The sequence below is a fragment of the Heterodontus francisci genome, chromosome 15 (genome assembly GCF_036365525.1).
Source record: "Heterodontus francisci isolate sHetFra1 chromosome 15, sHetFra1.hap1, whole genome shotgun sequence".
NCBI lineage: Eukaryota > Metazoa > Chordata > Chondrichthyes > Heterodontiformes > Heterodontidae > Heterodontus > Heterodontus francisci.
The window spans coordinates 44,593,237-44,665,325 of NC_090385.1; positions in this window are offsets into that span (position 1 = coordinate 44,593,237).

Below are 72,089 nucleotides of genomic sequence, written 5' to 3' on the forward strand. Positions count from 1 at the left end.
GAAGGTATGCGGGAAACCCACATGGGAATGATGGGTCTGATTATTTAAATATATTAAAGGGCAATTGAACTGAAACTTAAGCTAGCTGTCAGAGAAGTCCACGATGGCTTTAACTGCCAGCACACAGGTTTCCCGAGCTGTGAAACTCGCCAGGGTCAACAAGACGAGAGCCCAGCGTGGATTGATGGTTCTGTGAAATTGACAGTCTGGAAAGTCTTTAAATACTGAAACAGCACAGTTGCTTCCTTGTCCAGGTGAAAGGCTTTTGTTCACAAGTCTTATTCTGAGTGTGTGTTATCACGGCTTTGGAGGTAATTTCCAACATTTTGGAAGTCATTTCTGGTACCTTGGACTTTACTCCCCTTGATCTATACTTCCCTGTTGTCAGCACAGGAGCAGCTTATGCAGCTCTAACTTGAACCTCTGATGAGGAACAAGAGGAGCGGCACCAGCAACACCAGTAGCAGCAGGAACAGCACTAAACAGCAGCACCAGCTGCCTTCTCAGTCACATGCCCCTCCACAGGACAGAGGGGTCGGACACAGTGATCTGGCTCAAAGGAGACTATACCTCCAACATAGGGTCCACAGGCAGAGGATCAGCTTTCTCAACATGACTGAGCAACAGTGCCTGAGGGGACTCAGACCTTCAGGGCAGGTCATTGCTAACATCTGCAGCTTCCTGGAACAAGACCTCCCTCCAAGTGGGCCAGGTGGATATGCATTGCCAATGGTGGTCATGGTCATCACAACTCTGAACTTCTTCACTTCCAGCTCCTTCCAGGGATCTGCAGAATCTCATAATCTGCTGTGCACAAGTGCACCTCCCAGGTAACCAATGCCATGCTTGCCATTGCTGCCACTTATGACCAATTTGTTACTGATGAGGCCGGTCAGAATGAGAAGGTTTTTACATTTGCTCCAGTGGCTACATTCCCACAGGACCAGGGATTCATAGAATGCACACATGTGGCAATCAACGTGTCCTAGAATCAACCAGGAGTATTTATTACTCAAAAGGGATGCCATTTCATCAATGTTCAGTTGGTATATGACCATCAGAAGGTTATAATTGCACGTCTGTGCAAGATTTCCCAGAAGCTGCCATGATGCCTTCATTCTGAGCCAGTCACATCTCCCACAGGTTTTCGCACCTCCAATCAGAATGAACAGGTAGCTCCTTGGAGACAAGGGCTACCTCTAAGAATATAGCTGATGGCGCCTGTGAGGAGCCCTACTATTGATGCAGAGGAAAGGTAAAACTGGAGCCACATGAGCAGATGAGCAGTCTTTGAGCAAGTCATTGGGTTGCTGGAGATGCAGTTCAGGGGCCACCCTTCGGTATGCACCAGCAAGGTTGTCCAAAATGGTAGAGATCTGCTGTACTTTACACAACATAGCACTGTGGAGAGGACTGAAGCTGCAGGAGGAGGAAGGTGATGACTGCTCTGCATCCTCAGTGGGGAAGAAAAGGAGGAGGAGGAGCAGAAGGTGGAGGAGTCTGATGTGGCTAGGGTGCCTGAAGCTGCTCACCTAGCTGCCAGAGAAGTCCACGATGGTCTCAATCAGGCACAGTTCAAATAACCTGAGTGTGCAAAACCATATGGAATGACAATGCTGAACTCATGGCGAAATCCACCCCAAATGCAAATCATTCCCACAGTCAATAATCCCTCCATCCCATTCATATCCTTTACTCATCTTCTACTCTCGTCATACCATTCTCCTCATGGAGAATGGTCATTTGGAAGGTTGGAGGCAACAATGGAAATGTGTGGGCAATAGAGACTTGAAATAAATTTTATGATTCATTAACATTTTCAAATACATTAAGATAGTGATCTCGTTATAAACACCCAAATGAATCTCCTTCTACAAGTATATAAAAAGGAAGAGTGGCTAAAGTAAGTGCTGGACCCCTAGAGGATTAGACTGGAGAATTAATAATGAGAAACAAGGAAATGGCAGAGACTTTGAACAAGTATTTTCTATCTATCTTCACAGTAGAAGACACAAAAAGCATCCCATGAACAGTAGAAAATCAAGACGCAAAAGGGAGGGAGGAACTTAAAACAATCACAATCATGAGAGAATAAGTACTAGGAAAACTAATGGGACTAAAGGCTGGCAGGTCCCCAAGGGTCTTAAAAGAAGTGGCTGCAGAGGCAGTGCATGCATTGGTTGTCATCTTCCAAAATTCCCTAGATTCTGGGAAGGGCCCAGCAGATTGGAAAACCAGAAAGGAGGGAGACAGAAAACAGGAAACTATAGGCCTGTTAGCCTAACATCTATCATTGGGAAAATGCTACAATCCATTATTAAGGAAGTAGTAGCAGGATATTTAGAAAATCATAATGCGATCAGGCAGAGTCAACATGGTTTTATAAAAGAGAAATCGTGTTTGATAATTTTTTTTTTAAGAGTTCTTTGAGAATGTAACAAGCAAGATGGATAAAGGGGAACCAGTAGTTGTGGTGTATTTGGATTTCCAAAAGTTATTCAATAAGGTACTGCATAAAAGGTTACTACACAAGATAAGAGCTCATGGTGTTGGGAATAATATATTAACATGGATAAAGGATTGACTAACAGGAAACAGAAAGTCGTGATAAATGGGGCATTTTCAGGTTAGCAAACTGTAGATAATGGAGTGCCACAGGGATCAGAGCTGGGGCCTCAACTATTTACGATCTATACGAACATACGAATTAGGAGCAGAAGTAGGCCATTCGGCCCCTCGAGCCTGCTCTGCCATTCAATAAGATCATGGCTGATCTGTTTGTGTTTCGAATTTCACACTCCCATCTACCCCCGATAACCCTTGATTCCCTTGCTCAACAAGAATCTATCTACTTCCACCTTAAAAATATTCAATGACCCCGCCTCCACCACCTTCTGAGGCAGAGAGTTCCAAAGTCACACAACTCAGAGAAAAAATTTCTCCTCATCTCTGTCCTAAAAGGGCGATCCCTAATTTTAAAACAGTGCCCCCTAGTTCTGGACTCACCCACAAGAGGAAACATCCTCTCCACATCCACTCCATCAAGACCGTTCAGGATCTTATAAACTTCAATCAAGTATCCCCTCACTCTTGTAAACTCCAGTGAAAACAAGCCCAGTCTGTCCATCCTTTCCTCATAAGGCAACCTACCCATTCCAGGTAAACCTCCTCTGAACTGCCTCCAATGCATTTACTTTCTTCCTTAAATAAGGAGACCAAAACTGCACACAGTATATTAGTATATATTAATGACTTTGATGAAGGGACCGAGTCTATTGTATCCGAATTTGAGGACGTTACAAAGATAGGTGGGAAAACAAGTTTTGAGAAGGACACAAAGTGTCTCCAAAGAAATATCAATAGGTTAAGTGAGCGGGTAAAAATTTGGCAGATGGAGTATAATGTTTTGAAAATGTGAGATTGTCCACTTTGATGGGAAGATTAGAAAAACAGAATATTATTTAAATGGAAAGAGACTGCAGAATGTTGCAGTACAGAGGGATCTGGATTAAAGCCTGGCTCGGGTATAAAATTAAAACCAGACCTGGGCCTGACCCGACAACAGTCAACCCGAACCAGACCTGGGCCCGCGTCCTTTATTTTTTTTCTCATCCCCAACCCGACCCAAAAATATCAAATATTATTGAAACAGAAAAAAAATCATAGATTAAAAAGAAAACAATACAAAACAAAACAGTACAGTTCAGTCCAGCCAGACCCGAGCCCGAATGCTGGACACAGAATATAGACCCGACCCGAACCCAACATACGTAGTCAGGTTTGGTTGGGCTTGGGTCAGGTAGCCAGGCTTTAATCTGGATGTCCTCATACATGAATTACAATAAGTTAGCATGTAGGTACAGCACATATTTAGGAAGGCAAATTGAATGTTGGCATTTACTGCAAGGGCAATGGAGTATAAAAATATGGAAGTCTTGATACAACTGTACAGGTGTTACAACCGACCACTCAAGTCAAAGCCGCCAATCAAAATATATGATTCTGATTGTGGTGAGAGAAACGCACTGTTGACTCAGTCCCGTCCCTCTTCTTTGGCCTCCTTGTCTCAAGAGACAATGGGTAAGCGCCTAGAGGTGGTCAGTGGTTTGTGGAGCAGTGCCTGGAGTGGCTATAAAGGCCAATTCTAGAGTGACAGACAGTTCCACAGGTGCTGCAGATAAAATTGGTTGTCGAGGCTGTTACACAGTTGGCTCTCTCCTTGCACTTCTGTCTTTTTTCCTGCCAACTGCTCTGCTAAGTCTCTTCGACGCGCCACTGTTTAGCCCCACCTTTATGGCTGTCCGCCAGCTCTGGCGATCGCTGGCAACTGACTCCCGTGACTTTTGGTCAAGGTCACAGGACTTCATGTCGCATTTGCAGACGCCTTTAAAGCGGAGACATGGACGGCTGGTGGGTCTGATACCAGTGACGAGCTCACTGTACAATGCGTCCTTGGGGATCCTGCCATCTTCCATGTGGCTCACATGGCCATGCCATCTCAAGTGCCGCTGGCTCAGTAGAGTGTATATGCTGGGGATGTTGACTGCTTCAAGGATTTCTACGTTGGAGATACGGTCCTGCCACCTGATGCCAAGGATTCTCCGGAGGCAGCGAAGATGGAATGAGTTAAAATGTCGCTCTTGGCTGACATACATTGTCCAGGCCTCGCTGCCATAGAGCAAGGTACTGAGGACACAGGCTTGAAACACTCGGACCTTTATGTTCCGTGTCAGTGTGCCATTTTCCCACACCCTCTTGGCCAGTCTGGACATAGCAACGGACGCCTTTCCCATGTGCTGGTTGATTTCTGCATCGAGAGACAGGTTACTGGTGATAGTTGAGCCTAGGTAGGTGAACTCTTGAACCACTTCCAGAGCGTGGTCGCCAATATTGATGGATGGAGCATTTCTGACGTCCTGTCCCATGATGATCATTTTCTTGAGGCTGATGGTTAGGCCAAATTCGTTACAGGCAGCCACAATCCTGTTGATGAGTCTCTGCAGACACTCTTTTGTGTAGGATGTTAATGCAGCATCGTCAGCAAAGAGGTGTTCCCTGATGAGGACTTTCCCCACTTTGGTCTTCACTCTAAGACGGGCAAGGTTGAACAACCTGCCATCTGATCTTGTGTGGAGGACAATTCCTTCTTCTGAAGACTTGAAAGCATGTGAGAGCAGCAGTGAGAAGAAGATCCCAAACAGTGCAGGGGCGAGAACACAGCCCTGTTTCACGCCACTCAGGATTGGAAAGGGGTCTGATGAGGCACCGCTATGCTGAATTGTGCCTTTCATATTGTCATGGAACGAGGTGATGATACTTAGTAGTTTGATGGACATCTGATCTTTTCTAGTAGTCTGAAGAGACCACGTCTGCTGACGGGGTCAAAGGCTTTGGTGAGATCTATGAAAGCAACGTAGAGGGGCATCTGTTGTTCACGGCATTTCTCCTATTCACAGCCGTTCTCGTATTCAGCTGGGCTCTGACACCGGAAACATCAGAGGAACGTATGATGGCATTAGGAGAGCTTTTGGGCCAATCATCAAGAAGATCGCACCCCACCCCCCCCAAATCTAAATCAGGGGAAACGATCACTGATCAACGCAAGCAAATGGACCGCTGGATGGAGCATTACCTAGAACTGTACTCCAGGGAAACTGTTGTTACTGATACTGCCCTCAATGCAGTCCAGTCTCTGCCAGTCATGGATGAGCTGGATGAACAGCCAACAAAATCGGAACTCAGTGATGCCATTGATTCTCTGGTCAGTGGAAAAGCCTCTGGAAAGGATGCCATTACCCCTGAAATAATCAAGAGTGCCAAGCCTGCTATACTCTCAGCACTCCACGAACTGCTTTGCCTGTGCTGGGATGAGGGAGCAATACTACAGGACATGCACGATGCCAATGCCATTACCCTCTATAAGAACAAGGGCAACCGCAGTGACTGCAACAACTACCACGGAATCTCCCTGCTCAGCATAGTGGGAAAAGTCTTTGCTCGAGTCGTTTTAAACAGACTCCAGAAGCTGGCTGAGCGTGTCTACCCTGAGGCACAGTGCAGCTTTCGAGCAGAGAGATCCACCATTGACATGCTGTTCTCCCTTCGCCAGCTATAGGAGAAATGCCGTGAGTCCTGTTCCTCCACAGTTGGCCTAACATATCATTTTAAACTTTCCAAATTAAGAAAGACCCAACCAAATTGTACTAATCTATTAACCCCTGAATGAGGCTAACCAAACCAGGTGTCTTTAGATCAAAAAATTAACAGTTTAATTAGAAAAACTAAATTCTTAAACAGTACTAAGATATAAACAACATTTAAAATAGAAAAATTAGTGTCCTTGTATATTTATACTCCTGCCGAAGTGAAATCTTCCAATGTGGAACAGTCCAAGGTTGCTTGAAGTCCTCACAGCCATCCAATGGGGGGGAAAAAAAGGTTCTTCAACAATAGAACAGTCCATTAAAGGACTGCTTGGGTCTGGAAAAATAAACCCCACCCGAACCCAACAGAACCACATCGGACCTGAGCCCGACCCCGCCTGAGTCCTTCTGTTTTTTCCCTTGCCCAACCCGACCCGAGTCCGACCCAAGCACCGGAATGTTCACTTTACCTAACTTTTGATTCTGAATCCGTTGTTCACTTTTTAAGTTTGTGCAGATAAGCAACAAAAACTGTAGTTGGACTTGAAAGGTTGTTTAAAAAGATGAAGATTGGAGCCACAAATTCAATGATTGTTTGGTCACGAGTTAAACAGAAACGCATGATGTTGTGCCACAATGTATCTGTTTTGCATAAAATAAACACAGCAATTGCCCAAAGGCTCAGAAAATATTACACATTACCTAGACTCCTGCTTTATAGGTTGAAATACTTGCTGCAAGTTTATCCAGTAAGTAGCTGAGATGCAGAGACCAGGAAAGTCCTGAGTGATTATTATAAAATATACAGTATTTATATAAAGTATAAAATGATCACGGTCAGGACTCTAGTCTACACACATACTTCCCGGAAAAGAAAAAAACTACAGGATCATAACAACATGGCATTGGTGAGACCGCACCTAGACTACTGTGTACACGTTTGGTCTCCTTATTTAAGGAGAGATATACTTGTATTGGAAGTAGGTCATAGAAGATTCACTAGGCTGATTCCTGGGATGAAGGAATTGTCTTATGAGGAAAGATTGAGTATGTTGGGCCTATACTCATTGGACTTATTGAAACATAAGATTCTGAGGGGACTTGACAAGCTGAGAGGGGGAATCTAGAACTGGGGGCACAGCTTCAAAATAAGGGTCTCCCATTTAAGATGGAGATGAAGAGGAATTTCTTCTCTCAGAGGGTTGTTAATCTTTGGAATTCTTGTCCTCAGAAAGCAGTGGTGATTGTGTCATTGAACATATTCAAGGCCGAGTTAGACAGATTTTTGATCTATAAGGAAGTGAAGAGTTAAGGGCGGCCAGCAGGAAAGTGGGGTTAAGGCCACAATCAGATCAGCCATGATCTTATTGAAAGGTAGAGCAGGCTCAAGGGGCTGAATGGCCTACTCCTACTTCTTATGATCTAACTAAAAAGCTTTCCTCTTCCTTTTCCTATTACTTCTATGTGGTGCTACCCCTGAATTCGAACTGACGCGGAGAAAGAGTTCAAAGTCATCATTGTGCGGATGCTAATATTTCAGTATGTGGTGACAGCAAATCGACAAGAGTGATTGTTATGTAACATGTGGCAGCGTGATATCTAATTCTATCACCAGTTATCTGGAAGACCCCCATATCTCCATCACCAATGACCATGATTTCCGTCACCCTGCTGATCTCCAATGCCTCCTCACCCACAATGGTCAGGGTGGCTATTATTAAAGGGCCATCACCAGAGCACTGACTCTTCCTGGCATTCTATGCTCTCTTCTGCAAGGAGAGAAAACAGAGTAATGAAAGTGAAAAACAGAATGTTAGGAGAAGATAGAATGACAACACTTGTGGAGGGTGACTGTGAGGGATGGGTGTGAGATGGCAATAAGTTGAGGGTGACGGTCAGTGTTGGATGTTCTGATGAGGATCTGAGGAGATGCCTCGAGGGAGAGAAATGAGTGGAGCTGCAAGATATGTTGATCTGAGGTGCAGTGCAGGAGAAGGCTGGGGATGTCAGAGTGAGGGGGTTTGTACTTCAAGGTGAAATGTCACTCACCTTTCTTTCCCTCAAGGTCTTTGAACCTCTTGGGACACTGTATCCAGCTGTGAGGTGCCACAATCCTGCTGCTCACTTCTTCAACTACTTCCAGACATCTGTTTGGTTTGTGAGGCTGGCATCTTCCTTCCATCCATGGGGAACAATGCTTCTCTTTGAGCCCTCACAGCCTTCAGTATGACCTCCATGGAAGCATCAAAGAACTGAGGTGGGGGCAGCCTTCTCACATTACGCATCCATCCTTCTGCTTGCTCTATCCTCAGTGGGAGACCTGCAATGGAGCCATTCTGACACCTACTGGGGTCCCTTTAAATAGAGATACTTTGATTGACAGGTGCAAGTCATCATCAAGCCCACACTCTGTGATTGGTCGGGAAACCCAGAAGCAGGATGTTAATGTCATGGCTGAATTAAACAGCCACAGTAAAGCCTGCTCCACTAACTCCTGAAGCCCCGCACAGCTGTCACCCCACCCCCCTCCACCACAGCTGCAAGCCAGTCAATTAAGTGGAAATTCTGCCCCATTTTTCAAATTATATCAAAGACAAAGAGTTGATCTTTCTTTCTCAGTGCTGATTGGGTGCACTGAGAGAAGAGCATACCAGAAGTTTTTCTTTGTAAAAATGGGACAGCTGGATTAGCTGGACACTGTTTGATGAAAAATAGTAATTTTCTTAATTAATGTATGCGTGCCACAAGCTGTAAACAGTATGTTGGTGATCTTTGCATTTCTGCTCATATGCAAATTAACTGACCCAGGAAACGTGTGTAAGTCCTTTAGGCCAATTTGGAAAGCAGAGAAATAAGTTTGGTTGGAATGTAAGAACTTCTCTGCAGTACAGGCTGAGAAGCTAGGAGCAGCAAAACTAAGGTGCTCCATGAACCAAAGGATTCTTATCCATCCTGTAGAGGGAGAATTAAAGCTACTTTTGCACATCTTCTAGCTTTCTTCTTTGTGCAATAGCATGAACTGGATACTTGGGAATAGGTCACATAAACTAACCAAATGTCTTCTCATAAGAACACAGAGGAACGGAAGAGCAAAAGAGAAAAGCTTAGTGCAAAAAGGCAGAAAAGATGAACTCAGAATCATTTTGTTTCTTTTTTGTCTTTGTGAGACATAGATAAGTTGAGGTACTATCTGACTTTGTACTTTGTGGCATAAATAGTAAACAGATGCAATTGGAGAGAAGCATTCCTCTAAACCTAAACTTGGGTCCCCGCTGTTGAAAGGATTGAAGCTAAATCAAACTGACCATAGAGGCAATGGTGCATGAGGCTCTTCAAGTTGATTAAATTCTCATATTTTACTCTCTTGTACCTTTTACTCTTTTTTTATGCCATGTTAAATTACATTTTTTTTAATGAGATGTCTGTTCTGTTTGATATCTCCAAGCAAAGCCATAAGCTCTGTTGGCTACAACTTTTGCTGGCTGAAGCCTTTCTGCCTTGTTAGGTTTGTTTATCACACAGTCATTAGCTCATGGTCGACTGGCAGATTCAAGTAAGTCAAATGAAAGATACAAAAAAAATGTAGACAGTGAGATTATATTGTTATACCCGTCGGCTGATTTTTTAAAAATTCAAATTGAGGTCTTAACATGCCACATGCAAGCTCATCTCTTCCAGAACAACAATGCTCCCTTGACCTGACAACCATAGCTCGAGAAAATGGATGGGGATGGTAGGGGTAACTGAGTCAATGTGAGACGTGATGCATCAATAAAGAGCAAGCTAGCCCGAAGCTAAAGCACTTGTCTGTGAAATGGGACATCATGAGATGGTCGAAAAGGGAGGGTTCAGCTAGAGTCCAAGGATAAAAGTTTGAAGCAGATAGATGAACAAAAGCTGCATTTGCCTTCAGATGAAACTAAGGTCATCCAATCATTAATAGAATTTCACTACCAAGACATAAGTCACAGTATCATCAACAAACATACCATACAGGACCATATTTACCATGTTGTTGAAAATTGAGATAAATGCCTCTTTTTCATCATTATTTCCAATTCACAATCAAAATGGTGGAAGTGGTCAGTTTTGAAACATGAAAGTTCATCATTAGTGGGATCGGGGAGAAAAACAAAGTACACCTATAATAATAATAATTTCACAGTTCTGAAGCAACTTTCTTTTTCTTTTGGGCCTCCTTATCTCGAGAGACAATGGATATGCGCCTGGAGGTGGTCAGTGGTTTGTGAAGCAGCGCCTGGAGTGGCTATAAAGGCCAATTCTGGAGTGACAGGCTCTTCCACAGGTGCTGCAGAGAAATTTGTTTGTCGGGGCTGTTGCACAGTTGGCTCTCCCCTTGCGCCTCTGTCTTTTTTCCTGCCAACTACTAAGTCTCTTCGACTCGCCACAATTTAGCCCTGTCTTTATGGCTGCCCGCCAGCTCTGGCGAATGCTGGCAACTGACTCCCACGACTTGTGATCAATGTCACACGATTTCATGTCGCGTTTGCAGACGTCTTTATAGCGGAGACATGGACGGCCGGTGGGTCTGATACCAGTGGCGAGCTCGCTGTACAATGTGTCTTTGGGGATCCTGCCATCTTCCATGCGGCTCACATGGCCAAGCCATCTCAAGCGCCGCTGACTCAGTAGTGTGTATAAGCTGGGGGTGTTGGCCGCTTCAAGGCCTTCTGTGTTGGAGATATAGTCCTGCCACCTGATGCCAAGTATTCTCCAAAGGCAGCGAAGATGGAATGAATTGAGACGTCGCTCTTGGCTGGCATACGTTGTCCAGGCCTCGCTGCCGTAGAGCAAGGTACTGAGGACACAGGCCTGATACACTCGGACTTTTGTGTTCCGTGTCAGTGCGCCATTTTCCCACACCCTCTTGGCCAGTCTGGACATAGCAGTGGAAGCCTTACCCATGCGCTTGTTGATTTCTGCATCTAGAGACAGGTTACTGGTGATAGTTGAGCCTAGGTAGGTGAACTCTTGAACCACTTCCAGAGCGTGGTCGCCAATATTGATGGATGGAGCATTTCTGACGTCCTGCCCCATGATGTTCGTTTTCTTGAGGCTGATGGTTAGGCCAAATTCATTGCAGGCAGACGCAAACCTGTCGATGAGACTCTGCAGGCACTCTTCAGTGTGAGATGTTAAAGCAGCATCGTCAGCAAAGAGGAGTTCTCTGATGAGGACTTTACGTACTTTGGACTTCGCTCTTAGACGGGCAAGGTTGAACAACCTACCCCCTGATCTTGTGTGGAGGAAAATTCCTTCTTCAGAGGATTTGAACGCATGTGAAAGCAGCAGGGAGAAGAAAATCCCAAAAAGTGTGGGTGCGAGAACACAGCCCTGTTTCACACCACTCAGGATAGGAAAGGGCTCTGATGAGGAGCCACCATGTTGAATTGTGCCTTTCATATTGTCATGGAATGAGGTGATGATACTTAGTAGCTTTGGTGGACATCCGATCTTTTCTAGTAGTCTGACGAGACCACGTCTGCTGACGAGGTCAAAGGCTTTGGTGAGATCAATAATAATAATAATTTCACAGTTCTGAAGCAACTAAGAAACTGGTATGAATATGTAAGGTTTATTACTCCCAGTACGGAACAAGCCTTTTTTAAAAAAAATTAGTTGACCAGCGAGCTTCAAACCCCGTTAATCCATTTTGCTTTGATGTGCTTGTGAGCTGCTTTACGGAGAAACATGGAACCATTTTGCTCTGGCAGGTGACACCTAAATATGATTCAGAGGCTATCAGTGTACGATATGTCACAGAAAATGTGACCTGAGCATCTAGTGCTATGAGGACTTAGCAGGGAGTACAGGAGGAGGTGCAAAACTTAAAAGTGTAAGGCAAAATATTTCTCAGGACAGGAGCACATGCTGGTTATCTGAACAATCCCTTCAGACTGTCATGCAAGTAACATGTGGAAAGCAAAACCAGACTGTTCAGGCAGAAGGCAGAAGCTGAAGCAATGAGCCCGGCAGTGAGTTTGTCCCAGCACCAAACAGTTACCTCTCACAATACTGACCACAAATTCATGATTGGAGAAGCACTAGAATAGGAGGAATAAAAGTATGTTTAGATAACCAGTGGTGAAGGAGTAGGATGGCTAGTGTACATGAAATTGTTGCAATAAATGAAAAGATGCACTTAATTCGTGCTCAGTTATTTCTGCAACTTATAAAGACTTGCCTGGTGAGGTAGGGACAACAAGGTCTGAAGTGCTGAGTTTCTGAAATATGGCGGCAATGAAAAAATTATTTCTCAGAAACAGAACCTCAGCCTTACTTTCTTCTACATGCCTTAAATAAAAGTCAATCCCTTTGGCCCAGCTAGAACTTGCCAGGAATCCTCACGTATGAAGAAGTATGAACCGACTGAGTGGCCTATTCCCTGACTCGCTATAATGTTCATATACAATAAATCGCAAGACAAGTGCCCAGTGTATTTCAAAACAAAAATTTATTTCATTGCAAGCTGAATGAGTGGAAGCTTGTGTGTATAGGTTAAGGCTGTCAGTTAAGGAGTGTGTGGTAATTGTGATGGGAGAGATGAAATGAGAGATTTGGGGACACACGGATGCTAGAGTGGAGGAAAGTGTTTTGTATTTATGCGAGACACTTGGTGTGTGTAGAAGAATTGTAGATGTCTTTACCCAGAGTATCGTGTGAAGGGTTAGTAGTGTGAGTGTTGCTTTAAGAGGGTGGGCATTTAGAGTACTGTTGAAGAATTATACCATTGTTGCATAGAAGTTTCCTGGCAGGAAATCAGCAACTTACACAGTCCCTACGCTCTAGTTACACCAGAGCTATACGAAAAATGTTTAAGAACTTACTTGAGGAAATGTGCGTGTAACTCCCTCTGCTGGTAAATGCCTGTCTAGCATTAAAAACAGCATAATAACAGCAAAACTGACATCAAGAAAATTCAGGATCTCAGCCTAAGTTACCTAGAGTGCATTGGAAGTATAAAACTAGAAACTTGGAGTTGCTGCAGAACTGACCATTACTTTGACGTATGAAAATAAGACCAATGGAAAATCGCAGGAGGGCTCAAAAAGTGCTAGAGAACTCAGGAGAAGCATTTTAATGGTGCAAATTAGGCAGAAAATGCATCTATCCGATTTAACTGCCTAAAATAAATTCTGCACTGTTTATATGCCAGAAATGCACTGAAAACAGTGAATATATTCACCCCAATATCATTATGATTCATCATATATCTTATGTTGTAGATGAAAAGCTTCTTTGCTTACCGCATCCTACCCCATCAATGTCAGGTTCAAGTACACAGACTCTTTGTACAACTGCTTTGCTGCCCATTCATGTGGGAATGATATAATCAGACAATAGAGAACTACCAACAAAGCAACATGAAATTGATCTCATCAGCATCAATCAGATCAGATTGTGTAAATCAGTAGGACTGGTTAGCCTGCCAATGACCTAATTCATAGATTAAAAAGGGCCCACAATCCTTCCCAATTGAATGAAAATCTCCTCTCAACTATGAATGTGGAGAAATTATGGTTAAGGATGATTTATGTTTTTTCTTTGTTTTTCCTTTTTTGAAAAAAACTTGTTTCCAGGGATGGGACCCAGGTTTAAATTGAGTCCTACCAGCCCTGGACTGACTCCATGTTTTGTAAATAGGCAATGAGATGTAGATGTATTTTGTGAAACCATGTTTAACAGTGAGCATGAGGCCATGACACAAAACTGCTCATAATGTGGTACCAGTCAGACAATCTGAATGAAATGTTGGTTGCTGTGGGGGAACTGAAATACCACACATTCCAGCTTGGGATGTGGGAATTTATAGCACATTGTTAAGAAAAGGCCAGTGAAAGTCTGCACTACACCCATAGTTCATCCGATGTTGCACTAGCCAGTCCTCATCAGTGTATTATCTCACGTTGATAAATGCATTAGGATTTTTAATGTATTTGACCTCAGATCCATCTCTCTTATTAAAGGAAAATACTGGAGCTCTAACTTGCTTTATCCCTTCCTACTTCTGTAATTTCCTCAGCTCATGGTCACCGCTCTATGCTGATATTGAATTGGTTGATTATTTCTCAAACAGGACACATACAGCAACATTGGTGCAGTTAGTTGTACCTTGTCAAGCTAATAACCATTCCTATTGATCTACACATCAGCGCAAGAAGGCTGTCAAATGTTATAGAAAGGCTGCATTGCCCCAACTGCCACATGCAATTAACTGCACCTACATCACCATACATGATCCTTTTTAGAACACAATTAACTTTGTCAATAAGAAAATGGTGTGCTTATAACCACCTCATAATGCTTGTGTATTTCCTACTATCGAGGGAGCTGCCATTATTCTTCTGTTTTAAAGTGCCCCAAAGCACCTGGTGAAAAGCAATTGTCTGGATAGATGATCAGAGATCAAGGCAATCCTCTGCACCAGTGGCTGATCACCAATTCACTTCCCTGCTACCTCTACTGAGCACCAATGAAGCTCATAGAATTGTAATTGAACAGCCTACTAATATTCTAAAGGCAACCTTAGGGGCTTTGATAGAAAGAAAAGGGGAAGCTCTTCAGTATAATTCAATCAAGGTGTCTTGAAATTGCATTTTGCTGCATGCTACATGATTTTGCTATTAATAAATAACTCCTGATTAATGCCTCAGATGAGAATGAGGAAGGTGAAGAATTTTCACTAGCCTAGATGTTTTCACCTTGTGGTCTATATGTTTAATACTCATCCCTCTGTCATGACAGAAAATGAAGAACATGCTTTATCCTTAGGTGTGACAAAGTCTTTGTGCAGAGGGCATGGTGTAGTCTTTATCAATCTTACAGTGTGAAATGACTCCTAGGGAGTAGATACTGACAATCAGTGCAGAAAATTATTTTTTAATGAGTTTTAATGCAATGGTAACTCCTCAGGGGGATAATTAATCGCAGAATTGGCTAAAGGTTCCTGAATCAGCCTGTGCAGAGATGGTGAAAAACCAGCAAATCTTGCAACAAGGTGGGAGTGGACCATTATTCAATGTGCTTCTCAGTGACTTTCTCTGTGCAACCTTGGTGTGGCTAATTGTCCCATAAGTTACTGGTACACCTGACATTCATTAATTTTTTTCCCTCTGATCAAATATTATTGTTGTTTAAAGGAGGAGGGGAAATTATTGTTCACAGCTCAGTCTGTTTCATTGTTCTTAACCCTTTTTTCATGTTATAAAAAAGAAATGAATAATAATGTAGTTATTACAGTGAACGTCAAGGTGACCTAACTGAAATGTTCAATATTATGAAGAATATTGGTGCTCAGCAGGGGTAGCAGGGATCTAAATTGGTCATCAGCCACTGATGCAGAATTCACAAAATTGATTCAAGCAAATTAATCACTATATGACAAAAGGTTCAAATATATGTATAAGTGGAGGAGACTGGGAGGAAGAAGGGAAGTTAGTCAGAAAGAAAAAGAGAGTTAATAACGAGATTTGGGATTTATCTATCAAAAAAGGGCATTTTTTTGTCTTATGGTCTTGTTTATGATCCAGAACAAAGCAGCCGCTTTATTGGCACCCAATCCATCAACTTAACCATTCACTTCCTCCACCACCGCCGCACCATGGCTACAGTGTGCACCATCCACAGATGCATTGCAGAAACTCGTCAAGGCTTCCAAGCCTGGGACCTCTACCATCTAAAAGAACAAAGGCAGTAAGTGCATTTTAGCACCATCACCTGCAAGTTCTCCTCCAAGTTACACACTATCCTGACTTGGAAATTTATTGCAATTTCTTCACTGTCACTTGGTTGTAAGATAGTTCACTGCTTGATGTAATGTCTTTAACAATATTTTAAAGCATTATTACCTATCATAATCACTTCTAATTAAGCTTATACATTTTAAGTAACTAGAATATGAGTAAGCTCGGTTAAACATGGTATGAGGCTGAGAAGCAAGCCTGATGCTGAGCCAAGGTTTAAAAAAACCTGGCAGTGAGAAATAAACCTTGAGTTAAATATGAAAAGAATTTAGTGGTATGTTTGAAACTAACAGATAATGAAAAACAGAACATTAATTCAGTTACAATTAAAACAGAAGGTATAAAGATTCTAAGATCTGTTATCACTAGAGTAAAAGACATTGCTGTAACTCAGGTAACAACTGTTTGTATGAAGTTTCTAGATAAGGAATAACTAAGTTGCAAGAAAATGGAACAAAGTGATACCAGAAAATTAAGCATAAACTTTAACATTAAGTTTTTAAAAATGATGATTAAGCAGAATGAGTGAGAGGGCCCAGGCAATTGGTAGTTGCCACGTAGGCTCAAAGGAGAAAAAGGGTACAAAAGAACAGCTATTGAACATGAGAAGCAACATGAAAAATACAGAGGAAGATAGAAGAGAATCTTCAGTCAACAGAACACAGCAAGAGAAAGAAAGACTGCACCACAGTCATTCAGAGGACCATCGCTGAGGTTCTGAAGAACAGACTGTGAGTATTGTCTTTGTTAAGTATTACTTCTTTGCACTGAATGTAAACTATTAATAAATCTGTTACACTTATAACCAACCTGTACCCATAGTGCTTTGTGGTAGTCACAGACAAGTCACCCTTGTTGGATTAAATTAAATTCTGAAAGTAGCAAGAAAGCTACATAATCCTGGAACTCCTTCCCTAACAGTGCTGTGGGTGTACCTACACCACACAGATTGCAGCGGTTGAAGAAGGCAGCTCACCAGCACATTCTCAAGGACAATAAGGGTTCAGCAATAAATGCTGGCGTTGCCATTGATACCCACATCCCAAAAACAAATAAAACAAACGTTCTGCAATAAGTTAGCTGGGAAGGCCTTTGGAGTGGGCACTATAAATGGGTTGAAGAGGCAACTAAATGAATTTTGGCAGAGCAAATGGATTTATGGATATGGTGAAAAGGATGTAGGTGGGGTTTATCTATCCGCAAAGAAATGGCTTTGTTGGGGAAAATAGGCATTCCCTGTTAATAAAAATTTTTATAGTCTTGGGTTTGATTACAGATCAGAAATTATGCTTGAAGTCAAGCATGGAAGGTATTTTACAGTGCCTTAAAGCTGGTGTCATATCAATTACCTGCTATTTGTAACCTGACCATGTTACAGATGGCTAATGTCACATTGGTAATCATTGGCAGTTTTATTGATTCTGATATAATGCAAGAAATTTCAGTGTGTAACAAATAGTCCTGCAGAAATTCAATTTATCCAGGTATAGTATGATTGAAATTCAGATGGGCTCCACCAGTCTTCCACCATAACTTGGGCAGAAGACCAGTGAAACCCCAGGAAATTGATGAACTTGGCCATTTCCATAATTTCCCTCGGGGTATCACCAGTTTCCTACCAAAGTTGCGGCAGCAGATCTGTGGAACGCCTGCAACATTTCAACCCCAATGTGAGAAATGTCAGTTTGTCACACTTGTTCATGTCAGCAAATCTAATTATACAGTGTGAAAAGCATCAGTTTATCACACAGCTACCTGTCAGTGAATCCATTTAAACAGTGTGAGAAATGTCACCTCTCATCCAACTGGAGATTTTTGATCTATATCAATTAAAAAAAAATTAATTTCAGTTGAAGTATCAGCTTCCATGGAGTTGCAGCTCTTATCTGCCAGAAAGTAGAAAGTGCATCTCAGAAGTGATGGCAGCCATCAGCGGTAGACTGATTAAAATTGGGGATGTTCAAGAGGCCAGAATTGAAGGAGCACGGATATCTTGGTGGGTTGTAGGGCTGGAGGAGATTACAGAAATAGGAAGGGGGCAAGGCCATGAAGGAATTTGAAAACAAGGATGAGAATTTTAAAATTTAGCTGTTGCTTAACCTGGACCCAATATAGGTCATCAAGCACGGGGTGATGGACAAATGGGACTTGGTGTGAGATCGAATGTGAGCAGTAGAATTTTGGATAAGCTTAAATTTATGCAGCATGGAAAATGGGGAGCTAGCCAGGAGCATGTAGGAAAAGTCAAGTCTAGAGCTAACAAAGGCATGGATGAGATTTTCAACAGCAGATGAGCTGAGGCAGGGTGGACTCAGGTGATGTTATGGAGGTGAAAATAGGCAGTGCCAGTAATGGCATGGATATCAGCTGAGAAGCTGATCTCAGGGTCAAATATGTCACCAAGATTATGAAGAGTGGTTTACCCTCATACAGTAGCCAGGGAGAGAGATGGTGTATGTGGCTAGGGAATGGAGCTCGTGGCAGGGACCGAAGACAAGGACTTCGGCCTTCCCAATACTTGAAGGAAATTTCTGCTTATCCAGTACTGGATGTTGGACAAGCAGTCTGACAATTCAGAGACAGTGGAGGGGTCGAGAGAGGTGGTGGGGAGGTAGAGCTGGGTGTCATCAGCATACATGTGGAACTTGACGTGTTTTTGTATGATGTCACCGAGGGGCATGAGAAATAGTGCGGGAGTGGGAAGAGAAGCCATTGCAGCTGATTTTCAGGCTATGAATGGATAGATAAGAAAGGAACCAGGCAAGTGCAGTTCGACCCAGCTGGACAACGGAGGAGAGGCAGATGGTGTGGTCAACCATGTCAAAGACTGCAGACAGGACAGTCAAGGAGGAGGAGAAGGGATAGTTGTTATCCTTTGTTACAGTCACATTGGATATCACTTGTCATTTTGATAAGAGCCATTTCGGTAGTGTGGCAGGGGCAGAAACCTGACTGGAGGGAATGGCACATGGAACTCCAAGAAAGGTAGGCACAGATTTGAGAAGTGACAACACATTTAAGGATTTTGGAGAGGAAAGGGAGGTTTGGATGGGCAGTAGTTTGTAAGGACATACACTGTGTGTGATTTGTTTGACAGCCAAGTATTTTTGAATCAAGCTATCAGTTATTGAAATGTAAAGCTGTCAGGGGTACATACGTAAAATATAATATAAAATACCAAATATATGTACCCCAAGCAATTGAGTTAAGTGGAATTGAGTTGAAAAATTTTCTTGGAACTTTCAAGAAGCAAGTCAAGCTAAACGGCTTCCACAGTAGTGATAAATATAAGAAAGTAATCACTGTGTAGGTAAAACATTACTTTGAAAGAATGATAATTTATTTATTTTATTTAGAGATACAGCACTGAAACAGGCCCTTCGGCCCACCAAGTCTCTGCCGACCAACAACCACTTATTTATACTAACCCTACACTACCCCCATATTTTCTACCACATCCCCACCATTCTCCTACCACCTACCTACACTAGGGGCAATTTAGAATGGCCAATTTACCTATCAACCTGCAAGTCTTTTGGAGGTGGGAGGAAACCGGAGCACCCGGCAGAAACCCACGCAGACACAGGGAGAACTTGCAAACTCCACACAGGCAGTGTGTGCTAACCATTGCGCCACTGTGCCACCCAATCGTTTAGTATAACGATTGCATCCTTCTTTGGGTTATATTTGATAAGTAGTAAATCATCTAATATAAATATATAAATTATGTAATTTGTCTTGCTTCTTCTTCTTTTGTAAACTACTGTCACGTCTGCAACCTCCCTTTCTGCTCCAAAGTCCTTGGATATGTTGTTGCCTCTCAAATCCTGCAATTCTTTGTTTGAATTTCTCCAATCAGGTTTCTGCCCCTACCATAGCATGAAAGTTATAATCAAAGTCACAATCAATCTTTTGTGAATGTGACTGTGACCGTGGTGTATTTTCCTTCCTTGACCTCTCTGCAGCCTTTAACAGAGTCGACTAAACTATCCTCCTCCGACAACTACCATCCTCTGACAACTTACCTAGCTCTGTAGGACAACTCTTGAGAACGATTGAGTATGAAAATGTTAATACCATTGTGAGAAAAACAGCAAGTAGCAGAACATTCAGAAGAACTGATTGTGGGAGTTTTTACCAGCTGAATTTCAGCCTGAAGTATTACTTTATTGTCATGAAAGGGAAAATGGGCATTATCCATTCTCTGATCTCTCATCCTTCACTCTAAGTACAAATCAGTGTGTTTAGGAGGAATTGATTTACTTAGCGTGGTATCTCTGCCTTTTAACCATGATGTAAAATGCCTTCCAGTGCCTCTTTTTTTAAGTTAGCTTTGGGTCCCAGTGTTCCCATGTGAAATTTATATCAGTTACAAAGCAATTCTTCAATGTGCTGGCTTCAATTCACTTTTAGTTTTCTTTCCTGAAGCACTGACTGCTCCGATCCTATCAAAGTGCATCAGCATCATTATTGTCTCACATTCCTAGGATGCTGGCAGCCTCCCAACAGCTTGGTTCCATGGGGCTCTTAGTCTTCCAGCAAAAGCTCAACACTGCCAGGTCTGCAAGGTCACTGTCAAGAGATGGAACATTAATGTACCCTTGATGTGTCGTTGCCAATCTATCACTGGGAAGAAGGGAGTTAAGATGCCATGGTCTTTAACAATCATAAAGTATTTTAAACTGAAGCTGTGTTAACACGAGGGCAATTTCACAATACAAACACACTGGGCAGAATCTTCTGCTCTTAGAATACTTACAGGCATCGTGACCATTTCAGAGTCTTGACTCCACACAGGTCAGTGGTGCGTCAACAGGGAATCTTCCAGGCGGCAGATAATTAATGATGGCGGATGGGGTCCCGAGGTGGTAGTGTGAAAAATTGCAGCCCACTCCAATGGAGATCGGCAACCCCAACTGTGAGACTGTGGGGGTGATGCTGAGGACCAGGCAGATGGAGTGGCAGGGAGGCACTGCAGCCACAATTAGCATTAGTGGAGCAGATGCAAGGTTAACTGCATATGGCCACCGGAGACATCCGTCGCCATGATTTCTTCACTCAATGGCAAGACTGCGATATGGGCAGACAGCAGCCTTGCTATTTGCTGCTGGTGAGTTCTCCAAAAGCCTCAAAAGTAACGAGGCCTCAACCTCCTGCTGTGAGGCCACCTCTTCTCGCTTGCCAGGGAGTGGACAAATCAGGGGCCCATGTGCCACTCACAAAATCTCATGGCAATCTCTGTATGCTGCTTAATTGATATTTAATTGATCCCAACTGCACAGCGTTGGGTAGCCGTTGCTGCGTTGACCTCGTCTCCAGCAAAATTGCTCGGAAGTGGAAATGCGTCGGAGAGCCAACCCAACACGCAACTTTCAAATTTTGCTCCCGGTCCCACCTCCAAACACGCCTCTGCAGGGCTGGGAAGATTCCGCGCATTGAGTGAAAGGGTTGACAGTGCCGACCAAATTTCACTTTTAACAACTTGGGCCTAGAAATTAGACCCTTCAGGCAGCAAATGGACACTGAAGGGTCCAATTTGGCATGAGGCAAATGTGTGTTTATTTCATGCCATGTATGCGCCACGTGCCATATTAGTTACAGCACCCAGGCGCATACCCAAAAAAGGCTTTAGGTCCACTGCCTAAGCAGATTGGAAGCCTAATGCCTATTGTCGGACCATTCCCTTCTTTAAAAGGACCACTGGAAGCTGCTACCAAAAAGGTAAGTGAATGTGGAGCAAGAGTACTCCTTCTGGCTCTGCATTAAACTGTGGGCTGCTTCCAGCCACTGGCTGTCCCCTCCTGATCTCCCCCCACCTCCCTTCCCCGTCTCACTGTTGCTCAGGTGCCAATAATCTACCGGCTGAACTTCATCCTCTTTATTCCTGGTACATTGCCTCTTGTGCAGCAAATGGTATCCCAGGAGCACCACTGACATCCTGGTGATGCAAGACCATCAATCTCCTTTTGCTCATCAGTTCTGGCACAACAATTCAGTTTTTAAATTCAGTCACAGGATGCAGGGGTTGCTCACAAGGCTAGCGTTTTTATTGCCTATCCCTAATTACACTTGAGAAAGCGGTGGTAAGCAGCCTTATTGAACCGCTACAGTTGAAGGTACACCCACAGTGTTGTTAGGTGGGGTGTTCCAGGTTTTTCACCCAGTGAACATGAAGGAATATGTTTACAAGTCAGGACGGTGAGTGACTTGGAGGGGAACTTGGAGGTGGTGGTGTTCCTATGTGCCTGCTGTCCTTGTTCTTCTAGGTAACAGTAGTCATGGGTTAGGAAGGTTTTGTCGATAAAGCCTTGGTCATTTGCTGCAGTGCATCTTGCAGGTAGTAAACACTGTAACCACGGTAAGCTGGTGATACAGGCAGTGAAGGTTTAAGGTAGTGGATGGGGTGCCAATCAAGCAGGCTGCTATGCCTTAGATGGTTAAGCTTCTTGAGTGCTGCTGGAGTGGCACTCATGCAAACTTGTAGACAGTACTCCTTGTAGATGATGGAAAGGTTTTGGGGAGTCAAGAGATGAGTAACTCATCACAGAATACCCAGCCTCTGACATGCTCTTGTAGGCACAGTATTTATATGGCTGGTCCAGTTAAGTTTCTGGTCAATGGTGTTGGTGTTGGGGGATTTGGCAATGATAATGCTGTTGAATGTCAAGGAGAGGAGGTTAGATGCTCTCTTGTTGGAGATGGTCATTGCTTGGCACTTGTATGGCACGAATGTTACTTGCCACTTTTCAGCCCAAGCCTGAATATTGTCCAGGTCTTCCTGCATGCAGGCACTGACTGCTTCATTATCTGTAGAGTTGTGAATGTACAGTGTTCAGTACCAATCATCTCACTTCTGACCTTATGTTGGAGTGAAGTTCACTGATGCAGCATCTGAAGATGGTTGGGCCTAGGACACTAGCTTGAGGAACTCCTGCAGCAATGTCCTGGTACTGAAATGATTGGCCTCCAACAACACAACCATCTTCCTTTGTACTAGACACGACTTCGCCAGTGGAGAGATTCACCCCGATTCCCGTTGACTTTAATTTTACTTTCATTCAACCTGAAACATTAACTCTGTTTCTCATTCCATAGACCTGCTGAGAATTTTCAGCATTTTCTGTCTTTATTTCAGATTTTCAGCATCCACAGTGTTTTGCTTTTGTATCATTTTTAGGTTTGCCTGGTGCTGCTCCTGGCATGCTCTTCTACATTCCTCATGGAATCAGGGTTTATGGTAATGGTAGAGAGAGGGATATGCCAGGCCATGAGGTTGGCAGATTGTGGTGGAATAGAATTATGCTGCTGCTGATGGCCCACAATGCCTCAAAAATGCCTAGTTTTGAGCTGCCATAGAGTCATAGATTTGTTTCCATCCCATTTAGCACAGTGGTAGTGCCACACATAGGTGTGACAGTATGACAATGGGACTTTGTCTGCACTGTGACTGTGAGGTGGTCACTCCTATCAATACTGTCATGGACAGATATAACTGTGATGGGTAAATTGGTGAGGACAAGGTCAAGTAGGCTTTTCCCTCATGTTGGCGTCTCAGGTCAAGTCTGGCCTTCAGAACTTGGTCAGTAGTGGTCCTTCCGAGCCACTTTTGGTGATAGACATTGAAGTCCCCCACTCAGTCTACGTTCTGAGCCTCGTCAGTGCTTATTCCAGGTGGTGGTCAACATAGAGGAGTACTTATTCATCAGCTAAGGGAAGGTGCTGAGGGTAAATCAGTAGGAGGTTTTCTTGCCTGTCAGTGGGCCTAGACATACCCAGCGATGATAATGGAGCAGTCTCGAACATTGGCTGATCGGTGTGATTCTATGACCATGACTATGTTAAAGTGATTTATGACTTTAACCTCTTATAGGGACTAAACCAAATCAGGAGTACATCCCTATGAATCTCCTTTAATCAAGTGCAAGCCAAACAAATCTCATAGACACTTATTTGGGTCCAAAGAATTGTACTAGAATTTCCTCAAAGAAAGAAAACCGACAGAGAATATTACCACCTTTCGGATAGCTGATTTTAATAATTATGGCTAAGTCATAAATATCCCAGATATTATAAAGGTCTGGGAACTCTCTTCAATATGTATCTCTCCACTTAAAGAGACACAGAGATAAGGTTCTTTGTAGTTGTATACAGAATTCTATATGAGACGATTTATTAATTTTTATGTATTTCTTCTTTGGCCTCCTTATCTCGAGAGACAATGGATATACGCCTGGAGGTGGTTATTAAAGAATTTAACGTGCAATACAATTCTAAGTGGATAAGTATATCACAATATCAAATATTACTAAAAGATGTAACACATAATCTTATTGCTAACATAAAATCCAAAAGTTTAACCTTGCTAATGTTACAGCAAAAATATCTTAGAATATCCAAAATATCCATCAAAATTTAAAGTAAACTTTTTACCTTAAATTCCCCTTAGTTGAGAAGCATTGTTTGAGGATTCAATACTTCTAAACTTTGATTCAAAAACCTCTTATGTTTATACTATTTCTGAAGTGTCATCTGACTTTTAGCATTTAAATGTGACCTTCCTGTCTTCCTTTTAAAATCCAAATCTTTAATTACCATTTCCACTTAATGTTTTACTGAAATTCCTTTGCTGTTGAAGTTCTGAGCATTTATCTGGTCAAAATGTTTATAATTGTGTTTACTTAACCTTTCTTGTTCCTGTTAGTCCATTCTATTTATTGTTTCATTATCTATAATTGCCCTTTCCATGGCACCCAAAGCAACCTCTGGACTGACCTGTCTGCACAATCAATTAAATTTATTGCTACCTCTTACTGACAGGATATTTCAAAGTGTGTGTTTACCTTCCAAGCCCCTGACAACAGAGACACAGATGGATTTCTCAACTTGTTTCTGGTTCATAACAGGGACCTTGAAATTTTCTAACTCTACCTTCTTAAAGGGGCATGTCAGTGAGTTCTAAAAACAGCTCATCCATTCAATCCCTAACTCTAAAAGGCATAATACACTAACTAGTTCCAAATTCTACTTAATTAAGCCTACTATACCTATATTCCATCACAATTTCTGGCTATTGCAGTTCTCCCACTTTAGGCACAAGTCCCAGACGTTAGTGAGGAGGGTATTGCAGGGTTGACTTGTGTTCGAATCTGATGCCTAGGTTGATGTTAGGTGGTCTATAAGGTTTAATTCTTATAATTTTTTGTAGCTGTATGAGGGAAATTAAGGACTTTTCTGGGCTATTTCAGAGTTAATCACATTGTTGTAGGCCTGGAGTCACATGTAGGCAGACCAGGAAAGGACAGCAGCCTTCCTTCCCTAAAGGGCATTAATGAACCAATTGGGTTTTTACAACAATTTGATAGCTTCATGGATGCCATTACTGATAATTTTTATTCCGGATTTATTTAATAAACCAAATCGAAATTCTCAACTGCCATGGTGGGATTTGAACTCACATCTCTGGATAATTAGTCCAGGCCTCTGGATTAATAGTCCAGGAACATAACTACTTTGCCATCTTACCCACTTTGTCTGCCAAAGTCAGGCATGAGCCAATTTCTTGGCTTTAGGATTTGGAATTATACCATATGATATTAGTGCATGAGCACCTTAATGCGTTTGTCTGAAGTTTCTCTCTCTGTTATTTTAGTGGAGCTGTTAAAACATTCAGTTTTAAATGAAACTTTAGATGAATATCTTAAGTATTAATATGCAGGTAACCAACAGTGTGATTCTAAGGTTCTAATTAAAATTCAGTTAGAATTTAACACTTAATACATACCAGATGGGATTGAATTGTTTCCTTTTATCCTGTGTGTACTGTACACATCGAGGAACTGTCAGTGAGACACACATTTTCTGTCAAGTGCCAGTCAGGAGTGTAATGTTCCTTTCTTAAGGGCAATTAGGGAAGGGAAATAAATGCTAGCCTTGCCAGTGATGCCCACATCCCATGAACTAAAAAAAAATCATGTTCAGCCTGGGTGGAAAACTAGCAATTGCAGATCGACCGATTGATTATATGATGTCCTCTCTCTGGTTTTACTTTCCGTTGACTTCAGTGGAGCTGAAAACTGAGCAAAACACATAAAGGGCAGCTGATCCACAACCATCAGTTTACTGCCCATGCCAAAAGTCAACATTGGCCCCGTTGTGTAGTGGATTTGTTCTAGGCTACAGTTCTATGTACCTTGGTACATCAACCCTCTCTGTGTTTAAGCCCAGATAATGGCCAGAAGACTATTCAACCTAGGGCACTATAATTGGCCACTGCACCCAGGGTTCCTGCTCCTGATCACGGTCCTGTGAGATGAAGACAGGATTGGCCTCAGCTCGAATGCTCCCAAGATTGAGTAGCCTATTGACAATTACTCTCCAGTCTCTGGCTACTTGCGTCCTTAGAGTCATTACTGTGGATCACTCAAAAAAGGTAAGAGAAAGTTTTTCAAATGGTATTTGTGGGGTCAGAAGGAGCATTAATGCTGCTCCAAGTCCCACAAAAATCTTCCCTCCCCAGTGCACAATACTCTGTGGCCCCCACTATTGATTGCCTTTTAATCCACCAGGACTAGCCAGGATCCACAGAGTAGTTGCCAGATATCCCATTTCTTCTGACTGACCATCATAACCAACCCCACTGCTTCCTATTCTAAAGCTCCGATATTTACTGGAGCAGGATTTCCAAATGGTGGAGGGTGGATACACGTTGTGGTCTTTAACTCCACAGCATGCACATATTTTTTGATCAGGATCCACAGCCAGAAGCCTGATTGACAGGCTTGGCTCCCAGGGATCACTACAACAGAGACTGCAGCCCAGGAGCAGGTACATTTGTGATGCTGTGGTAGAAATTGTGGCATTTGCAGGGTGGGGTGGTGGTTACAGAGTGACATGTACTGTTGAGATTGATTGCATGTGGTCGGAGACAGATCGCGAGCAGAGATTGGGAGTTGGGGCTGTGGTTAGTGATTGCCAAAGGTGGGATCCGATCATGGAGGGTGGTGCTCGGGGGTGGGTGGTGGGGGGGTGGTGGGGGCCGCTGTTGTTTACAGGGTGAACTCTGATCTGGGGGGTGTGGGGTAGTCAATGATCACAGGGAGGTCAGATCATGGGGAGGGAAGCAGATTAACTTGGGCGTTAGGAGGAAGAACTCTTCCTCCTCCTGGCCTACAAGCAGTGCTGGAAAGATGTTCAATTGGCAGATATCCAGTCAACAAAATCAGGAAGCAGGAGACAGTCTCTGATCCGCAACTGTTCTATTCTCAATCCACAACTGTTCTATTCTCAATCCACAGTACAGTACAGATACCAGTTTCCACTCTTCCCTTCCAGACTAACTCCCTGTCCAGAAGTAACTCCCTGACTGGGGAAAAGCCCAGCCCTTAAATACAAGCTGCACTGAGCATCACCTGCTCTCTATTAACTCTGAAGTAAGTCCTGGTTAATTAAAGGGACCAGCATTTTCAACATTGTCAAAAGAGACTTACCTTTTCCACACAGCAGCCCCCACCTCCCTTTAGCTGCCAGGTTTCCAGAGGCCTGGGAAACCCAGCTTATCAAGGTTAAATTTAAAATGGAGATCAAATCTGAGGCACACAACCTCATTAAAATATTTAAAAGAGCCACCCATCTCCTGGGAGTGCAATGATTGTCCACCACCAGTCCATCCTCCATAATACTGAAAGTGCCTAGTTTGAGGTCAGTTGAGTACGGATTTGAGATTTTAAAAATTTTCACATCCCACCCAGCCCATGCCCAGCTGTTTCTGGGGGTTAAAATTCACCTATAACTATTCCAGTACCTGAAAAATATAGAGCTCCTTATCTCACTAAGCCTTCATACAATCTACAAACTTTCAAAACACAAACTTGTCGTTAGCCAACCAGCACTTCCTGATTTATCACATCTTCTCTCCGACTGTTTTCCACCTCGGTGGTGTCATGCACTTTGAGCCTCAGTCCTTTACCTAGGTTTCTAAATAAATAAATGAATAAGTTGCACATGTCAAACTTGCTGGGGGCTAAAATTCAGATAAGGTGCGACTCATCCACAGGATTTCATGGTGATTTGTGAAGATTGGAGTTCTGTGTGCCGCAGGCAGGCTGAGAATCAGACACACATGCTATTTTGAAGCTAAGGATTTAAGGGAACATTAGGTGAAATCATTTTTTTCTCCTTTCCCATCATTAATTTATCCATATCAATAATTACATCTTTCATTAGCAGTGAGCTCTGTTATCATGGCTGATGCAGAAATGACAGGCAGCAACAGTGATGCTTTTGGACATCACGAATAATTCAGTATTCCTTCTGAAGTGTCAGCCCAGATTATGTGCTTAAGTCTGTAGTTAGACTTAAACCCTCAATCCTTTGACTCAATGGTGAGTTCCAAGCTCACACTCAACACTAGTTACTAGATAATGATCAACAGCAAGAGATGTACAACCCTGAAGAGAAAAGTCCAACCAAGACCGTTATTTCCACCTCCGTAACATTGCTTGACTTCGCTCCTGCCTCAGCTCATCTGCTGCTGAAACCCTCATCCTTGCCTTTGCCTCCAGACTTGACCAATCTAACGAACTCCTGGTCGCCCTCCCACGTTCTACCCTCCCTAAATTCGATGTCCTCCAAAACTCTGCTCTGCCCATGTTCTAACTCGCACAATCACCCATCAACCCTATGCTTACTGGTTACTTTGACTCCCAGTTAAGCAATGCCTCAATTTTAAAATTCTCATCCTTGTTTTCAAATCCCTCAATGGCCTTGCCCATCCTTATCTCTATAACCTCCTCCAACTCTACAACTCTCCAAGATATCTGCACTCCTCCAATTCTGGCCTCTTGAACATTACCAGTTTTAATCCCTCCACCTTTGGTGGCCATGCCTTCAGCTGTCAAGGCTGTAAGCTCTGGAATTCACTCCCTACACCTCTCTGCCTCTCTACCTCGTTACCTCGCTATCCTCACTATCCTCCTTTAAAACACACCATAAAACCTACCTCTTTGACCAAGCATTTGGTCTTCTGTTCTAATATCTCCTTAGATGGCTCAGAGTCAAATTTTGTTTGATAATGCTCCTGTGTAAAGCCTTTGGATGTTTACTATGTTAAAGGTGCTATATAAATACAAGTTGTTGTTGTACAGAAATTAAAAAGAGGCGAAATCAGGATGCAAAATGCATGTTTTACCAAACTGAAGACCAGAAACTCATTTCCAAATTCCAGGGATGGGTCATTTCCATTGCTGCAACAAGCTACCAGCACTGGCAAAGTCGCATCAGTGGTAACAATACTAGCTTGAGCTGATCATCTCTTACAGGAGGTGTAGAGTCCGTCAGAGGCCCAATACACTGGAGAATACTTCTTTTTATTAAAACCTTTCTGCTCCCACTGGAATCACTTCAGCTAGAGAATGGAATTGATCCCCTTCAGGATCATCTACTGTACTCTAGTGAAAACTTGCAGTCTCTAGATGGCATCAGTTATGCTCAGACCTTTTAAGGTCCAAGATTTCTAGGGAAAGCATGGGAACTCCCCATGCCCAATACATTTCACAGGGAGAGTCGAGAATTCAGAGTTTTAATAAAAAGTATTCTCCAGTCTGTTGGGCCTCCAGAGGACTCTGCTCCTCCTTGTAAGAGATGATCAGCTCAAGCTAGGATAGTTGCCACTGATATGACCTTGCAGGTGCTGGTAGCTTGTTGCAGCAAATGGCAATGGCCAATCACTGGAATTTGGAAATGAGTCTCTAGTCTTCAGCAAGAACTGAAGGTGGGGATGCAGGGGTGGGGGTGCAGGGGGCGGGGGAGGAGTTCCACTACACCATACTATGCCAACAGAGCAAGGATCCCAAGTATTTGAAAGCCACTATGGTACCATAAAAGGGAAAGTTCTGCACAAAATATTTACTCCTAGCCTGGCGGTTCTAAATTTGTGTAAAAGAGGTTTGCAGTTCAAATCACCGGAGCTCATTTGCCATCTGCCTTGGCACCACTTGCACAACCTCTACCTCTCATTAAAGTCGACCCTTTCATTTCAAAACAGTGAGGATGCAGGTAGGAGAAAGGGCTGTGTAGTTGTAGCTTAGGAAGGACAAAAGAGGGGAATTAAAGGGGATACTGATTGTAGTGGTATTAATATAACAGAGTAGTCCTTTTCTGCTTACCTGTAAGGAAGCAATTATCTGGGGACAATTCAGGCCTCTAAAAGAAGAAATAAAGGACAATTATCAATTTTTCAAAAACAATATGGTGGTAATTTTTTAACGTTAAGACATGGCCAATTGCAGAGTCATTGCAGATGTTGACTGATGTGTACATGAATTGTTCATGCACGTGACTAAATAAAATGAATACTATTAAGGTAATTTATGTCAGGCCTGTCTAGTGCATTGTATTCATGCTTTAAGATATAATCACTTTCATTTTTACTGGCACAGGAGCATCCTTCACTGTAAGATAACTCTCTCTCATAATTTCACCTAAAAGGTTTGTTGCAAGTGGAGTGTAGCTCACGTGGAACACAGGGTTTGATTTCAATCCAAGTCATGAGTCCACCCCACAAATAAACACCAGACTCTCTCTGCCGTGTTCCATCCGACATTCCACTCTGCATGCAAGCAAACCTACTGAGCTGCTGCAGAGGCCTCTGTGCCAGGTCAAAACTGGAGTTGATTTGTCCCAGCTGGTCCCAATCATCTCCTGAAGAGTAACATGAAAAATACATTTGGTGCCAACTGCCAGGTAATCATGCCATGATTGTTGTGCAATCCATGACTTCTCCATTCCCACATTCTTATTCAGCAAAGATATTATCCAATGTATCACCTAGCATCAAAAAGCAGCTTTTTTAACTTACAGAACGACTAAGAACTAAATAAATGGCTCAGTTCATAATATCAGTCCAGATCCAAGCATTACAAGGTCAGTCAGTCACACAGTGATAAGGCTGTATTATCAAGGAGTCAATCAGTCAGTCACAAAGCGATGGCACTATATTACCAGGGAGTCAGTCAGTTAGTCACACAGAGATGGGGTTGTATTAACAGGGAGTCAATTAATCAGTTGCTTGTTGATGGGGCTGTATTATCATGGATCCATCAGTCACACAATGATAGGGCTGTCTTACCAGAGAGTCAGTCAGTCAGTTACTCAGTGATGAGGCTATATCATCAGAGAGTCAGTCATTCACACAGTGGTGCGACTGTATTATCTGGGACTCAGTCAGTCACACAGAGATGAGGTTGTTCTAACAGGAGTCAGTTCATCAGTTGCATGTTGTGGGGCTCAGTCAGTTACACAGTGACAGGGCTGCATTACTAAGTATTACAAACTATTTACAACACAGAAACAGGCCATGCGGCACAATAGGTTTATGTGGTGTTTGTGCTCCACACGATTCTCACCCTCTTCTCTTCATCCAACCCCATCAGTATATCCTTCTATTCCTTTCTCTCTCATGTGTTTATCTGGCTTCCTCTTGATTGCATCTATGCTAATCGCCTCAGCTACCCCTCGTGGTAGCAAGTTCCACATTCTAACTACTCTCTGCATATAGAACTTTCTCCTGAATTCCCTATTGGATTTATTAGTGACCATCCTATACTTATGGCCTCTAGTTCTGGTTTTGTCTGCAAGTGGAAACATCTGTATGTCTACCCTATCAAAAGTTTTAACAATCACGAAGACCTCAATCAGGTCACCCCTCAGTCTTCATTTTTCCAGAGAAAAGAGCTCGAGCCTGTTCAATCTTTCGGCATTATTATGGATCAGTCACTCAGTCACACAGTGACAGGGCTGCATATCCAGGGATCGTTCAGTCAGTCAGTCACACAGGGGTTCATTGAGCTGTCTAGCGTGCTCTGTTGCATTTAAAACCACACTTGTCCAGTGGCCCATTGAAAAAAAGGTTTTGAGTTTAACTGAAGCCTTTGCAGAGACATTATTGAAAAAAATATAGAATGTATTTTATTAGTTAAACATAGGGGAATTTATTTCTTACAGTTTTCTTCTCTTCTACCTCAGAGGCACTAATTCTTCAGCAGGGATGGATATTGTTCCTCCGTTGTCAGTTGCACAGTGACAAGGTTGCATATTAGAGGATCAGTCAGTCAGTCTTACCATGATGGGCTGCATCAAAGGATTAGGCAGCAGTGATCATGTTTGAGCCTGGATATTAAGTGTCAGCAAGCTATTTGTTTGTGGAGGCCAACATTTGCTTCTATCATTTGGCGGAGTGCCTCATCACCAGAACTTTCAAACAAGCACCAAGATGTAGCTTGGCTGGTGGTGAGAAGGGCCCTCCCCGTCAGATCCTTCATGCACGCCCGAAGTCTCGCCCCCTCTGCACAATGCCCCTGCGGTGGCTGTGGTGGGGAAGAGACGGTCGCCCACCTCCTCCTGGAATGTGTCTTTGCAAAGCAGGTGTGGAAAGAGATACAGTGGTTTTTGTCGAGGTTCATCCCAAGCAGCTCTGTAACACAGGAGTCTGTGCTCTACGGGCTGTTCCCAGGGATGCACACTGAGACAAACATCAACTGCTGCTGGAGGACTATCAATTCGGTGAAAGACGCCCTTTGGTCTGCCAGAAACTTGCTGGTCTTCCAGCGCAAAGAGTTGTCCACGACCGAATGTTGCAGACTGGCACATTCCAAGGTCCAGGACTACGTGCTGAGGGACGCACTAAAGCTTGGGGCAGCCGCAGCAAAGGCTCAATGGGGAAAGACCACAGTGTAAGATCCCCCCACCAAGCTGAACTGAGGGGCTGGATTCATGGGAAACCCCTCGAACTGTATTGGGAAAATTTTGTGTGTTGTAAATGTAAACATGTATATGACAATGGCATGACAATGAAATGGAAGGGTTGTGAGGCAACTCATAATTGTATAGAAGGAAACTGATCACCTTTGCACTGTTTGTATTTTTTGACTTGATGCTGTTTTAAACTGTTTGGGAATGTAATTTTTACAGATTTTTATGAATAAAGTATATTTTGAAAAAAAAAAAATTTGCTTCTATCCCCACCCAACATCCACATGCCATTTGCAGCAAGAGTTGCAATCAGGAGCACTGACCCTGGCCAACTTTAACAGCCAAAGGTTCATTCCTGCCTTGTGAAGCGGTGGTTTGCAAGCATGTGTTACCTCAAATGGGACTATCTTTTCTCCATGGTTTTCTCCCTATCTTTCAGATCAAGCACTTCTCACCACCAATAGGTTCAGTGAGCTGCAGAATTCTGACCCACCAACAATGTCATAGCCCCAAGAGACACAGAGTGCTGGGACAGGCCTCTGTCTTGGTCTGGATTCCTCCTGAGCACCGTGCCAAGTGGAAACTGGCAGATGAGGGCCCATAACATGCATTTGTAACTCACAGCACCAACCTGCCTGTAGTTTGGCACCAATTTAGCAATCTCACTCAGAGGGACAGCAGGAATTGTTGGCATGGGAAATGGAAATATATCACTGGTGTGGAGGGAGCTTTTTTCAAAGTTATATCTAGTCAGAAATAGCTGGATAGGACAGTGTAGAGGACGTTGTACTCTGCATCTATTCTGTGTTGCAATTGACCTGAGAATACTTGACGGGCAGCGTAGAGAAAACTTTAATCTGCATCATGTTGTACCTGACTTGGGAGCACTTGATGTGATAGTGCAAAAGGAGATTTATTGTACAACTATCCCAATCTGTACCTTAGTTCTGAGTGTTTGATATTGGCTCTGGGGTAAAATAAAATGGAAAAGCATTTCCATTCTGTAATATTGACATCACGCTCCTCAATAAGAATTAAAATTCACAAAAACATAGCAATAATGTTAAAAGCTTCAAGGCCTCAGGGAGAATCAAATTGGAAAATATATTGCAATGCAGCCTCCCTAGAACTGGACAGAATGTACCCCCTTCCCAATATAACATTGTCAAGTGGAATCTACAAGACCTGATAAGGAAAAAGTACATATATCGAGGAAAGAAAAAATAAAATAAGAAACAAAAATAGAACAACTCTAATGGCTTGGTAAGTAAACATGCTGCCCAGTGTAGTACTGAGCAAATTTGCTTCCCTGTTAGAGTTCTCAAAATAGCACACAGGATGGAGACTGCTGCCAGGCATCCTAGCGAGTTATAGGCCATAGAGTTCATCAGCTCCGGAGTGAACAGAGATGCTCAGCCATGTTGGAGGTGTGGTAAAAATAATCATTATCCAGAGGAATGATTTTTTTAAAGAAGGTTACATGCCATAATTGCATGGAATTGGCTAAATGTTGCCAGAAGTCAGCAAATGCTGCTAAATTGGAGGCAGGGAGAAGAAACGAAGGCCCCAAGTCACATCATAGTGCTGTGAGAAATCAAAGAAGACAAAAATACAGTGTCCATTATATGGATTCTGACAAAGAACCTGAGGAGAAAAAAAAATTACATGATAAGACGAATGAAGAAGAAAGTTGTTTTCCTGGATACCATAAATGGAAAAGGGCAACACAAAATTACAATCCCCGTCTGGATAGGAGGTATTAATTTTGAATTGGAGACTGCAGTTGCAGTAACTATTGTCTCACCAAAATTATGTGAGGGAAAGCTTTAGAAAATTACAAAAAATCATTGTACTGAAAAGTTATTCTGGACACCCATTGCCAATTCTTGGTAAAATATGGAACTCAAATGAAAGAATTGTCTATAATTGTAGTTATGGGCAAAGGTCCCTCACTAATGGGCTGAGATTGGTTGTGTAGCCTGAGACTAAACTGGGCCAATATTATGAAGAGCTTTGGATGTACTCATGGAAGAGTGCAAGTCCTTATTCAGCAAAAGGGTGTCCTTGTCCACCTCAATGTGAAGGAAGGGGCCAAAATGTTTTAAGCCCAGAGCTGTGCTCTACACTCTAAAGGAAATGATCTTGCCTGTGTGAAAACTTGAACAGAGTGGTTTGGACATCACTTCTGAAAGTGAAAGCATCAAGATCAGCATCAAAGGAAACCCTGAATTCAGCCCAGTGTGTGGCTTCATGGAATCATAGAATCATCGAATGATACAGCACAGAAAGAGGCCATTCAGCCCATTGTTTCCTCGTTGAAAGAACGATTTAATTAACCCTACTCCCCTGCTCTTTCCCCATAGCTCTGCAAATTGTCCCTCTTCAAGTATTTATCCAATTCCCCTTTGAAAGTTATTATTGAATCTGCTTCCACTACCCTATTAGGCAGTGTATTCCAGATTGTGTAAAACAAAATCCTCATGTGACCCCCGGTTCTTTAGTTGATTTACCTTAAATCAGTGTCTTCTGGTTACTAACGCTTCTGCAACTGGGAACAGTTCCTCCTTATTTATTCTATTCAAAAACTTTGAACACTTCAATTAAATCTCCCCTTAACCTTCTCTCCACCAAGGAGAACAACTCCACTTTCTCCAGTCTCGACACGTAACTGAATTCTTTCATGCCTGGTAACATTTTAATAAATCTCCTCTGCATCCTCTCTAACTTCTAGACAGCCTTCCCAAAGTGTGGTGCCCAGAATTGGCCACAATACTCCAGCTAAGTCCTAATCAGTATTTTGCAAAGGTTTAGTATAACTTCCTTGCTTTTATACTGTATGCCTCTACTAATAAAACCAAGGATCCCTTATGCCTTCCTAACAGCCTTCTCAATTTGTCCTGTCGCCATCAAAGACTTGTGTATGTCCACCCCCAGGTCTCTGTTCCTGCACCCTTTGTAAAATTGTACCATTTAATTTATATTGCCTCTCCTCATTTTTCCCACCAAAATGAATCATTTCACACTTCTCTGCGTTAAATTTCATCTGCCATGCATCAGCCCGTTTCACCAGTCTGCCTCTATCCTCCTGAAGTCTGTTATATCCTCATTGATTACTACGTTTCTGAGTTTCATGTTATCTGCAAACTTTGAAATTATGCCCTATATACCCAAGTCCAGGTTATCAATATATATCAAAATCAGCAGTCATCCCAACACTGTTCCCTAGGGGAATATCACGACACACCTCTCTCCAGTTTAAGAAACAACCATTCATCACTACTCTCTGCTTTCTGTCCCTTAGCCAATGTCATACTCATGCAGCCACTGTCCCTTTAATCCCATGGGCTTCAAAGAAGAACAGAGGAAATTGCTCAATTCAAAGGACATGATGCAATATAATTGTAATTTCTCCTTCATTTCCAGTTCATACCAGTCAGTATCCAGAAACCAGATCGTTTGCCAACTATCAGCAATATTGTTCTTGAACAAACAAATGACAAGATCTTTGAACTCCTCACAAATGATGTCCAGGGATCTGGACTTCACACTATCTATAGAGATTTTTGAAGACAGTTCTAAAATGAAAACGAATGAGTTCCTGTTGATCTGGGAATAGAAAAAAAAATGGTACCTATTCCAAAAACAATCATGAAACCTGACTGTGTTGAAACCGATCACAGAAGCACAGAATAGTACAGTGCAGAAGAGGCCCTTTGACCCATCGAGTCTGCACCGATGCATTAAAGATACCTGGCCTGTCTACCTAATCCCATTTGCCAGTACTTAGCCCATAGCCTTGAATGTTATGACGTGCCAAGTGCTCATCCAAGTACTTTTTAAAGGATGTAAGGCAACCTGCCTCTACCACTTTCCCAGGCAGTGCATTCCAGACCGTCATCACCCTCTGGGTAAAAAAATTCTTCCTCAAATCCCCCTTAAACCTCCTGCCCCTCACCTTAAACTTGTGTCCCCTAGTAATTGACCCTTCAACTAAGGGGAACAGCTGCTCCCTATCCACCCTGTCCATGCCCCTCATAATCTTGTACACCTCGATCAGGTCACCCCTCAGTCTTCTCTGCTCCAGTGAAAACAACCCAAGCCTATCCAATCTCTCTTCATAGCTTAAGTGTTCCATCCCAGGCACCATCCTGGTGAATTGCCTCTGCACCCCCTCCAGTGCAATCACATCCTTCCTATAATGTGGCGATCAGAATTGCACACAGTACTCCAGCTGTGGCCTTACCAAAGTTCTGTACAACTCCAACATGACCTCCCTGCTTTTGTAATCTATGCCTCGATTGATAAAGGCAAGTGTCCCATATGCCTTTTTCAGCACCCTATTAACCTGTCCTTCTGCCTTCAGAGATCTATGGACAAACACGCCAAGGTCTCTTTGTTCCTCGGAACTTCCCAGTGTCAGGCCATTCATTGAATACTTCCATGTCACATTAATCCTTCCAAAGTGGTTTTCAGGGTTAAATTCCATCTGCCACTTTTCTGCCCATTTGACCATCCCGTCTATATCTTCCTGTAACCCAAGACACTCAACCTCACTGTTAACCACTCGGCCAATCTTTGTGTCATCCGCGAACTTACTGATCCTACCCCCCACAGAGTCATCTATGTTGTTTATATAAATGACAAACAATAGGGGACCCAGCACAGATCCCTGTGGTACGCCACTGGACACTGGCTTCCAGTCACTAAAACAGCCATCTGTCATCACTCTCAGTCTCCTACAGCTAAGCCAATTTTGAATCCACTTTATCAAGTTACCCTGTATCCTATGTGCATTTGCTTTCTTGATAAGTCTCCCATGTGGAACCTTGTCAAAGGCTTTGCTGAAATCCATGTAAACTACATCAACTGCACTACCCTCATCGACACACCTGGTCACATGCTCAAAAAATTCAATCAAATTTGTTAGGCATGACCTCCCTCTGACAAAGCCATGCTGACTATTCCTAATCAAATTTTGCCTCTCCAAGTGGAGATAGACTCTCTCCTTCAGAATTTTCTCCAATAGTTTCCCTACCACTGATGTGAGACTCACTGGTCTATAGTTCCCTGGCTTATCTCTACAACCTTTCTGAAATAGTGGGACCACATTAGCTGTTCTCCAGTCCTCTGGCACCCCCCCCCCCCGTGGCCAGAAAGGAATTAAAAATTAGGGTCAGAGCCCCTGCAATCTCCACCCTCGCCACCCACAGCATCCTGGGACACAACTCGTCCGGACCTGGAGATTTGTCTACTTTTAAGCCTGCCAATACCTTATCACTCCCTATGACAATTTGCTCAAGAACCTCATAGTCTCTCTCTCTGAGTTCCATATCTACATCCTCATTCTCTTGAGTGAAGACAGATGTGAAGTATTCATTCAACACCCTACCAATGTCCTCTGGCTCCACCCCCAGATCTCCCCCTTGGTCCCTAATGGGTCCTACTCTTTCCCTGGTTATCCTCTTCCCATTGATATACTTATAGAATATCTTGGGATTTTCCCTACTTTTACCAGCCAGAGCTTTCTCAAATACCCTCTTTGCTCTCCAAATTGCTTTCTTAAGCTCCATCCTACACTTTCTGTACTCCACGAATGCTTCCGTTGATTTGCTCTCCTGTATTTGCTAAAAGCCTCTCTTTTCCTTCTCATCGTACCCTGAATATTTCTGGTCATCCATGGTTCTCTGGGCTTGTTGCTCCTACCTGTTACCCGAGAGGGAACAGGTTGGGCCTATACCCTCCCCATTTCCTTTTTGAATGCCCCCCACTGCTCTTTTGTAGATTTCCCGACAAGCAACTCTTTCCAGTCTACCTTGGCCAGATCCTGCCTTATTTTACTAAAATTCGCTCTCCCCCAATCCAAAACCTTTTTTTGCAACTTGTCTATTTCTTTCTCCATAACAAGCTTAAATGTACCATGTTGTGGTCGCTATCACCAAATGCTCCCCCACCAACACATCAACCACCTGTCCGGCTTCATTCCCCAGAATTAGGTCCAGCACTGCACCCTCTCTAGTTGGGTCCTCTGCATATTGAGCTAAAAAGTTCTCCTGTATACATTTTAAGAACTCCACTCTATGTAAGCCCTTAACACAATGACTATCCCAATTAATGTTGGGAAAGTTGAAATCACCTAATATAATTACCCGATTATTATTTTTACACACCTCTGCGAATTGCACACATATTTGCTCCTCAATTTCCCGCTGACTATCTGGGGGTCTATAATAAACACCTAGCAATGTGGCTGTCCCTTTTTTATTCCTAAACTCTACCCATAAAGCTTCATTTGATGCCCCCTCCAAGATATCATCTCTCCTTACTGCAGTAACTGATTCCTTAACTAATATTGCAATGCCCCCTCCTCTTTTACCCCCTCCTCTGTCTCGCCTGAAGATTCTATATCCTGGGATATTGAGCTACCAATCCTGCCCCTCCCTCAACCATGTTTCCGTGATGGCTACGTTATCACAATTCCACGTGTCAATCCTTGCCCTTAACTCATCCGTTTTACCTGTAATACTCTTGGCATTAAAGTAGAGGCCATCCATCCTGGTCTTACTCCCTTGAAACTTACTTCCGCTGTATTCCCTCTGACTTATTTGCTTTCCTGTGCTTAGCTGTGTCCCTATTCTGCTAGGAGTCTGCGTCCCCTCCCCCTGGCAAATTAGTTTAAACTCCTCCCAATAGCACTAGCAAACCCGCCAGCAAGGATGTTAGTCCCCCTCTGGTTCAGATGTAGACCTTCCCTCTTGTACAGGTCCCACCTTCCCCAGAAATGGTCCCAGTGGTCCAGGAATCTAAAACCCTCCCTCCTGCACCAACTCTTAAGCCACGCATTCATCTGTGCTATTCTCCTATTTCTATACTCGCTAGCACGTGGCACTGGGAGTAATCCAGAGATTACAACCCAAGAGGTCCTGCTTTTTAGTCTGCTGCCTAACTCCCTGAATTCTTGATGCAAGACTTCCTCCCTCTTTCTACCTATGTCATTGGTACCAACATGTACCATGACTTCTGCCTGATCACCCTACGCCTTCAGGATGCCCTGCAGCCGTTCAGTGACATTCCGGACCCTGGCACCAGGGAGGCAACACACGATCCCGGAGTCACGTTGACAGCCACAGTAGCGCCTATCTGTTCCCCTGACTATAGAATCCCCTATTACTATTGCTCTTCCTCTCTTTCCCCCTGAAAAGTTACCTTCTGCCAGTCCCAGCTTACCCATTGTCAACCTACTGTAGGATATTATATAGATCAAGGAATTCTCAAAATCATTTGGACTTGTAGATACGTATGAGTGTAATGTTTTTCATTATGGTTCTAGTGTTGGTATAATCCATCTTTCTTGCATCTGGGGAAATGCTATGGGTTTTTTAACCATATTATTGTAATATGTAGTTGATGAATTTTAAGAACATACGTATTAGGAGCAGGAGTAGACCATACGGCCCTCGAGACTGCTCTGCCATTCAATACGACCGTGGTGATCCTCGGCCTCAACTCCACTTTTCCTTCTGCTCCCCTTATCCCTTGATTCCCTGACAGACCAAAAATCTATCTATCTCAGCCTTAAATGTATTCAATAATAGAGCATCCACAACCTTCCGAGGAAGAGAATTCAAAAGATTGACAACCCTTTGAGTGAAGAAACTTCTCCTCAGCTCTGTCCTAAGTGATCAGCTACTTACCCTGAGACTGTGACCCCCTGTTCTAAATTCCCCAGCTAGGGGAAATAACCTCGCAGTGTTTACCCTGTCTAGGCTGTTCAGAATCTTGCCTGTTAGAAATGTAAAAAAAACGGATAGCAGGAGTTTCTACAGGTATTTAAAAAGGAAAAGAGTAATCAAATTGGGTGTTGGTCCTCTAGAGAGTGAGAATGGGGAGATAATAGTAGATTAGAAGGAAATGGCAGATGCAATGAACAAATATTTTGCTTCTGTCTTCACTATAGGGGATACAAAAATCATTCCGGCAATAGCTGTAAATCAGGAGGTGGAAGGAAGAGAGGAACTTGGTGAAATTACAATCACCAGGGAAGCGGCACTAAGCAAACTGATGGAGCTGCGGGCTGACAAGTCCCTGGGTCCTGATGGACTTCATCCTAGGGTCTTAAAAGAGGTGACTAATGAGGTAGTAGATGCATTGGTGTTAATTTTTCAAAATGCGCTAGATTCTGGAAAGGTTCCATCAGAGTGGATAGTAGCAAATATAACCCCTCTATTCAAGAAGCGGGGAGGCAGAAAACAGGTAACTATAGGCCAGTTAGCCATGTCTGTCGTGGGGAAAGTATTAGAATCAATCATTAAGGAGGTTGTAGCTGGGCACTTAGAAAAACTTGAGATAATCGGGAATAGTCAGCATGGTTTTGTGAAAGGGAAATTGTGTTTAACTAATTTGTTGGAGTTCTTTGAAGGAGTGACATGTGCTGTGGCTAAAGGGAAGCCCATTGATGTACTGTACTTGGATTTCCAGAAGGCATTTGACAAGATGCCACATAAAAAGTTATTGTGCAAAGTAGGAGCTCATTTTATTTTTGTTCCCAGCATGATTCCACATTAAAAATCCTTCATCCTATTGTAATAAATGGGGAATGGATTCTCCTGGTGGTTGACTCAGTAAATACATCCAGTGTCTGGTACTGATCTACATATCCTGGAAAGTCTGATTGCTGTGGTACGGATAAAGGCTTCTCCCAACACATTTTTACCTGATTGTGTGACACAAAAAATTATTGAAGCAGCCTTAGTTTCTGCCATATTCCAATCAGGGTTAGTTTCTTATTGAACACCACATTGCATTAGAGAAAGAAAATGGACTGGCATCATCAATTACAGAGAGAAACACAGATAGTGACTGTTGCAAGTAGGAACTCATGGTGTGGGAGGTAACATATTAGCATAGATAGAAGATTGGCTGGTGGCAGAAAACAGAGAGTATGCATAAATGGGTCCTTTTCTGATTGGCAGGATATGGCGAGTGGAGTTCCGCAGGGGTCTGTGCTGGAGCCTCAACTTTTTACAATTTATATCAGTGACTTAGATAAGGGCAGCAATGGCATGGTAAATAAATTTGCAGATGACACAAAGATAGGTAGGAAAGTATGTTGTGAAGAGGACATAAGGAGGTTGCAGACTGAATTATATAGGTTGGGTGAGTGGGCAAAAATCTGGCAGATGGAGTATAATGTGGGAAAATGTGAAGTTGTTCACTTTGGCAGGGAGAATAAAAAAGCAGAGTATTACTTAAATGGAGAATGACTGTAGAATTCCGAGGTGCAGAGGGATCTAGGTGTTCCAGTGCAGGAGTCACAAAAAGTTAGTATACAGGTACAGCAGGTAATAAAGAAGGCTAATGGAATGCTATCCTTAATATGAGAGAAATTGAAAATAAAAGTAAGGATGTTATGCTTCAGTTATACAGGGCATTGTTGAGACCACATCTCGAATACTGTGTTCAGTTTTGGTCTCCTTATTTTAGGAAGGATGTAAATGCATTGGAGACGGTTCAGAGGAGGTTTACTAGATTGTTACCTGGAATGAGCCGGTTGTCTTTTGAGGAAAGGTTGGAAAGACAGGGCTTGTTTTCACTGGAGTTTACAAGAGCGAGGGGAGACTTGATTGAAGTTTATAAGATCCTGAATGGTCTTGACAAGGTGGATGTGGAGAGGATGTTTCCTCTTGTGGGTGAGTCCAGAACTAGGGGGCACTGTTTTAAAATTAGAGGTTGCCCTTTTAGGAGAGAGATGAGAAATGTTTTCTTTCAGAGGATTGTGCGGCATTGGAATTCTCTGTCTCAGAAGGTGGTGGAGGTGGGGTCATTGAATATTTTTAAGGCAGAGGTAGATAGATTCTTGTTAGGCAAGTGAATCAAGGCTTATCGGGCGTAGATGGGAGTGTGGAATGCGAAACATAAACAGATCAGCCATGATCTTATTGAATGGCCGACTTCTGCTTCTAATTCATATGTTAGTATGTTTCAATGAGATCACCTCTTATTCTTCTAACCACCCCCCCCCCCCCACCCCCGCAGAGATTATAGACCCAATTAATTCAGTGTCTCATCATGGGACAACCCTCTCATGCCAGGAACTAATCCCTGGATATAGAGCTTTCAGGCGGGATAAAGAGGGAGATAAAAAAGGAGGGAGTGTAGCATTATTTGTTAAGGAATCAATAGCAGCTGTGAGGAGGGATGATATGCTAAATGAATCATTAAATGAGGCCATATGGGTTGAGCTCAGAAATAAAAAAGGGCAGCCACACTACAATGAGTGTACTATAGACCCTCAAATAGTGAGAGGGAGATAGAAAAACAACTATGTAAGCAAATTTATGAGTGCAAAACTGTAGGGCAATAATAGTTGGGGATTTCAACTACCTTAATATCAACTGGGATACAAACAGTGTGAAGGGCACAAAATTCTTGAACTATATTCATGAGGACTTTTTTAGCCAGCACGTAACAAGCCCAACGAGAGGGGACGCAATTCTAGATTTAGTCATCGATAATGAAGCTGGGCAAGCGGATGAAATAACAATGGGTGACCATTTTGGAGATAGTGCCCATAATAGATAGTTTCAGCATAATCATGGAAAAGGACAAAGATTAAACAGGAGTAAAAGTTCTAAATTGAGGGAAATGAAATTTTATGTAGCTGAGAGGTGATCTGGTGAAAGTGGACTGGATACAGCTACTTGAAGGAAAATCAGTGGCAAACCAGTGGGAGGCATTCAAAAGCAAGATTCTACAGGCACAATGTAGACATGTCCCTACAAAGATAAAGGAAGGAATGGCCAAATCTAGAGCCCCCTGGCTATCTAGAAGCATACAGGGTAAGATAAAGCAGAAAAAGAAAGCTTATGACGGTCACAAAAAACTTAATACTTTAGAAAGCCTAGAGGAGTATAGAAAGTGCACGGGTGAAGTAAAAAAGGAAATTAGAAAAGCAAAGAGAGGACATGAAAAATTATTGGCAGGTAAAATCAAGGAAAACCCAAAGATGTTTTATCAGTACATTAAGAGCAAGAGGATAACTAAGAAAAGGGTAGGGCCTATCAGGGATATGCAAGGTAACTTATACATAGATGCAGAAGATGTGGGCAGGGTTCTTAATGAGTTTTTTGTCTCTGTCTTCACAAAGGAGAGGGATGATGCAGACATTGTAGAAAAAGAGGACAGTGAAATATTAGATACGATTAGCACAATGAGAGAAGAAATACTAGAGGGTCGGACATCCTTGAAAGTGGATAAATCGCCGGGGCTGGATGGATTGTATCCCAGGTTGTTAAAGGAAGCCAGAGAGGAAATAGTGGATGCACTGAGGATCATCTTCAAATCTTCACTAGATACAGGAGCGGTACCAGACGTTTGGAGGTCTGTGAACATTGTACCATTGTTTTAAAAGGGTGCAGGGGATAGGCCAAATAATTATAGCCCAGTCAGTCTTACCTCAGTGGTGAGTAAATTATTAGAATCAATTCTGAGATAAGATAAACTGCCACTTAGAAAGGCAAGGATTAATCAGGGACAGTCAGCATGGATTTGTTAAGGGAAGGTCGTGTCTTCCTAACTTGATTGAGCTTTTTGAGGAAGTAACAAGGAAGTTTGATGAGGGTAGTACAGTGGATGTGGTCTATATGGATTTTAGTAAGTCATTTGGCAAGGTCCCACATGGCAGACTGGTCAGAAAAATGAAAGCCCATGGGATACAGGATAATGTGGCAAGTTGGATCCAGAATTGGCTCAGTGACAGGAAACAAAGGGTAGTAGTTGACGGATGTTTTTGTGAATGGAAAGCGGTTTCCAGTGGCGTTACACAGGGCTCAGTGTTGGGTCCCTTGCTGTTTGTGGTGTTTTTAATGATTTGGACTTAAATATGGGAGGCATTATTGGGAAATTTGCTGATGACACAAAAATTGGCTGTGTAGTTGATAGTGAGGAGGATAACTGTCGACTCCAGGATGATATCAATGGTTTGGTGGAGTGGGCGGAAAAGTGGCAAATGGAATTCAATCCAGAGAAGTGTGAGGTAATGCATTTGGGGAGAGCAAACAAAGCAAGGGAATACACAATACACAGGAGGATACTGAGAGGGTAGAAGAAGTGAGAGACCTTACAATGCGTGTCCACAGAACCCTGAAGGTGGCAGGACAGGTAGATAGAGTGGTGAAGAAGGCATATAGAATGCTTTCCTTTATTAGCCGAGGTATAGAATACAAAAGCAGGGATGTGATGCTGGAATTGTATAAAATGCTAGTTAGGCCACAGCTGGAATTTTGCATACAGTTCTGGTCACCACATTATATGAAGGACATAATTGCTTTGGAGAGATTGCAGAGGAGATTTACAAGAATGTTGCCAGGGCTTGAAAGTTGCAGATATGAGGAAAGATTGGATTGGCTAGGGTTGTTTTCCTTATAACAGAGGAGGCTGAGGGATGACTTAATTGAAGTGTACAAAATTATGAGGGGCCTAGATAGAGTAGACAGGAAGGACCTGTTTTCCCCTAGCGAAGAGGTCAATTACCAGGGGGCACAGATTTAAGGTGATTGGTAGAAGGATTAGAGGGGACCCGAGGAAAATCTTTTTCACCTAGAGGGTGGTGGGTGTCTGGAATTCACTGCCAGGAACAGTGGTGGAGGCAGAAACCCTCAACTCTTTTTAAAGGTACCTGGACATTTACCTGAAGTGCTGTAACCTGCAAAGCTACAGACCAGGTGCTGTAAAGTCAGATTAGATTGGGCAGCAATTTTTTTTTAAGCCTGCACATACACAATGGGCTGAATGACCTCCTTCTGTGCCATAGCTTTTCTATGGTTCTGTAGTGAACCTTTGCTGTACTGCCTTCAATCCAAGTATATTCTTCCTTAAATATGGAGACCAAAACTGCGTGCAGTGCCCCAGGTGTGGTCTCACAAAAGCCCTGTACAAGTTTAGCAAGACTTCCTCACTCTGTACTCCAATCTCGTTGCAATAAAGGCCAGCATGCCATTTGCCTTCCTAATTGCTTTGTGTACCTGCATGCTGTTTGTGTTCCTTGTACGAGTGCACCCAAGTGTCTCTGCACATCAGCATTTACAAGTTTCATGCCTTTTAAAAAAAATTCTGCATTTCTATTCCTACTATCAAAGTGAATAACCTCACATTTCCCCACATTATAATTCATCTGCTACCTTGTCGCCCATTCGCTTAGCCTGTCTATTTCTCCTTGCAGCTTCTTTGTGTCCTCCTCACAGCTTACATTCCCACCTGACTTTGTATCGCCTGCAAACTTAGATGCATTACTTCTGGTCTCTTTGTCTAAATCATTAATATAAATGTTAAATAGTTGAGGCCCCAGCACTGATCCTTGTGGCATGCCACTCGTTACAGCCTACCAACTTGAAAATGCCCCGTTTATCCCTACTCTCTGCTTCCTGTCCACTAATCAATCCTCCATTCATACTAATGTATTACCCCTCAACTCCATGAGCCTTATCTTGTGTATTAACCTTTTATGTGGCACCTTATCAAGTGCCTTTTGGAATCCATGTATACTACATCTACTGGTTCTCTTTTATCTACCCTACTAGTTACATCCTCAAAAAACTCTAATAAATTTATCAAACACAAGTTCCCTTTCGCAAAACCATGTTAACTTTGTCTAATCATGCTGTGATTTTCGAAGTGCATTGTTAAGACTTCCTTAATAACAGATTTCAGCATTTTTCCAATGATTGATGTCAAGCTAACTGGCCTCTAGTTCGCTGTTTTATCTCCCTCCTTTCTTGAATAGCAATGTTACATTTGCTTACTGCCAATACACTGGGACTGTTCTAGAATCTAGGGAATTTTGGAAAATCATAACCAGTGTATCCACTATCTCTGCAGCTACCTCTTTTAGAACCATCAGGTCCTAGGGATTTGTTGGCTTTTAGTCCCTTAAGTTTCTCCATTTTCTCTGCTGATGTTAATTATTTGAAGTTCCTTAATCTTATTAGCCCTTTGGTTACCCTCTATTTCTGGAATGTAATTTGTGCCATCTGCTGTGAAGACAGCCACACAGGGCTGAATCTTCCCAGCCCATTGGTAACAGGCTGGGAGGAGGGAGGGCTGGCAAAATGGAGGGAGAAGGCATCAGAAGGGAAGACAGTCATTTCCTCTAGGGAACTGAGGCCACTCAGATGCACAGTGGCTTAGCTGGGAGCTGAAATTGAGTTTGCATGAACTGCATTTAAGTGCTGCAAAGTGACTCAGATACTTGTGATGGACCTTCCTTTTTAAGACTCCACTTCAGTTCTTTTGCATTGATCACTTCCCAGCATAAATAAATTGATGGACTATACTATAATTAGGGAAAGTGGATGATTGGAGACATTCTAATAAACAAGCTGTGCTTGAACTCTGATCATTCAGACTAAGACGAGGACGGATACAGATTCCTAAAAATGTGCTATCCGCTACTGCCACCCAGTGGATTCATATGTAATTAACTCCATCAAACACAACTTTGTCCAAGACTGATAATGCTCCCATATTTGGACATACTTTTCTAAAGCTCCTCTCAGGCACCTGGACAGGACACAAAGAAAGCTGGTCATCGAATTGCAATACCTATTTCACCTCTAGCCTTCAATCTGTTCCCCTATTTTATCACATTGCTATGCCCATTGTTAGAATTATACAATCATAGAAAGTTTCCGGCACATAAAGAGGTCACTTAGCCCATCATGTCTGTGCCAGCTGCAAAACAATCCACCCAGTTTAATCCCACCTTCCAGCGTTTGGTCTGTAGTCCTGCAAATTATGGCATTTGAGGTGCATATCCAGATTCCTTTTGAATGGGTTGAGGTTTCTGCCTCAACTACCCTTTCAGGCAGTGAGTTGCAAACCCCCAGCACCCTCTGGGTAATTTTTTTTTTCCTCATCTCCCCTCTAATCTTCCTACCAATCACTTTAATCTAATCCCCCTAGTCACTGACCTCTCTGCTAAGGTAAATAAGCCCTTCACATCCACTCTATCTAGGCCCCTCAAAATGTTGTACATTTCAATCAGATCTCCCCTCAGCCTTCTCTGTTCCAAGGAGAACAATCCCAGCCTATCCAATCTTTCCTCATAGGTGCATTTTTCCAGTCCCGGCAACATCCTCATAAATCTCCTCTGTACCCTCTCTAGTGCAATTAATCCTTTCTATAATGAGGTGACCAGAACTGCACACAGTTCTCAAGTTGTGGCCTAACCAATAATCTCCCTGCTCTTATATTCTATACCTCGGCTAATAAAGGAAAGGATTCCATATGCCTTCTTAACCACCTTATTGACCTGTTCTGATCCCTTCAGGGATCTGTGGACATTCACTCCGAGGACCCTCACTTCCTCTACACTTCTCACTATTTTCCCATTCTGTTCTTCTGAATTGTCCTCTTAATTGGAGGATTATTATTCAGATCCTTGGAGTTATTCCCCCTCCTCCTACCACACACAAACACAGTCTTTTATATTAATCCTTTCCATTCTTTTCCTATTAGGATAGACAGGGAATGTGCTTGACTCACTTATACTGTGAAGTGAGAAACCTCCAACAGGGAAACAGGTTGCTGGATCTAAGATAAATTCATCTACATAGTAGCTGAAATAAAAACAGAAAATGCTGGAAACACTCAGCAGGTCTGGCAGCATATATGGAGAAAGAAACAGAGTTAACGTTTCATGTTTGTGACCTTTCACCAGAACATGTTAGCTGACCTTGGTGTTGAGCATTAGTGGGTTTCCTTCATTTTCCCTCAACAAACTTGGCTTAGGGTGGGAAAAAATCAGCAAAGGTTCATCCTGCTGATCACTATCCATTGATTCTTGCTGGAAAGTTTGTAAAATATAAGATAGTCACTAATAAATTCAAGAAAGAATTCAGAAGAAACTTCTTTATACAGAGTAGTTAGAATGTGGAAATTGGAGTAGTTGAGGAAAATAGCATAGATGTTTTAAGGGGAAGCCAGATAAGTACACTGGGGAGAAAGGAATGGAAGGATATGCTGATAGGGCGAGATGGCATTGGGTGGGAGGAGGCTTGTGTGGAGCATAAACACCAGTGCACAGACCAGTTTGGGCCAAATGACCTGTTTCTGTGTTGAAAATTCTATGTAATTCTATGTAATATTTGACATTTGGGTAAGAACAGGTATGGACATAGCTGTAATGCCCTTACAGTTCAACCTGCCAACACCATCAAGGCTCACAAACGGAGGTTGGCTACTGGAATAAGGTACAAGAGGTACGTGGAACCATACCCCACAATGTAGAAGGAGAGAATGAAGAGATATTTTTTAAATAAAGCATGTAAATTTCTCGTTTATATACATGCATGACATGGGATTGCTTATGCTGTTAACCAGCAGCCTTTACAAAAGCATCAAACAGTTGTCATGGTCCTGTAGTTTTTTTTTCCAGGAATATGCGTTTTCCTTTAAGGCTTGCAAAGGATCAGTATTGCTTTAAGAACCAGCAAGCCTCATGAGTTATGGAAAGGTGCATTTCCGTTGCCTTAGAAACAGCCATTGGGAGACTGCAATTCAAAGGGTGCATTTTCGTTACCATAGATACAGCCACTGGGAGTAAGTATTAAACGATACATTTGTTACAATTCAATTTTGACTGGCTTTTTAGTTGAAGACAGTTTGTTCTAACAGAACTCAGACACTGAGGACACACAGACAGCTGTGGTGACAGCACCTGGAAAAAGAGCTCTCAACCATTTAAACTGAAGGAAGAGGATTTTAGTCTGTTTAATTGCTATGTCTCAAAATTCTAAAAGTCAGGCCAAAACAGAGATCTCTGGTAATTTAAACTGAAGAAAAGGAAGTTAGACTGTGACAATCCTTTATCCCTCAAAAACTCTAAAGTCAGATTGATTCTATTGAATGTGATTGCAAGTCATTAATTATTGAAATTCGCTGGAGAAGGAAAGCTGGAGTTAGACTACAGACTGTTCTACTGTGGAAGAACCCTTTTTCCGCATTGGACAGATATAAGGACTTCAAGCAACATTCTGTGAGGACTTCAAGCAACATTGGACTGTAAATTTGCAAGGACTCTAAATTTTTCTATTTTAAATGTTGTTTATATCTTCATAGCATTTAAGAATTTAGTTCTTCTAATTAAAGAGTTAATATGTTGATTTAAAGACACCTGGTTTGGTTAGCCTCATTAGGGAGTTAATAGATGGTACAATTTGGCTGGTCTTTCTTTAATTTGGAAAGTTTTAAATGATATGTTAGGCGATCTGTAGAGCGATGGGATTGAATTATCAGTGCATTTCTCCCACCACAATCAGAATCATATATTTTGATTGGGGGCTTTGACTGGAGCGGTCGGTCGTAATATAGTCTTAAGAGACAGATGCCATAAGAAAAGGTAGAGTGCAAGGAGAACAGAATTAGCTGCAAATACAACCCAACTACCTCAGAAATATCATTAAATGATGGACAGCATTTCACTGCAACTCATCTGACCTCTCAGGATGCCAGACAGTTCAGGAAATGTGAAATGACAGATGCAAAGGAAACCTTGGTATTATCAATTTGATAGATAGTGCTGGTGTCTGAATTTCAAAATTGATTTTTTCATTCCAGGAAAGTTCAGAGGATTTAATGGAAGAGCCCCTCTATAGGCTTTGGGCCACCTCATTGTCACTTTGGATTCAGAATTGTCAATTACCTCTCTTAAATGCAAGCTGAAGGCCAGAATCATGTGTGATAGTTGGGCCTTCATGCTCTAGAAAAGACTCATGGGATTGAGGTGACTGCTCTTGGCAGCTCTTGGCTCTTGCCTGCAACACAGGAACTTTCAGCTGGAAAGCCTGGTGTTACTTCCATAGTCCACTGGCTTGGTGCTCTGAGTGACAAGGCCGGACACCTGCCATTTGTTGTATTCTGAGAGACGTCAGTATCACATAGGTAGATTGCACCCATCACCATTCTAGTTTTTAAAAATTCTTTCAAAGGATGTGGGCATCACTGGCTAGGCCAGCATTTATTGTTCAACCATATTGCCCTTGAGAAGATGGTGGTGAGCTGCCTTCTTGAACCGCTGCAGTCCATGTGGGGTAGGTACATCTACAGTGCTATTAGGAAGGGAGTTCCAGGATTTTGATCCAGCGACAGTGAAGGAACGGCGATATAGTTCCAAGTCAGGATGGTGTGTGGCTTGGAGGGGAACTTGCAGGTGGTGGTGTTCCCATGCATCTGCTGATCTTGTCCTTCTAGGTGGTAGAGGTCGCAGGTTTGGAAGGTGATGTCGAAGGAACCTTGGTCTGTTGCTGCCGTGCATCTTATAGATAGTACACACTGCTGTCATTGTGCATCGGTGGTGGAGGGAGTGAATGTTTGTGGATGGAGTGCCAATCAAGCAGGCTACATTGTCCTGGATGGTGTCGAGCTTCTTGAGTGTTTTTGGGGCTGCACCTATCCAGGCAAGGAGAGAGTATTCTATCACACTTCTGACTTTTGCCTTGTAGATGCTGGGCAGGCTTTGGGCAGTCAGGAGATGAGTTACTCATCGCAGGATGCCTAGCCTCTGACCTGCTCTTGTAGCTATGGTATTTATATGGCTACTCCAGTTCAGTTTCTGGTCAGGATGTTGATAGTGGGAGATTCAGCAATTGTAATGCCATTGAATGTCAAGGGGAGATGGCTAGATTCTCTCTTGTTGGATATGGTCATTGCCTGGCACTTGTGTGGCACAAATGTAACTTGCCCTTTAACAGCCCAAGCCTGCATATTGTCCAGGTCTTGTTGCATTTCTACACGGACTGCTTCAGTATCTGAGGAGTCGCGAATGCTGCTGAACATTGTGCAATTATCAGTGAACATCCCTACTTCTGAGTTTATGATAGAGGGAAGGTCATTGATGAAGCAGCATGGCCCCATTGATCATTGCAATGGCTGACTTAATTACAGCTATCAAACCCAGATAACCCTGAGACAGCAGCATGCATCGCAGCTACCATGGTGTGAACACCACTGTGCAGGCTGCAGTCTGCTTCAATGGAAATGAAGGCACTGACTGGTCCCTGTCTCTTCTTAGCTGGGATCTGCTTCAAAACCCAATGTTGCCACGGGTTCCATTTGTTTCAACAATGAAGACAAGACTTCCATGATATTGCTGCAAATGCGAACTATAGACTTAAGAGTCACACATGTCATTCCTACACATCTTTGGAAACTTACCTCAAAGCCTGCATATAGATGTGATGTTCCTTGTACATCCTTCTTTTTGGATGAGTACTCATGAGTTCTGGGTCCCATGACTCCGACACTATAGCCAGCCTACTTCTTAGCCTCCACTGAGAAAATGCCATGTCCTCAGAACTGTTAGCCAGGTGAAAGAATCAGAGATGGTAATGGAAGTGAGGAAGCAACACAGAGGGATAGAGAAGCGTGGAACTTCGCCACCTAAATAGTAACCTCACAGAGCGGATGGCCTGCCCGGTGTCAAACCTGCCTGATAGTCTGCCCACTGAAATAAATCTACCTGCTCTGCCAAGTTAGCACCTAGACAATGAAGTTAATAATTGTCACCAAAGTCTCTGGAGAAACCTATGGCTGAACTGCAGATTGCTGTCATCTCCCTTTTTATCATCAGCATCCTCATCATCATCATATTTGGCAAGGAGATAATTGCATCTCTGTTCTTCCTTCTCATCAGCATCTATCTCATCCTGTAGCCCCATTGCTGTTATAGGTCCACAAGAAAAGAGGGTAGAAGCTAGAAATGGGTGAGACTTATCCCCTTGGCACTAAGGAGACAGAGAATGGGGTGGAAGGTTATCTCTGTGTGGTGCTTCACAAAGAGCAACTGTGTAGGTGTTCAGCCACTAATGTGGTGCTGGTAATATACAGCTGCCCTCTCCATTTCTCACAGCAAGAGCAAAGACTACCCTTGAACTCTATGACCTTCCCATCATGGGGCTTGAGGGGTTTAAAGGTGGGAATGCTCCCTTGACACCCTAGCTTTAACTGGCGTTTTGCACAATTTTATTCTGCAAGAGGATTGAGCACATGAGGAGAAGACGAGCAGTTGAAGAGTATGTTCCAAGGGGCATGGGAGAGATATGGGTGTGCCAGCCTGTTAAAGGAGAGAAAGGAGTTTTAAAGGTTATACAGGTAAGTAATTACTGTTAGGGGAAATGAGTAGCCATAGTGCAAGATCATGAATTAGAGACCCCTGCCCACCCCCAACTTAACTGGTTCATTCTGTCATGCTAGGCCCCCACCTGCCAAGAATGAGGCACATGAATTTTGTAATGAACATCGATTTTAAACTGTTACTGGAGTGAAGAAAGGGCTTGTTAAACAGATCAGCCATGGCTGGAAAGATATTTGCAAATTAACAGTGTTTGGAAGGACAAAGCAGCTACTCCCTGACACATTCAACCCTCAAAGGACGTTTGATCACCAGAAATTAGAGGTGGGCGAGCTCACATTCCAGGTTGACTGCTAAGATGGCCAAATACACAAACGGACATGGGCAAACCAGCTAGTCACATGACTAACCTGCTGGGCAACCTGAGTTTTTTGAAATTGTACAAACAGTTTGGGCAAAAAGCAGAATGCTCCTGGACTGAGAAGATCTCTCCTGGCTGGCTCACCACAGCCTCTCCTGTCTGCCTGCCCCCATCTCTTTCTCACAAGCCTCTGAATCCACTGAAGACACATGAACCCCAAGAGAGAAAAGTCTCCTACAGCAAACAAGCTTTAAGAAGAATTCTGGGTCCCAACGAAAAGCAAGATCTACCTACATTCAAGGAGTGAGCTCAAAGAGCGTAACAAAAACGCTTCATACCGGATGGTATGTTGCCTCCCGGGTCCAGGGTCAGGGTCAGGGATGTCTCAGATCGAGTCTACAGGATTCTTAAGGGGGAGGGGGAGCAACCAGAGGTCGTGGTACATATCGGTACCAATGACATAGCTAGGAAAAGGGATGAGGACCTGAAAAGCGAATATAGGGAGTTAGGTTGGAAGCTGAAAGGCAGGACGAGCAGAGTAGTAATCTCAGGATTGTTACCGGTGCCACGTGCAAGTGAGGCTAGAAACAGGGAGCGAGTGCAGCTGAACACGTGGCTATAGAACTGGTGTAGGAGGGAGGGATTCAGATATGTGGATCATTGGGCTACCTTCTGGGGAAGGTGGGACCTGTACAAGAAGGACAGGTTGCATCTGAACTGGAGGGGCACCAATATCCTGGGCGGGAGGTTTGCTAGAGCTCTTCCGGAGGGTTTAAACTAGTTTGGCAGGGGGATGGGAACCGGAGCCACGGATCAGTGGATGGGGTAGCTGTTGAACAGGCAGATACCGAGTGCAGAGAGTCTGTGAGGAAGGTTAGACAGTTGACAGGGCAAAGTTGCAGCCAGTACGATGGGTTGAAGTGTGTCTATTTTAACGCAAGAAGTGTCAGGAATAAGGGTGATGAACTTAGAGCATGGATCAGTACTTGGAGCTACGATGTTGTGGCCATTACGGAGACGTGGATATCACAGGGGCAGGAATGGATGTTGGATGTTCCGGGGTTTAGATGTTTCAAAAGGAATAGGGAGGGAGGTAAAAGAGGTGGGGGAGTGGCATTGATAATCAGGGATAGTATCACAGCTGCAGAAAGGGAGGTCGTCGAGGAGGGTTTGTCTACTGAGTCAGTATGGGTGGAAGTCAGAAACAGAAAAGGAGCAGTCACTTTGTTGGGAGTTTTCTATAGACCCCCCAATAGCAACAGAGACATGGAGGAACAGATTGGGAGGCAGATTTTGGAAAGGTGCAGAAGTAACAGGGTTGTTGTCATGGGTGACTTCAACTTCCCTAATATTGATTGGAACCTCCTTAGTGCAAATAGTTTGGATGGAGCAGTTTTTGTCAGGTGTGTCCAGGAAGGTTTCCTGACTCAATATGTAGATAGGCCGACTAGAGGGGAGACTATGTTGAACTTGGTGCTTGGCAACGAACCAGGCCAGGTGGCAGATCTCTCAGTGAGAGAGCATTTCGATGATAGTGATCACAACTCCCTGACCTTTACCATAATCATGGAGAGGGACAGGAGCAGACGGGATGGGAAAATATTTAATTGGGGGAGGGGGAATTGCAATGCTATTAGGCAGGAACTGGGGAGCATAATTTGGGAACAGATGTTCTCAGGGAAATGCACGACAGAAATGTGGAGGTTGTTTAGGGAGCACTTGCTGCGACTGCTGGATAGGTTTGTCCCGATGAAGCAGGGAAGGGATGGTAGGATGAAGGAACCTTGGATGACAAGAGATGTGGAACAGCTAGTCAAGAGGAAGAAGGAAGCTTACTTAAGGTTGAGGAAGCAAGGATCAGACAGGGCTCTAGAGGGTTACAAGGTAGCCAGGAAGGAACTGAAGAATGGACTTGGGAGAGCTAGAAGGGGACATGAAAAAGTCTTGGGTAGGATTAAGGAAAATCCCAAGGCGTTCTACACTTATGTGAGGAACAAGAGGATGGCCAGAGTGAGGGTAGGGCCGATCAGGGATAGTGGAGGGAACTTGTGCCTGGAGTCGGAGGAGGTAGGGGAGGTCCTAAATGAATACTTTGCTTCAGTATTCACTCATGAGAGGGACCTGGTCGTTTGTGAGGACAGCGTGGAACAGGCTGATATGCTCAAACAGGTTGAGGTTAAGAGGGAGAATGTGCTGGAAATTTTAAATGATATGAGGACAGATAAGTCCCCGGAACCAGACGGGATATACCCAAGGATATTACGGGAAGTGAGGGAAGAGATTGCTGCGCCTTTGGCGATGATCTTTGCATCTTCACTGTCCACTGGAGTAGTACCGGATGATTGGAGGGTGGCAAATGTTGTTCCCTTGTTCAAGAAAGGGAATAGGGATAACCCTGGGAATTATAGACCAGTCAGTCTTACGTCGGTAGTGGGCAAATTATTGGAGAGGATTCTGAGAGACAGGATTCATGATTATTTGGAAAAGCATGGTTTGATTAGAGACAGTCAGCATGGCTTTGTGAGGGGCAGGTCATGCCTCACAAGCCTTATTGAATTCTTTGAAGATGTGACAAAACACATTGATGAAGGAAGAGCAGTGGATGTGGTGTATATGGATTTTAGCAAGGCGTTTGATAAGGTTCCCCATGGTAGGCTCATTCAGAAAGTAAGGAGGCATGGGATTCAGGGAAAGTTGGCTGTCTGGATACAAAATTGGCTAGCCCATAGAAGTCAGAGGGTGGTAGTAGATGGAAAGTATTCAGCATGGAGCTCGGTGACCAGTGGTGTTCCACAGGGATCTGTTCTGGGACCTCTGCTCTTTGTGATTTTTATAAATGACTTGGATGAGGAAGTGGAAGGCTGGGTTAGCAAGTTTGCCGATGACACAAAGATTGCTGGAGTTGTGGATAGTGTGGAAGGCTGTTGTAGGTTGCAACGGGACATTGACAGGATGCAGAGCTGGGTTGAGAAGTGGCAGATGGAGTTCAACCTGGAAAAGTGTGAAGTGATTCATTTTGGAAGGTCGAATTTGAATGCGGAATACAGGCTTAAAGACAGGATTCTTGGTAGTGTGGAGGAACAGAGGGATCTTGGGGTCCATGTCCATAGATCGCTCAAAGTTGCCACCCAAGTTGATAGGGTTGTTAAGAAGGCGTATGGTGTGTTGGCTTTCATTAACAGGGGGATTGAGTTTAAGAGCCGCGAGGTTATGCTGCAGCTCGATAAGGCCCTGGTTTGACCACACTTGGAATATTGTGTTCAGTTCTGGTCGCCTCATTATAGGAAGGATGTGGAAGCTTTAGGGAGGATGCAGAGGAGATTTACCAGGATGCTGCCTGGACTGGAGGGCATGTCCTACGAAGAAAGATTGAGGGAGCTAGGGCTTTTCTCATTGGAGCGAAGAAGGATGAGAGGTGATTTGATAGAGGGGTTCAAGATGATGAGAGGCATAGATAGAGTGGATAGTCAGAGACTTTTTCCCAGGGTGGAAAGGGCTATCACTAGGGGGCACAATTTTAAGGTGATTGGAGGAAGGTTTTGGGGAGATGTCAGAGGTAGGTTCTTTACACAGAGAGTGGTGGGTGCGTGAAATGCGCTGCCAGCGGTGGTAGTAGAAGCAGATACGTTAGGGGCATTTAAGCGACTCTTGGATAGGTACATGGATGATAGTAGAATGAAGGGTAGGTAGTTAATTTGATCTTAGAGTAGGTTAAAGGTTCGGCACAACATCGTGGGCCAAAGGGCCTGTACTGTGCTGTACTGTTCTATGCTCTGTGTTCTATATTGCCTCAAACTTTTCCACTTTATTTTACTTCTGCTCTTTTCTGTCTCTATTTGCATGTGTGTATCGCATACGCATGCTAGCATGGGTGCATCATGTATCCGTAGGCGTTAACTGAATTAGAGCTTCACTTTGAGTTCAATAAATTTCAACTTTTCTTCTTTAAAACTAAGAAAGCGTGTTTGTGCTTTTTTTTTGCCTTATAATTGGAAAGCAGTGAACAAGCATTCACCATGGGGGACCTAAAAGAACAGTGTGTTTAAAATTAAACCCTGTTGCAGTAAGACCAGATGAAAGCTGAAAGGGAACTCTGGACCTCTTTCTCACCAGGTCATAACAGAAATTTGGGGGCTGGTCCGGGATTGACCCACAGACAAACGAGAGAAATTGGAAGTGGGAAGCCAAATTGTTCCCAATCAAAAAACAGCAAGATTTCAATACAGGTTTTCTTGTGGTTGTGTGTGCTTGAATACTAACATGTCTGCAACTAAAGCGAGTAGCTTTCCAAACCAGGGTGAAGTAACTTGGGATAAGTTAAAAGCACTGTCTATGGAGGAGTTGAGGAAAATGGCTGATCAGTGTACGTGGCAAGGCTAGGAAGTCTGAACTCCTAAGGCTAGTGACCAACCATTTTTCCCTTGAATCTGAAGAAGCAGTAACAGGGTTAGAAGAAGACTCTGACAGGGTATTGTTAGCAAAGATACAATTGGAACAGGGGAAATTTGAATTTGAGGAAAAACAGAGAGAAAGACAGGAGAGGAAGAGAGAAAGAATATTCCCAAAGGAATGCAAAGAGAAAGAGTTGAAGCGGCTTGAGTTAACTAGGGGGTGACAGTGTAACCCCGGTGAAAGCATGGCCAATATGGAGGAGCATAATTCAGGCCTGGGTACAAAATTGTTAAAACTAGCTCAACTAATTCCAAAATTTAATGAGGAGGATGTAGAAGAATTGTTGTGTCCTTTGTGATACTGGTAAGGCAGCTAAAATGGCCAGCTGAGACTTGGCCTCTTTTACTACAAAGCAAACTAACTGGAAAAGCCCATAAGATTTATTCCCTGTTACCAGATGAAAGTTCATCAAATTATGAACTGACCAAAATGCTATCATCTGGGCATATGAATTAGTACCCGAAGCCTATCGCCAAAAGTTTAGAATCCTCAAGAAGCAAGCTAATCAAACTTATCTGAAGTTTGAAAGCAGTAAGCAGCTAGCTTTTGACCACTGGCTGAGGGCTCTTAAAATACAACTCAGCTATGAGATTCTGAGAGAAGTAATACTGTTAGAGGAATTTAAAAACTCTCTCCCATTCTAAATAAAGACCCATGTAGAGGAGCAGCGGGTTCAGGGAGCCTGACAAGCGGACGTTCTGGCCGATGAATTTGCTTTAATTTATAAGTCAGCTTCCCGGGGAGAACCTTTCCTAATCACCCCCACAATTCCAAAAAGGACAAAGGGTGGGAAGGTGATCTCCGCCCAGGCAAACCTGGGAGAGAAAGGAAAGCAGGAGTCACAGGGGGCCCTCCTCTAGCCAAAAATGAAGGTGCTGTGACCAAGAGTGAGACCTGGAGACCTGTGCACTTCCATTGTAATAAGGCAGGGCATTTAAAAGCTGGCTGCTGGAAACTAAAGGGAAAACCCGGTGGGGTTAATCAGGGCACACTCGCTCAGTGAAGACAGGACCCTGGTGGAAAGCACAGAACAAGCTGTGGCTTTAACTGCAGTAAGAGTGAGACCTAGGAAGCTTATTACGGCCAGTGCAGGAACAGTTAATAGGATTCCTGAAGGTTATCAGGATTTCGTGTCTGAAGGGAAAGTAACTCCATACCCCTCAAGTGGAGCAAGCAAGCCCTTAGTAATTGGCAGAAACACAGGGGCCACTAGATGCGTTTTACTGGGAAAAGGCCTGACCATTCCACCAGAGAGGCTTCTGTCCATGACTGTATTGGTAGGAGTGACCACCGCACAGTCCTTGTGGGGACGAAGTCCCGCCTTCACATTGAGGATACCGTCCATCGTGTTGTGTGGCGCTATCACCATGCTAAATGGGATAGATTTCGAACAGATCAAGCAATGCAAAACTGGGCCTCCATGAGGCGCTGTGGGCCATCAGCAGCAGCAGAATTGTACTCAACCACAATCTGTAACCTCATGGCCCGGCATATCCCCCACTCTACCATTACCATCAAGCCAGGAGACCAACCCTGGTTCAATGAAGAGTGCAGGAGGGCATGCCAGGAGCAGCACCAGGCATACCTCAAAATGAAGCGTCAACCTGGTGAAGCTACAACCCAGGACTACTTGCATGCCAAACTGCATAAACAGCATGCAATAGACAGAGCTAAGCGATCCCATAACCAACGGATCAGATCTAAGCTCTGCAGTCCTGCCATATCCAGTCATGAATGGTGGTGGATAATTAAACAACTAACTGCAGGAGGTGGCTCCACAAATATCCCCATCCTCAATGATGGGGGAGCCCAGCACATCAGTTTAAAAGATAAGGCTGAAGCATTCGCAACAATCTTCAGCCAGAAGTGCCGAGTTGATGATCCATCTCGGCCCCATCCTGAAGTCCCCAGCATTACAGATGCCAGACATCAGCCAATTCGATTCACTCCACGTGATATCAAGAAACAACTGAAGGCACTGGATACTGCAAAGGCTATGGGTCCTGACAATATTCCGGCAATAGTATTGAAGACCTGTGCTCCAGAACTTGCCACACCCCTAGCCAAGCTGTTCCAGTATAGCTACAACACTGGCATCTACCCTGTAATGTGGAAAATTGCCCAGGTATGTCCTGTACACAAAAAGCAGGCCAAGTCCAATCTGGCCAATTACCGCCCCATCAGTCTACTCTCAATCATCAGTAAAGTGATGGAAATGTGTTGTCAACAGTGCCATCAAGCAGCACTTGCTTAGCAATAACCTGCTCAATGATGCTTAGCTTGGGTTACGCCAGGGCCACGCAGCTCCTGACCTTATTGCAGCCTTGGTTCAAACATGGACAAAACAGCTAAACTCAAGAGGTGAGGTGAGAGTGACTGCCCTTGACATCAAGGCAGCATTTGACCAAGTATGGCATCAAGGAGCCCTAGCAGAACTGGAGTCAATGGGAATCAGGGGGAAAACTCTCTGCTGGTTGGAGTCATACCTAGCACAAAGGAAGCTGGCTGTGGTTGTTGGAGGTCAATCATCTGAGCTCCAGGACATTACTGCAGGAGTTCCTCAGGGTAGGTTCCTAGGCCCAACCATCTTCAGCTGCTTCATCAATGACCTTCCTTCAATCATAAGGTCAGAATTGGGGATGTTCGCTGATGATTGCACAATGTTCAGCACCATTCGTGACTCCTCAGATACTGAAGCACTCTATGTACAAGTGCAGCAAGACCTGGACAATATCCAGGCTTGGGCTGATAAATGGAGAGTAACATTTGCACCACAAAAGTGCCAGGCAATGACCATCTCCAACAAGAGAGAATCTAACCATCTCCCCTTGACATTGAATGGCATTACCATCGCTGAATCCCCCACTATCAACATCCTAGGGGCTACCATTGACCAGAAACTGAACTAGAGTAGCCATATAAATACCGTGGTAACAAGAGCAGGTCAGAGGCTAGGAATCCTACAGCGAGTAACTCACCTCCTGACTCCCCAAAGCCTGTCCACCATCTACAAGGCACACGTCAGGAGTGTGATGGAATACTCTCCACTTGCCTGGATTGGTGCAGCTCCAACAACACTCAAGAAGCTCGACACCATCCAGAACAAAGCAGCCTGCTTGATTGGCACACCATCCACAAACATTCATTCCCTCCACCACCAACGCACAGTGGCAGCAGTGTGTACCATCTACAAGATGCACTGCAGCAACGCACCAAGGCTCCTTAGACAGCACCTTCCAAACCCACGACCTCTACCACCTCGAAGGACAAAGGCAGCAGATGCATAGGAACATCACCATCTGCTAGTTCCCGTCCAAGTCACACACCATCCTGACTTGGAACTATATCGCCGATCCGTCACTATCGCTGGTTCAATTTCCTGGAACTCCCTTCCTAACAGCACTGTGGGTGTACTACCTCACATGGACTGCAGCGGTTCAAGAAGGCAGCTCACCACGACCTTCTCAAGGGCAATTAAGGATGGGCAATAAATGCTGGCATAGCCAGTGACATCCACATCCCATGAATGAATTTAAAAAAAAATCATGAGTGGTTCCTCCTTCTCTTCAATAACCACAAACTCTGCATCTACCTTTTCATCACCAACTTGTACTACAGCCTTGAAACATCCCATAGTTTGAAGAAATATCTTGGATGTGTACGGGTACAACTTCTTCACACATTTCTGTGATATGCACTCGATTCTCTTCTTCAATTCTTCCCACAATGTTTCATCAATCACATTGCTGTCACTTCCATAATCTACGATGATGTCCAATTTCACCCCACCAATCAGCACTGGAATTTTTTCATGTTTCCCATCATTGACTGCAAACATGTACCTCTCATCACTTTCATCATCATTCTTGCCATCATCCTCTACTCAGCATACATTTCTGCCTTGTTCATTCCTCTGTCCTGTGTTTTCCTTTCCAGTCTTTCCTCCCTTCTCAGTTTTATTTCTGCACTTCCTAGCAATCTGATCCTTGCCCCAAAATTTCTGCAGGTTTTTTCTTTAGCAGGGCAGCAAGAATCCTTCCCAAAATGTGCCAAATTTCCACATTTGAAGCACCTTTTCTCAGCTTTACTTGGGCTGCTCCTACCTTGCCCTCTAGAGGATCTAAGCTTGTTTACTTGGGTTGAGTTTGATCCAGGACACCCCGAAGCTGAAGCATCTGCATCAAATTTCATCAACTGGAATTGAGCTTCCACAGTTTCGAATGAGGCCGCCACCCTCAATGTTTCCACTAAGGTTAACGCCTCTCCTTCTTCAAGCAACTTGCGCCTCAAGTAATTTGACTGGCAACTTTGTACGACATGATCCCTGAGCTGAATATCCAAATTATTTGCATAATTACATCTTAGATGTTTGGGGCAATCTGGTGACAAATTGCGCAGCAGTTTCCCCATGTGTCTGCTTCATCTGCTGAAAAACATGTTGCTTGAAATGTTGCATTCACCTTCACCACATAATGATTGTTTAATGCTTGCAAGGCCTTGTCATAATCATCCCATTCTCCTGTGCCATTAGGTATTTGAATGTCTCTCTCTCCGATGCTCCAGCACTGTAGAGCAACAAAGCCCTCCTTTGCACTCGCTGCATCAATATCACCCCATTGAGAAATAGGTCCCTGTTATTCACGTAAGCCTCAAACTCTTCCAGCCATGTGACCCATCATGCATTCACTACTCTGGCTTCACCGTTGGGATCAAACAGATTTACACCTCTATTCCCAGCAGATTCCAATCCGCCAAAAGCCATATTTGACAGCAACAGTTCAGCAACCTAATCCAATATTTTAGATCTTGTTGCCACTGTCGGATCCTCCAGTAATGAAACATAGCAAGACTGAGATTTAACTTGCTTCACAAACTTTATTCAGCTATCTTCACTCTCCAGATACAGTCCTTCAATATGTGCTATATGATCTTTTAAACCCTGGGTCAGATGACCACCTAACTAGCACAGAATATACCTTATAGTATCTAATATGTGAGTACCATATTTTCCTAAGTATGCAGTTCACATAACACTCAGTTATCATCATGACAGTGGAGGGGGGGAGAATAAATCAATTTTTTTAATAAAAGGGATGGGTTACAACAATATAAACAATGAAACAATAACCATTAATGAAGTACAGCAGTATTACATCTTTCAATCGGCTAACAGACAGTAGGGATTCTGAAAGACCTTCACACATAGTACATTTGACCATCTAAGCAGGCTGTGTGGGGGAAGCCATTTACTGCATGACAAATTATTAATGTTACAGAATGTACTGAATGCTGCATTTGAGCCATTTTACAGGCAGAAACTTTGTTATGTTCCAATATGTTACACTTTGCTGAGATGCCCTGCATCTGAAGAACAATGTCAGTGTGAAGGACTAAGAGCAGCAGCTGTTAAGCAGGCAGCTCTAAGCTGCTATCACCATCTGTTTCAATCACTTAAGCAAAAAGTGTGAGCTCTCCTCTACTTGTTTGGGAAATGAACAGTCCAGCCAATGTGGTATCGAATCATACAGACCAGGAATGATCCAGATGCACAAGATGCTGTTTTGTTGTGATAGAAGGCATTGGCAGGACATGTGTGTACTTCTGGTCACCTAATCATAGGAAAAATAATACTGTGTGTAGAAAGAAAAATTTGCATTTATATAAGACCTCATAATGTATTTCAGAAATGTCTCAAAGCGCCTCACATGCAATGAATTATCTTGAACCCTGGTGAAAGCTTCAAGTGCCTGACATAAGTGCTCAATAAACTATTCTAGTGCTCCTATGAGGTACTCAACCAGTGTCTGCAGCTTGGGAGGTTAAAGGCTGATGTGGCTCACTCAAGGGCTCTTGAGATGGTTGTGGTCGGCAAACTCGACAAGCTCAGCGCTGTGAGCATCTGGCAGCATTTCCACGGCTGCCAAGAAAGTCTCGCCCAGCTAGCGTCTCAGCATTGTGAAAGAGGGTATGGCAGGAGAGCTGGTGTACTGTCACAATTAGAGGGTGCCACTGCATTACAACTGTGAGGTCAGCATACTGTCAAAGAATCTGATTGAAACCCCCATCCATTTGCTCTCCCAGGCTTTCTAAAACCGTGGAGACAGTGAAGCCCAGACATTTCATGGGCCAAGCATGAACATCCCAGAGAGATGCCTGTCTGGTGCCAGTTATTTCAGCATTGATGGACCAACTGCAGCATCCATTGGGTGACAACGTGTTGCACGGATGACATGTTGCAATGTTTTTGATGCTGTTCACCAGAGCTCACACAAGTTGATAATGGATTTTTCCATACTCTCCAAGATATTCCTGGTTTTCATAATACTCAGTTATGAAGAAAGCTTAAAGTAGTAGGTGCTTGTTTTCTTAGAAAAGACTATGGAGCAAATTTCCAAAATTGATCCAGGAAAAATGTTTACTAAAATAACATGATCAATGCTCTTACTTACATAAGCTGATTTTTGTGATTGTTTTTCCACATGGAGGAAATTAGTTTTTGCAATCTTGCATTGGCAATGAATATATTTAATGATCCAGAAATGAATGATAAAAGTTAATTATATCTGTGACTTAGAAAGGTCATCAGGACCAGTGTATGGAAACCTGGACAATTATAACCCTCCTGAATGCAAATCAGATTGAGAGGCAAATTCATTGCCGGGTGTATGAGGATCACAATGAAGGAAATAATTTAAAAATTCCAGCAATCGTTGAGGTGCCCCAACACCTCAGTTATTGCCAACTATTATCTCCCAGGATTGGAGAGGGATAGAGATAGGTGAGTAAGTACTTTGAAAGATAGTTCTCTTCTGGCACTCACTCAACTAACTGTCCCCACCTACTATTCACTCCCTGGCACTAGTTCCCAGACATCCACCCAAAATCTATGGCAAGTGATATGTATGATTTATGACATCTCTGTCATAAACTGCAGCAAATAAAATAATCACAGAAGGTTAGGCATTGACCTTCAGTCTCTGGGACATAAGGTGAAATTGATTTCCACAATCTCAGCCGAGTTCCAAGTTACCACAAGTACATAGTACCTGAACTGCCTACTCTCTAGACTATTTGAAAGCCTTTCATCCAGCTTCCATCCAAGTGACAGCACCAAGACAACCCTGGGCAAAGTCACCAAGACACCCTTTGCAACTGCAACAGTGGCTCTGTATTCTTTTCCATTTCATTACCTTTGATAATGTCAACCATTACTTCCTCTTCCAATGGCTTACAGTACCTCCACAATTCATCTCCATTGGACTGCTCTGTCTCATATTTTCAGTCCCATTTACCACTAGAAAACTACTGCTGCTGATATGCATCAGGGGCGTTGAGTGGATGGAAAGATACATCAGGAGAGAGTTGTTGCCAGGGAAGTGTGCCAGAATTGTGCTGTCATATACACAAACATACGACTTCGGAGCAGGAGTAGGCCACTCGGCCCTTCGAGCCTGCTCTGCTATTCAATAAGTTCATGGCTGAACTGATTACTCCACATTTCCACCTACCCCCGATAACCTTTCACCCCCTTGCTTATCAAGAATCTATCTACCTCTGCCTTAAAAATATTCAAAGACTCTGCTTCCACCCCCTTTTGAGGAAGAGAATACCAAAGACTCACAACCCTCTGAGAAAAAATTTCTTCTCATCGCTGTCTTAAATGAGCAACCACTTATTTTTAAACAGTGACCCCTAGTTTTAGATTCTCCCACACGGGGAAACATCCTTTCCACATCCACCCTGTCAAGACCCCTCAGGATCTTATATGTTTCAATCAAGTTGCCTCTTACTCTTCTAAATTCCAGCGGATACAAGCCTAGTCTGTCCAATCTTTCCTCATAAAACAGACCGCCCATTCCAGGTATTAATCTAGTAAACCTCCTCTGTGCTGCCTCCAATGCATTTACATCCTTCCTTAAATAAGGACTCCAGTACTGTACATAGTACTCCAGATGTGGTCTCACCAATGCTCTGCATAGCTGAAACATAACCTCCATACTTTTGTATTCAATTCCCCTCGCAATAAACAATAACATTCTATTAGCTTTCTTAATTATGTGCTGTACCTGCATACTAACATCTTGCAATTCATGCACTTGGACACCCAGATCCCTCTGCATCTCAGAGCTCTGCAATCTCTCACCATTTAGGATTATCTCTTCCCAAAGTTGTGACTGTCACAATAGCATCGAGTTTCAACAGGATCCTTCCAGGCCATTTCAGGACAATGTGACAAAAATGAATATTTCACTTTATCATGTGAGTAATTTCTTTCATTTTGTTATATTACGTAGAGAGTTAAAAACAGTCTTACTAACAGAAAATGGCCCAACTCCTTGTGATATACAATAGCTGTAGGCAGATATTAACTGGGATATTAGCAGAAATCCAGCATTAAGTTAGCCGGATGGATTGGATTTGGACCTGCATGTTTGTTACACCACTCATCCCAGCCAATTTGACAGGGTGATTTCAATTATTTTGTGGGTTCCTGACAGGATTCCTCAGGGAACCCACTTCAAAAGAGGGGGAAAATGCCTGTTGTGGTTCTTGAGCATCCACTGTAGCCTAGTATGACCAGCTGTCTTTAGGCCAGTTGCAGAAGGCAGAGGTGCAATAATGGATCGTTCCATGATTAATAACATACCATTAGGGAAGATATGAATTCTAAATTCCCCCTTCCTTCTGCTATGAAAGTAAACATCGCAAAAGTAAAAACCCATGGGATCCAAGACAATGTGACAAGTTGGATCCAAATATGGCGCAGAGGCAGGAAGCAAAGGTCAATGGGTATTTTTGTGACTGGGAGGTTGTTTCCAGTGGGGTTCCATTGGGTACAGTACTAAGTCTCTTGCTTTTTGTGGTATATATCAATGATTTTGACTTGAATGTACGGGGTATAATTAAGAAGTTTGCAGATGATACAAAAATTGTAGACTGCAGTAAGATATCAATGGACCAGTCAGATGGACGGAACAGTGGAAAATGGAGTTCAATCTGAAGAAGTGTGAGGTAATGCATTTGCGGAAGGCTAATAAGGCAATAAATGATTGGATACTGAGAAGTATAGAGGAACAAATGAATCTTGGAGTGCATGTCCACAGAAGGTGATCAAGAAGGCATATGGGATACTTGATTTTATTAGCTGAGGCATAGAATATAAGAGGTGGGAGGTTATGCTGGAACTGTATAAAACACTAGTTAGGCCACAGCTGGAGTACTGCATGCCATTCCAATCACTGCAGATGTGATTGCACCAGAGATGGTACAGAGGAAATTTACGAGGATGTTGCCTCGAATGGAGAATTTTTGTTATAAGGAAAGATTGGATAGGCTTGGGTTGTTTTCTTTTGAACAGTGGAGGCTGAGGGGAGCCCTAATTGAAGTGAATAAAATTATGAGGAGTCTAGAGAGAGTGGATAGGAAGGCCCTATTCCCCTTGGTTGAGGGGTCCATAACCAGGGGTCACAGATTTAGGGTAAAAGGTAGGAGGTTTAGAGGGGATATGAGGGTACATTTTTCACCCAGAATGTGGTGGGGATCTGGAACTCACTGCCTGAAAGAGTGGTAGAGGCTGAAACCCTAAAAACAGTTAGAAAGTACTTGGATATGCGCTTGAAGTGAAGTAACCTACAAAGCTATGGACCAAGAGCTGGAAAGCAGGATTAGGTTGGATGGCTTCTTGTCAGCCGTTGCAGACACGATGGGCCAAATGGCCTCCTTCCGTGCTGTAAATCTCTATGATTCAATGATACCAATGATGTACAGCAGGAATGGACCAACATTTCTAATATCCAATATTGCTATTGCATTAATAATGGGAATTATATCGTGGCACATTTTGCCTGTCATTAGCATGTCATTTGAATGCATCCACCCACATGAGTGTGGAAGGATTGAATATCCCTGTTATTCTTGGTGGAAAGTTGCAGAAGAGGTGGACAGCTACAGAGAGCTGATTGAATGGCTCAAAACCCAATCTTCTGCCCCCACCTATGGAGTTATTCCACAAAACTGATGCAACTTCAATGAAAAATCGATCATTTTGTCTGCAACTGCTATCTGAGGGAGGGTCCAGCAATTCAGTTCAAAGACTAATTATTCTGTGGGTTTTGCTTGAATATTTATTTGAATGGGAGCTCTATTTGAATTTCAAGATATCCCTTTAAATTATTTCTTTTGAGTCAAACTTTGAAAGTATGTAGCAAATTGTCTTGTCCCAATTAAATAATCTGCCTGTGGCCATCATAGTAATATACGCTGGAACTTGCCAATTTGACAGATGATATCAGATTGACCTCCTGCTAGATGCCCCATCTGATGTTGCTTTCCAATTAAGTCAATGGTAAGGGAAATCAGACAGGTGCTGATCTGTTATCGCCCATTTTACATATCTGCCAAAGTTGAAAGAACCTCCTACAGATAGGCCAAAAACACATTGTCCGGGATTTTACACTGGCGACAAGGGTCTTGATGTCAGGAGAAAGCGACGCCTGAGAAGCCCACATCACCTCTTCTCCAGAAGGTTGGCAGAATCTAGTGCCAATCAGGCAGTTAAATGGACAGTGGCAGGCCTTCCACGGGATCAAGGACCCTGCGCCAGATGCTCTGCACTCAGAGATCTGCCAGCCAATCAGAGGCCGGCAGCTCTTCCACTGAGCAGCGCCACTGTGGAGGCAGTGGCTCCTGCCGGTGGAGCATCTACCCTAGGCCCAGGAGCAGTGCTGTGGAATGTACAGCCTGTGGCATGTGGGAAGTCATGGACGCACCATGTGTCCTAGACTAAATACATCTGCAGGAAGTGTCACTAGCTGCAGGAGCTTGAGCTCCCGGCTTTCAGAACTCAAGTGGTAGCTGGGGACTCTGTGGTGCATCCATGAAGCAGAGAACTACATGGATAATATATTTAGGGAGGTGTTCACACCGCAGGTTAGGAGCACGCAGGTAGTTAGGGAATGGGTGACTGCCAGGCAGTCTAAGAGAACCAAGCAGGTAGTGCAGGAGTTCCCTGTGATTATCTCATTTGCTAATTGGTTTTCCATTTTGTATACTGGTGAGGACAATGGTTCCTCAGAGGAGGACAGTCATAGTCAAGTCTGTGGCACCACAGGAGGCTCAACTGCACAGGAGGGGAGGAAGAAGAGAGAAATAAAAGTAGTGATGGGGGATTCCAGATTCATTAGTTAGGGGAACAGACAAGCATTTCTGCAGCTGTAGATGTGACTCCAAAATGATATGTGGCCTCCTTGGTGCCAGGATCAAGGATGTCACAAAACAGCTACAGGACATTCTTCTGGGGGAGGGTGAACAGCCAGAGGTAGTGGTCCACATTGGTATCAACAACATAGGTAGGAGCAGATTTTAGGGAGCTAGGAAGGAGATTAAAAAGCAAGACCTCAAAAGCTGTAACCTCAGGATTACTCCCAGTCCCACGTGCTAGTGAGCATAAGAATAGAAGGATTGAGCAATTGAACATGTGGCTGAAGAACTGATGTAGGAGGGATAGCATCCGATTTCTGAGGCATTGGGACCGGTTTTGGGGCAGATGGGACCTGTACAAGATGGACGAGTTGTATTTTAGCAGGACCGGAATGAATATCCTCACAGGGAGATTTGCTAAGGCTGTTGGGGAGGGTTTAAACTAGATTGGCAGGGGGATGGGAACCTGAGGGAGCTCAGATCAGAGGAAAGCAAAACTGGTAACAGCAAGTAGAAAAGTAGTAAGCAAAATTAAAAGACAGACGAAGCAAAGGCAAGCATCAAATAGGATGAGAACGCAGAATAATGTTAAAATGGCAGAATTAAAGGCATTCTATCTGAATGCACGCAGCATTCGCACCAAGGTTGATGATTTGAAGGCACAAATAGAGGTGAATGAGTATGATTTAATTGCCATTTTAGAGACTTGGCTACAGGCTGACCAAGATGAGGAACTGAATATCCAAGGATATTCACCATTTAGGAAGGATAGGCAAAAAAGGAAAGGAGGTGGGGTGACGCTCTTAATAAGGGACGAGATCAGTACATTAGTGAGAGCTGATCTTAGATCGAAGGATCAAGATGTAGAATCAGTTTGGGTGGAGCTAAGAAACAGCAAGGGGCAGCAAACATTGATGGGATTTGTTTGTAGGCCACCAAATATAGTGGTAATGTTGAGCATGCTATAAATCAGGAAATTAGAGATGCATGTAACAAGGGTAATACAGTAATAATGGGTGACTTCAATTTACATATAGACTGGGGGAACCTAATCAGCACTAATGCTGTGGAGGATGAATTCCTGGAGTGTATACGAGATGTATTTCTGGAGCTGTACATTGAAGGACCAACTAGGAATCAGGCTATTTTAGATTTAGCAATTATGTAATGAGAAAGGGCTAATTAACAACCTTGCTGTAAAGGAGGCTTTGGGAAATTGTGACCATATTATGATAGAATTTCACATTAAGTTTGAACATGACATAGTTCATTCTGAAACTAGGGTCTTAAATCTGAACAAGTGAAACTATGAAGGTGTGAGGAGCAAGTTGGCTATGGTGGATTGGGGAAATATACTGAAAGATTTGATGGCAGGCAGGCAGGCAAAGGCTAGTATTTAAAGACGTACTACATGGTCTCCAACAGGTATATATTCCTCTAAGGCACAAACACCCAATGGGGCAGGTGAATCAACCGTGGCTAACAAAAGAAGTTTAAGAATGCATTAGACCAAAGGAAGAAGCTTATAAGGTCCCCAGAAAAAGTGGTAAGCCCGAGGATTGGCAGCAATTTAGAACCCAGCAAAGGATGACCAAGAAACTGATAAAGAAAGGGAAAAGAGAATGTGAATGCAAGCTAGCAAGAAACATAAAGGCAGACTGCAAAAGCTTCTTTAGGTATTTGAAAAGGAAAAGATTAGCAAGGACAAATGTTGGCCCATTAAAGGTGGAGACAAGACAATTTATAATGGAGAACAGGGAAATGGTGGAGAAACTAAACAATTACTTTGTGTCTGTCTTCACAGAAAAAGACACAGAAAATCCCCCAGAAGTACTGGGCAACCAAGGGTGTGAAACTGAGGAACTGAAAGAAATTAGTATTAGTAAAGAGGTAGTACTTGAAAAGTTAACTGGATTGAAGGTTGATAAATCCCTTGGGCCAGATGAGCAGATGAGAAGTTGTGATGAAGGGTCACAGACCTGAAACGTTAACTCTTATTCTCTCTCCACAGACACCACCCCCACCCCCCCCCCGCCACCCATCCACAGAGCCGGGAAGCAGCCCACAAGGATTATCGTTCTGTGCTTCCTGTGTAGCAACTTGTCTGCCTGCCGCATGGCTAATTGCGGCAGCGGCAGGATGAGGCCCTTAATTGGGCATTAATTGCCCAGGGCCTCAGTTGGCAGTGGGGCGGGAAGACCTGACAACATTTTGGCAGAGGCGGGAAGGTAGTGGGAAAGACCACATCACCATCCCCCCCCCACCCCACCCCCACCCCACCGATTCTATGCTCTCCCTGTCTCAAAACATGCCACAGGGGAAGGCATAAAATTCCCCCCAATGTTTTGCATGTAAGCATACTGTCATGCTAGACCGCCGCCTGCCAAGAATGAGGCTTATTAATTTCGCCATATGGACATAACATTTCTAATTGTTTCTGGGAAGAAGAGGAGACCTGTTACAAGGGCTGCCAGACACTTGGCTGGAATACATTCACATACCAATAGGAACAAGAGAGGTTACTCCCCTTATCCACTTAACCCACAACGGACTTTGAGCACCAGACATTGAAGGCAGGGAAGCACATTCCAAGCCCTGCTAAGATGATACAGTCCACAGAGCCAAGATGTGGTCAGACCAGCCAGTCACATAACTAACCTGCTTGGCAACCTGGGGTTTTCTGAATGGGACAAACAGTTTGAACTGTGAGTGTCAGTTTGCTTCTAGACTAAAAAGACCTCTCCTGGCTGGCTTATCACAGCCTCTCCTGTCTGCTCCCATCTCGTTCTCATGGAACTCCAAATCCACGGAAGACACTTGAACCCCAAGAGAGAAAAGTCTCCTCCAGTGAACAAGGTTTAAGAAGAATACTAAGCCCCAACGAAAAGCAAGATCTACCTACAATCAAGTCTCTACAGTGAGCTCGAAGAACCATAACAAAAACCCTTTTCAGAGATTGCCTCAAACTTTTCCACTTTATTTTTCTTCTGCTCTTTTCTGTCTCTGTCTGCATGCGTGTATCGCGTATGTATGCTAGCGTGGGCACATCATGTATCCATAGGTATTAACCGAATTAGAGTTTAACTTTAAAAAATTTCAACTTTCTTTTCTTTAAACCTAAGAAAACCTGTTTGTGCTGTTTTCTTAGCCTTATAATTGTAAAGCGGTGAACAAGGATTCACCAAGGGGGTGCTAAAACACGGTGTGTTTAAAATTAAACCCTGTTACGCTAAGACCAGGTGAAGGCTGAGAGGGACCCCTAGACCCTTTTCTCACCTGGTGGTAACAATACATTCAATTCA